Genomic DNA, 72,089 nt, shown 5'->3' on the forward strand with positions numbered 1-72,089 from the left:
ACACTCTGCGCAGGATTTACGGCTGATCCCATTGACTGGGAGCTGAACCTCCAATAAAATTCCTCAAGAGCCCATGGGGCCGTGAGACACACCTATCTCCCCTCCATCAGGCCCTCTCCTCCCTGCGCGCAGATTAACCATGCAAATACGCACAGGTGGGAGGATGATACCGACAACACATTTATGCACACATTATATGCAACTGGGCTGATATGACCATGAGGGGGATGAGGACTGTGCACAACACAGGCTGATTGTGTTTTATCTGATGGGGGTAGGAAACGGGGGACAATGGCAAGGTGGTTTCTCCAAAGAACTCAAGGAGCAAAAGTGAAATTATCTGTGGCTTTAATTTGAAGATGAGAGGTGAGTGCCACTTTAATGTCCTCTGGAGAAAATCCCCTTAAAAACTTCTCAGAGGAGTCATATCATAAGGCATAGGAAGTCTTGAGGAAAATCATTTAAAACTGAAAATTGCTTTCTACATTAGTGCTCAGACATTGTGGAGAAAGGTGCATACTATATTAACTACTAAAAACAACCTTATGGCTGCATTAGCCCACTGATATTACAGTCGGAGGTGAGCGAGGCATGTTAATGGTTGCAGCGTGTTAATGGTTATGATCAAGCTCAAACCGACCAGATGGAAATGCTGTTTCAGCATGGTCCCCGACAGCAGGAGAAGCCTTAGGTCATCTAATTACAAACAAGTGTTTTTATGAGATGTTTTCAGATTATACGCTGGACGCCACACTTCATCATTTATTTTCCTTGTCAGGCTTACTGTCTCTCTCTAGTGGTGATAAGTGAGAAGTCTGAGCTCGGAGGCCTCACAGGCCTTTCCTACTGCAAATATCACACACCCGGGTACATATTGGGTCACTGTTAATGGTATTTGTGCGCACTCTCTCTGGTACTGCAAGAGACAGTGATTCTGAAATGTAGAAGGTACAGGTAGCATTATCTCCACCTCCATCTTTAACTACATGAGACAAAATGTGAGATTTGAAACTCAACTTTTATGCCAACGCGGATTAGATGTTGCTTAAATCTAAGTCAGAAGACTACCTGATGAAAATCATGTTATATATTCAGAAACACTCCAGTTATATTGTCAAGAAAATGAGATGGTTAACCCCACTCGTGGTTACAGCTCCACTGAACAAATGACTGTTGTCTGCTTTACTTTGATCTGTGCATTGAGTGTACACCTGATTTACAAAAGTAAGCGTTCAAGTTAAATGATTTACAAGCTGTGCCAAGGCTGGACTTCTTCACCCATCAACCGGGCACTTAAAACACGACGGCTTTGCTTGTGCTGCAACTTATATTTGATGTCTGATGTTTCCAGTGAGATTCCTTTTGGGTTTTACTTTGCAGACTGTAGAAGAGTTCTCTCTGATAATTTACTTTACAACTTAAAAAGGCTTGAGAATGTTGAAAATTGTTAAAATTGCCATTCAACAAGCTCTCTTGCCCCCTTCTATTCAGATAATACAGCAGAGCAGTGAAGGCCTCCCCTCCAGCTTGGCACAGCGTTTTATTGGAGACTCAGCAGCAGCATCAGCATCGGTGGCTCCAGGGCCTGCAGCTGGGGCTGGCTGCTGCATACCAGTACCGGGCTAGGGGAGGTGGTGGGCAGGCCACTGGATCGCCCTGGGGCACCTCACTTATGCCCCAGTAAAGAAAACTGAATTTCCCCTCTCTCTCGCTCTCTCAGCTAAGAATGGCTGCTGCCTTCAGCAATTTGATTTGACAAAGTAAAGTCTGGATCGCTGGTGTGACCACTGCACATGCCATGTAGAGTGTCATCAGGGTATAACACTGGGAAATGAATATAGGTCAAGACCATCTTAACAAATTCAGTAGAACCAGATGAAAACAAAAAAGCACCAGACACATTTTGATTTGAAGTTTATCATCATTTTCATTAACAGTCTATGGGAATCTACATGTTTAAGATCTGCATTACATTATTTTACATTTGATGACAGACACATGAAGTCTGCACACATGAAGTTACATTTTTTCAGGACTTAAGTTTGCTTGTTTTTGTTGTCATCCTTAAAGATGTGGTTAATCAAGCAGTTGGGGGAAATTTACACTTTGATCAACACGTAAGAACAGTTTTAAGAAACAATGTTCAAATATTTCTTTGCGGTATGAGCCAACATCAAAAATAAAAAAATAAATTACAAGATGCAATTTAGAGATTTCTTCTGTGCAAAATGGACAAATGAAGAGATTTTAATACTGATCATAAGCCTAACCGTTATCAAAAACCTTTTATTCCAAAACATAATTGTGTAGTCTGATGCTAATCTATAACAACTACATTTAATGCAAAAAATGTTATTGCTTTTGCAGAGAAGAACCACCATCAATTCAGATTATTCAGGTCATTCTGTGCCATTCAGCCATCCGCTTTGACCTCAACCAACTGTGACGTCTCCGCACCATCGGAACAATAAAAGCCGCTTGGTCAGCAATGTATATAATAATTATTAATGACACCCACACAAGTCAGAGGAGATACTAATTAAACCTGGAGGGAGTCATGGGGCTGTAAAGGCTAAACGAAAGGAATAAGCTCACTCAGAGTGTTAACATTAGCTGAATAGTCCTATTTTGTAACGTAAAATGCAAATCAGTATAAGAGAGAAAAAAATGTCCTTCACATGTAAGGTTTGAGATTTTAGGGTACCAGGCACCTTTTACAAAATGTACATAACAACGCCCTTGTTCCAGTATACCACTATTGCTCATATTAGTGAGTCCTCTGCATGTGTGTGTGAGCGTGCACCAACATGATCTTTGCTTTAAGGACACTGCTGGCTAAACTGTAACTTAACAGGTGAGGCAATACTACTGTAAAAATGTCAATGGGAGTCCAGGTAACACAGGAAAGCGTTTGGCAAGCAGGCTGCTAACGGGTTTGTCTTCTACAAGCTGAGCAAGGGGTTTACTAAAACTACAGAAGACTATAATGCTGATGTGAGATAGAGGGCTGAAAGCAGAGGTAGCCTAAAGTCTGTGTAATCAACACGAGGAGCTGTCATACAACTCACCATCACTGTATCCTGCACTATAGTATCAGTCCAGAGAGTCCAGCTAGACACAGAGAGGGTTGTATTTTAATTAGCTGTGCAGTGGGCTACAAACAAATGTATGTGAGCTGTGGTTGAATGGGCTGCGGCCTCATGCTGGTGTCTAGTTTACTATAACTACTGAAGAGACGTCCCTCATGAGGCTAAAAGCTGCTGTTGCTGCTTAGGGCCACCTCGGATGCACAAACGTTAAATGCTAGGAAGTTATTTTGAATGACTGATGAAAAAAATAACATAATTAATATGTTGAAAGTAAAACGTCAAAAAGGCACACACACAAAAATCACAGATCTAGGCAATCAGGCAAGATTGGCACAAAAGACTCTGCATGCTAATAAAACTGAAGGGGAAAGAAGAAACAAAATCTGCCTAATTAGGAAATTGAAAAAATATGAAAACAAATGTATAGGAGAGAAGACAACAATTGAGAATAGACACTGGAGGAAAGCAACCAAAAAAAAAAAAAAAATCATGCACAAAAGAAAGGGAACTCCCAATTTTCAACGTATTCAAAATCAGCCTCGGAACATTTCAACACGCCTGCCACATGTCCACTCTGCCAATGCAGCAATACACATTTCCAGAATGCTATTTGGTTTCGGCTGATTTGAAGTCCTCTGGCTATGTCTTGTGAGATACATATCAGCCGCTAGTGTAGAGCTGTGCACAAACAGCCAGCAGTGGCAACGGTAGCTTAATATGTACACAAGTGTGAATGTTATTACAAGTTCCACTTGGCAGTCCAGCACTTGTTGCAAACACGTGGCCGGGTTCTGTGTGCTTAGCAGAGGGAGGTCTAGACTAGAGTGTGGCCGTGAGGCAGGGCTTAGTCCGGGACAAGGCCGAGAGATGCTAAGGCTTCTGCTGGATGACAAAACAGGGAGAGAAACTCGGGTAGTGGTCACCAGTAAAAGGAGCGTGTCAGGAAGTTTGCGGCCGTGTTGAGCCAGCCCATGCCGTCTGTGATGGAGCCGACGCGTGTGACAGCTTTGTCCTGCTCCTCGGATGGACTCTCCTCCTCTGGTAGATAGTCTGGGATGTCTGTGTTCTCCTCTACCAGCACCTCTGAGTCCTCCTTGAATGGCAAGATCAGCTACACAATGACAGAAGTGTTTTAACAGCAAAGACAATAAATTGGGTTTATATTATCTCAAAGTATGTAGTTTATCCAAGCCCTAATTCCAGGGTTAATGTAAAACACAAACTACAGAGCCAAAGGAAGTCAGATTACATGATTGAGTCAGGTCTGACCCCTGCTGGCCACATTTATTCATGACTATTAACACACCCATTGACAAATGTTTCTTATCAATTGAGCAATAATTATCAGAACTCTTCAAAGATTATTGAAAAACAAACACTTTGGAATCTTATTCAGCAGTTTCAAATAAAGCTTCATTAAATTTGAGCTCCAAATGTGTAACACTGCTGTGAAAAGGTGCAACTGGGACTGGTCATGTGTTTGGCAAAAGGAAACTAGCCCACAGGCTGAGGCAGAGATGTGACTAGCTAATCACGTCAGTGTGAATAAGTCTCAGCCGCAGGCAAGGGCGGCTACACTCCCTGTTCAGAGATACACACAACATACAGCGGGCGCGCTGATCCATCAACTGAAAACGGGTCTAATGTGCAGAAATTTAAGGTAAACGATACAGATCCGAGAGTTTGTTTGTTTGCTTTTCTAACAGATTTGTGTCTCAGCTGTCCTTACCTCTTCTCCGCCCACTGTCTTCACCACCTGCTGAGCTATCATTACTTTGGTGGAGTTGATTGCTGTGCCCAACGCCTGTGAAGGAAAAAAAAAAAAAGAACACACGTTTTCATTTGATACTTTTTTTTTTAATACTATTCAGCTCAAACATGAAAACAATACTTTTGGTAAATCAAATTTGTTAAGATTTGTTAAGAGTACATTTTCATAAATTTTAGGCAAACCAGTTTCTGATCAAACTTATCAATTATTTGTAAGTGATCAATACAAGTAACACAGTTACTATCTTACCTTGGTACAGTAATCAATAGGTTACAATGAAATGTGTCAGCCCATATTTGTTTGAAAGAAAGTCTTAAATAAATGAAGTATTTTCTTAAGTAATTAATAGAACAAGGATGTTGTGATATACTGGTATTGACTATAATCGTGATATTTGAAAATGTAATATTGATATAATGTTAATAATACACATCATATCATGTTGTGTCAATAACCCAGTGCCTCTTAAATCAAGCTTTTGAGTTATAGTTACAGACTCTTCACCTGTAGTTGGAATATTTTGAGACAAAACTCTAAATAGATCAAATGAAAGATGAATTATTCACTATAATGAAATTGGACAGATGGTGAAATAAGCAAATGGTAATGACCAAAATTACAACTGAAAATCAAAAGATTAAATGATGTAACCCAAAGTTCCTGAATGATTTTCTGCGCCCGGACACACCCTTACCTCAGCTGTAAGGTCAGAGCGGATCCTGACAACACATCTCTTGACAGCCATCTGGAAGGTGAAGCTGATGACCCCTCGAAGCTTCAGCAGCGCCTCCTCACAAAGGCTTCGTCGAGCCTGACAACCAACAGGAAGCAGGCGAAAGGTATGAATAGATGTGTGAAACAATACAAACTCATTACAAAACATTAAATTGCTACATACAACTTGCTGCTGAGAAATACAGTTTAACGGCGATGGCTTGTATCTGACACAGTGCTGTGCGTTTCTGATGTAGTGATAGCGAGGCAGCCCACCAGAGGCCGTCTGTCTGCTGTAATGTAATCTGGCTAGGTGCAAGCGTCCTGCAGAGCAGCATTCAGGTTAAATCTCAACGTCCTGCTGTTCAATGGCTGACATTTACAACCCGACGCCTCCACCGCCCAAAACCTGCGCCTGATAGACATCGCTAAGCTGCTCTGACAATCTCAAACACCGATAATCGCCGCGGCAAACACGATTTTTGTGCATCATCAGACATTCGGTTGTGTCTTGAGCTGGGCGTGACAGACGAGTGTCAGTGCGTCGTTACCGAGACCTGAAAGCATCCTGTGAACACTCACCGAGTCATCCAGTCCATCAATGTGCAGCACCACAGTTTTGGCCCTTTTGTTGTTGGAGCCCAGGAAGAACTGGGCTTTACGCTGGCAGGAGGCAGCAGCTGCCTCGGCCTGTTCGGCCTCTTCTTTACCGGCCAACTGCAAAATCTCATAAATCTCAGAGGCTAGCAGTTTGGTCTCCCCAGGTGACGTACTCCTTTGATATATGAGAGACAGAGAGAGAGGGAAAAAGGGGAAAACAATCATGAAATAATTACTTATGTCGTTCTATTTGTCAAATGTGGTTTATGTACCAGTGCTGTATTTTACATTTGTAACAATACTACAGGTGCATTTCAGTTGAATGAAGGCATAATTGAGGTCAAGAGTAGATCAATTTAATCTTGTGCATTTTTAAAAAGGCCATATCACTGGGCCATGATATTTCTATAGAAAGGAAAGACAGAAACACCAATGCAAAAGCAGACAAATCATGGTGTCTATATGCTTTTGTGGAAGAGCTTGAATAATGCCTAAACTTGAAATTAATTGATTAAGCTCCCATTTTGGAAGCCCAAATCTGACATTGGAGATGTAGAACTCAACAGTGACAACCATTTTACCACCTAACTGTTCAATACATTTAGAAATACAGTCACTCTTTAAATTAGGAAAGACAGTGTTGCTCCCTAGCACACAACATCCCAACTCTAATTAAGCCTTTTACGCCCTTTAGTTGGGTTTTCACTGCCCATTTAGCATAAAACCCACTGCAGAGCATAATATTCAGTATCTTTCTTTGAAGAAGCTCCATAAGGTCAGTTGCTGATATTTTGTCAGGGATCCTGAGATAAACCTGCGGGCCATACTGCTTTATATGTTATCAAGTCCTCACTCCTTCTATAGTAACCACACATGACATCAGCTGTCTGGCATGGCTGCCCTCTGGGAGCCCCGGTGCTGCACAACACATCCATACTCCGGCTCCACAGAAGCCATACACCCTCCTCGGTTGACGTACTCATCTACTCTGCACGTCTACGCATCGGGTAAGAGGCAACGTCTTCCTGAGCTTCAGATCTTAATGTGTCGAAGGAATAAAAATGGTATTCACACCTGTTTGGTGCAACTATGCTGGACACTCCCCCTCAGCCATGTGTTCCCACTCTGTCCAGCTATGATCGACCTCTACCCAAAGTCAGATTGACTGGACTGCGAGCACGGAAAGCTGCTGCCGTTACTGCAGGGCTCCTCCTGATGCCGTGCCTGACTAGCTGAAGTGACTGGCTAACTCCAGGGCAGGCGAGAGCTTTGCCGCAGGAAGAGAAGGGGGAGGGGAAAGCATAATCATACAAGCTACAGCCGGCCACTTGAGCATAGGTCTATTCCTATCAGGGTGCTGATGAGGACCAGCAGTCACTTAGCAAAACTGCCAAAAACCCTCAGGTGAGACCAACTATCTGGAGCACAACACCTCCTCAAACCAGACTCGCCGCCGACGTTATTCACCAGAGTGTGTTCATCGTGTTCTTATAGAAAGTTGTGGAATCCATTGTGTACAGTGGTTTTAGATAAGCCTACAAATGATACACTAGAAACACGCAACAAAGAAATATCATTAATGTACCATGTGAGCAAAATGAGCCACCTCTGCAAAATAAACCGCTCACTCCATGACAAAACCAGAGCAAATATAAGCTCACATCAGTAAAAACATGCAAAAGTGCACTCATCAAGAAAGAGAGGTGGCGAGATGCATTAAAATCTATAAGATGCAGAAACAGTCCAACTGTTTAGCACCCTGCTCTAATTTAACTTGAATCACATTCATCCTGACATGGCACACAGAAGGGCATCATCCTGTCTGGAAAATCTGCAGACTGGCACACATTGTCCGTGCAAAACAAAATAAATCCTAGGTTAAGGTTTTACATAAAGAAAGTGCACAGTGAGCATGTGTGTGCATATGTGTGTACGAGTGGTGGTGACAGGGACTTGCTTCTGCATGACATTCTGCAAACTCAGCATCATGCCCAGTTCGCCCTTCATCTTCTCCCTGTTGGCTCGACATTCTGCCAGGTAGCGCACGGCCTGCAAGGACAAGGGCAACGGTTATCAATCCGGCGACACTCTTTGTACTATTATAAGAGAGAGAGAGAGAGAGAGAGAGATGAAAAATGGATGACATATGAAATGGTAAAATATTACATAACCCAAATGAATACACATGCACTGAGCCTGTGTTTACACTTCACTGGTTACCGCCAAGGAGCGATTGTTACATAAAGCCACTTAAATGTGTTCTCGCAATACAAGTCATGTGCAAAACGGTGATGGAGAGGTTGCTAAATCAAGACTTTGTATTGTGTTGTGACCCCAAAACAGACAGCAGATGTCACCATTGGACAGTGATGTTAAATGTGTAGCCCACCATGTATCAACCTGTGACTGGGACCCAATCCCAATGTCGCCCCTAAGGCCTTAAACCCTGAACCCTCAGGGACTTACTGATGTCACCTGTTATGGTTTAGTGCGAGAGACCTTAAGGGCTTGAAATGGTGTAAATACAAACGGGACAGCTCTTTACTGCCACATATCACGTTACCATGACAACGTCATATAATGTTCATATAATACCCATTGTGGGTATGTTTTTACTCCCTGATTCGAACGTCCATCAGGCTTTTATATCACAGGATGAAAGTTATTTGTCAAATAATCTATTATTAAGACAGCTTTGATAACAAAATTTAAAGAAATGGTTAATGAGTAAATTAAACCAGCTGTGTAATTAATATATTCATACACACACATACCATCTTTAATCCTTAATGTTTTTGTGTAAAAGTAATATGGCAGGCTGAACATCCATGTGCGGTCCTATATATATATATATATATATATATATATATATATATATATATATATATATATATATATATATACATATATACACACACACACACACACACACACATATATCTTACGTCGCCAGCTTCCACTGGTATCCCCCATGATTGACTAAAGTCACATTGCTATGAATTGTGAGTAATTCTCTTGGACAGAGCCTGCAGAAATGTGGATTTACGGAAAGTGTTCATAAAGGGCTCAAAATGTTTTAAGAGAACCCTCAAACACTCTGCAATTTGACAGTGGGACAGCCCTGAACCCTCACAGACTTTGCAGGAAAGTGCATTAAAGTCTGTGAGTCCGTGAGTGTGGAGATTGGGATTGGGCCTTTGCCTTTCACACTGGTGGGGGAATTGGCCTCAGGGTCACTGAAACCTGTTCTGACACTGCTGGACAGCAGGGGGGGACAAAATATACCATGAGCCAAAAACACCTACATTACAGAAACCAGTAGGTGAACACAACCGATTGTTCAACCAAGACTCAATTAATTAAACAGCTGCTGTGAATAATAAAGGAATATCCTATCTTATCTTATAGTTCTGCAACAGTTGCTTTCTGTGATGTAAAGAGTCTCGTGTGTGAACCCTTAAAGAAAATTTAAAAAATATGGATGCCGCTTACCAATAGTGCAGCGTAGACGACCTGTGGATTGGGGTGGTCCAAAAAAAGGATGAGACCTGGCAGACAGCCTTGGTCTTCTACTATGGCTCTTCGGTTCAGGGGGTCTGCGGCAAGATCTCTCAGCTGGTTCACCACAGTCAGTGCATCCAGCTCCGCACTCATGGCGCCTCTTGTCTTGATGCCACGCACATCAAACCAACCCCTTCACTCTACTGAGGAAAAAAGACAATGTAAATCAGGGAGCTTACATCGATCATTATTATTAGACCTGTAGATTCTACATTAATTATTAAGTCTACAAAATGTCAGAAAATGGCCATTAACGTTTCCACGGTACACATTTCTTTGCTTCTTTTTTTTTTGACCAACAATATACTTTAAAATATATAAAATGTGCAATAACAAAAGAAAGAAGAAGAAAAAACAAGCAGCAAATATTTCCATTTGAGAGGTTGGAGCTCGAATTTGAATTTTGGCAAATACTTTTATGTCAATCAACTAATCAATGAATCAACCAACTGATACAACTACGTGTTATGTGTATAAAACAGATCTTTGATGCAGAATAATGATACACCTTGCAAAATGAAGTGTCGGTGGCATCCACCAACTATTAAACTTAACAACAATCCCATTGCCTTGGGCCACGTTTTACTAATTCGTTGGGAGTTTCTGAGGCTTTATATCAGCAACAACCTCTGAAATGTAGTGCTCCACAATCTGACTGATTACTGACGTTAGTTTATACTGCAAGTACTGTATTTAGCGATATGCACCGATAAGGCTGTCGTTGTGACGGGAAAGTACACACAGCTTAGCATGCTTTGGAAGGCACATTGTTAAGTAGTGTGGTTTAATCACTTGCTTTACTTCCAACACAATCGTGTAATTTGTAAGAGATAAAGAGATAAATACTCGTTTTTTGCCAAAGACACTTTCTACGACCCCCAACCTCACCTCAAAACACGCCCTGTCGTACAGAGGCGACTCAGCAGCTAAGCTAGGCTAGCGAATGTTACTTGACAATCATAGCATACCTTTGTGACAGTTTTCAGTAAAATCATGAGACAACCCCAGCTGACATCAGTGACAAAACATTCAAAAACGACGTAACAAAAATGTCCGATGGCCCCTTAAAAACTACTGTAACAAAATAATGTCCCTAACGCTAGGCCTGCGCCTCTCCCTTCAGTATTCTTCTTTGGCTAGCAGCTGTGACCAGTGTTTGGGTTTTTGTGGCACATCAGCGGGTACAGCTGTTTTGAGAACGAGGACATCCCAGTTTTCCCCATTAATCCTAGCAGATCACACCTATCACCTCCCCGCCGGGAAATGTAGGGAAGTATAACGAACATACACACGCGTTCTGGTATGCGATTGGACGGAATGATTTGACCGATCGAAAAACAAACCAATCATCAGGTCGTTCGCTTTTACAGACCAGACGCAGTTGGTGACTTTGTCTATCAATCAACGTGAATGACCAATAGAGGCATTCCATGGCCACAACCTCCATGTTGTAATCCGTATAATCCAATTAGCTCCTCCCACATAGTAACCACCTTAGAGCTCCGTCGGTTAACAAGGTGGAAAAACGAAAGAAAAGTTGTCTTCTAGCGTCAGTTTCGGTAAGTTAGTCTCAAAGTCACACATCGGTCGAGGAATATGAATGTAACGTTGACGTATGACGGGTGAACTTAGTGTGCTTGTCTTTGACATTTCCTAATAAATGTAATTGTGAATATGCTATGCTCGTTAGCATTATGTGGCGTTAGTCACTGCCCGCTAAAGTTCATATGAACCCGTTGGATTTACTTTTCCTAAAACCTGTGTGTCACGTGCATGATATCAGTTAACATTAACAACAGAACTGCGGCTGATTCACTTTTACATGTTTCTTGGGGTCATTATTGAGGTTCTGAACTTTCAACATGTACAAACAGCGCGAAAGAGAAACTTGTAAACGTTAGTAAGCTAGATTTATAACCCTTTTGTTATGTATTTTTAGTTAATGAAACATATAACAAGCTTTCATTTTTGTAATGTTATATATGTGAAGATAATAACTTGTAATTAGTAGGTTTGTACTTTGACAGTTGTATTTCACCCCCCACCTTTTCTAATTATAATTCCTTAATCGGTTATTGGCAGCAATGATAATATTGGAGATATATATATATATGTCTGTACCACTAAATACTGATACTGTATTTGTGTTGTACTGGAGCATCTTAGCATTGCAGATGCATAAAGCTCATCAAGAAGTCATTTTTGGTTTTAAAAGTTGTGATTTAATTTGAATTTCTCCCTCTTGCTCTGTGTTTCCTTTAGATGACCGATTGGTGATGACGCGCTTTAATTTGGGGTATGTGGCCATCTGCCCTTGTGAAAAGCAACAGAAATGAGTAAAGACAACCCACGGATTGAAATGGACCTGGTATGTGACAATCCCTGTTCATGTCCGACTCAATAAGTGTCTGCTAAAATCAATATTTCCAAACATACAATCAAAATTGTATGTCAAAGTCTAACATAGACGCCGAAACGCCACGTTGTTGTACTTGTGTCTGTCGCTCATCTGAAAGCCCATTGTTGAGGTCTCTCATGTGCAACATCTAAGAAAAACCTTGGATTAGTGAATGTTTTAATTGACAGAATATGACATATCACTTTTTTTCTTCTTACATTTGTGATGTAAATGTTGCGTTCATCTTTTTGTTTTGCAGGCTCTTGGATCAGCCAAGTCCTATGGGTCCTCGAGAAGTATTGTGAGGAGAATAGCTTCTAATCTTCCTATTAATCCCTGCCCTAGGGTTCATTTTCAGGTGAGGGAAGGTTATCATGATCATCATTTGTATCCTGTTGTCGTGTCATTTAACAGACAGAGCAGTCTGTAGTATGTATAGTTAGTATGTTAAGATAATAGCATGTTTTTGTCGTATTTATTAGAACCCTGTCTCTTTTTCTAGCTTTCTGACGGTCTCTCCTGACTTTTCACACACTCTCGTCCAACTCTTGTTTACCTTAGGTTGTCTGACTGTTTTCATTTTATGAACCATAAACAGAGTGGATGAAGTCATTAAACAAAGATATGTGTGTCCACAAGTGTTTTTTTAACAGTTAACAAGTCTACTTCTGAGGTATTTCTACTCTGTGGCATTGTAATTAAATAAAAATAAAACTGAATTGCTTCTCTTTACTTTCTGTCTCTTTCAACACTGTGCTTTCTCTTTTCTTCTTATCCTTTTTCCCCAGCTACCTTCCCTAGCTTTGAGGAATGCAGTATGTCTGCTTTAGGTCAGTGTGTTCAGCAACCTTCAGTAACTTTGAGTGGATTGAATACCTACTGAGCTACCTTCTAACCTACCTGAACATTTCATTAACATCGTATAGATTCCCTCCATCCCTTCTATGTCAGAACTGCTATTATTTCCTATTTATACTGAATGACTCCATTTATTAGTGGTTGAAATGCGGTGTTGTAGTGTGCCCTGGCGTGTGCTTTTTGTTTTTTTGTGCTAAATGTTGATCATGGCTGCTCTCTCCCTGACAGCTTTATCCGTACAGTGAAGACGCTGGTGTCCTAATTGGCGCCAGAAGGCTGAACGGTTTGGTGGCCTCTCTGGCTGATGTCGCCTGGATCGACAGGGATGAGGAAGACGACGACGAAGACTCTTTTGGCAGACACAGGTAAGAGTGGGATAGTGATCTCTCGGCTTATATCTTCTCGGGGATAATCGCATTTTTATGTGTGAGAATTTACCTTTTCCTGTGAGTAGCCTCTAGTAAACAATGATTTTACCCTATTGACGCAGGTCAGTGATCCCACAGGGACTCGTGTTCCGAGCCCGCCAGCCTCATCCTCAGAGACAACCCTTAACCCGCCAGAACTCACTACCAAGCCTGCATCAGGGGACTCCGGACCCCCAGGGGCCTACAACTGTCAACGATGAGGCCATTCAGAAGATCGGTGCACTGGAGATGGAACTTGCCAAACTCAGAACTCAGATAGCACAAATCGTATTGGCTCAGGAAAAGAACACACAGTCAGGTATGTGTGACAGAAACAGAAACATAGACTCATCTCTTTCTCTTTCTCTTTCTGAATGACATAAATGCATTGAGTCATTTGTTTTCCTTCGATTTACTCCACTGCAGTAATATAGACTGTCCTCTAGATGGCAGCAGAGCTTCACATGTCGCACAGCATAAGGCTTTTCTTTCCTTTGTTTCCCCTCAGCTGCTACCACAGGGCCACCTCCCCCTCCACCCTGTGGCACCCTGCCTCCCCCACCACCACCACCTCCTCCTCCTCCACCACCACCACTTCCACCACCCATAAGTCTTCAGCGGACATTTTCTGCCTTTGACTTGATAAAGGAGCGCAGGGGGAAGAAGACAGACAGCAACACAGTTTTGGATTCAAGGCCAGCAGAAATTCCCAGCATGCTTGATGTCCTGAAAGACATCAGCAAAATCAAATTGCGATCAGTCAAAAGGTACTTAAAGAGTCAACAAGAATACATTCAGATACATTTGGAAATTAAGATGTATCCCAGCTAATTATAGTTGTTTATGGTATTGTTTTTATTCATTACTGTAATGAAGTGTGTTACAGATTCAACCCAAGCTGAGACCTCTTTGCCTCGTTTATAGCCTATATCATATTTAAACGCATCACATGTAGACTTCTATCCCCTTGAACAGCTGCTATAGATGGAAAGACATGTCTTCTACAACACAAATAGTTAAATACTAGTCATTTGTAATTGTTCTTGTTAACTGTCCCATAGTCGGCCAGCGGACGGTGAAGCCAAAGGGAAGTCCATCCAGCATCTCGATGCTGCAACTCTCATTGCCGAGGCCCTGAAACGCAAGTTTGCCCATCGCTATCGACACGATAGTGAACAAGGAGACCAGGAGGATTTCAAACTTCCCGTTCCAAAAGTGAAACCTCAAACTGAGACCCCTATGGTGAGAGATGTTTCTGTATTCATCGCTGTTAAGCCTCCACATAGTCGTCCGTTAATGAATCCTTGGTGGACCAACTGAAGATATTGTTTCTAGAAAACTATGTAATCAGTCTTCTTTCTGTTTTCACAGTTTGGGCAGCACATGTTGAAATCAACTGGAAAAAAGAAGTTGCTCTAATCAGCTGATTCTGATCTCGAGGTCCAGATGTGCTGCGGAGACTTTGAAGTGCCTTTACCGCCCTCTAAATATGAGCTGCTTCTGTGGAAGAACAAGATATTCTGCCAAGTATCAGTCATCTCATAGTGTTGCATTCAAGTCATCTTCACCATCAGTTAGTTTGCACTTTTCTAAATTATATTGTTAGCTTTCTCTTTTAAAAACAAGATAATTTTTATTCAACTGAATGTCCTTTTTGTTTTTGAGTTTAATCGTTAAAAATTCTGTCCTGAGTGACAGATGCAACACTACAGAAGTGATGAGATGAACGCTATTAGTTTTATTGCTCAAAAACTTAAACTTGTTGCACATCGCATATTTGGTCATGTGTGCGTTCCCATTTTAAGGGCTCTGAAAGCTGAAGAGTTCCTCGACCACAGAAGAAAGGGAGCACTTTCTTACTTGAGGAATATTGTGCTGTATTGTTTATACATGTATGACAGACTAATTTATGATTGGTATGCTTCTATTTATGTTCTGGTTTAAGTAGATAATTAAGATTTTAACACATAATTATGTCATAGATTTATCAGTTATTAATTCTAAGTGGCTTTTAGACGATGTTGTACTTTGTCTGTTGAGCCTGTGTGTCCCAGTTGCCAGTCTTGCTGGGGCGTGTGTATCTTTACCCAGTTTTAGTTGATATTACTTTTCTCTTTAGTACAATCTATTTAAGAGCCAAAGACATTCCAGTGATTATCTGCGAGATTTTGCCTTTCACTGCCAAATATCTTTTCTTGTCTCACTCCCATTTAAGATGATGCCTTGAATAGGGAGGGAAACCAATACCGTGACTGAAGCAAAGTTAAGATTTCTTGTTTCGGTTATTGAAGGTGCAGGCGCATACGCAATGTGTTGTTAAAGACTCACAGTTCAACATAATCAGTAAAGAAATACTAGTTTCTGTATAAAAACATTAGTTATGGGTCCTAAGGTACCCATTGTTATCAGTATTCCAAAGGTATAAACTTATGCTTTTGTGCCAGTAATCACATTTTCATGCCACAGTTTGAAAAAGACAGACACCTCTGGGTTTTTAATTATTTGTTCAAAGTGACCGATTGTTCATTGTTTCCAGTTCTGTTCAATATGCCAGTGTAGTTGCTGCTTCAAGTCAACTCGTTTTTCAACTAGTTTTATCTTTTATTAGAACTGGATTTGTCAGAAGGATTTTGAGAAAAATTGTTAACTTGAATTGTCAAATCTCTAAATAAAAGTTTATGTTCTGTCCCGACTTGCTCTGGTGTAAATCTGTCATTGAGTTTCACCCTGATGAAAGTCACCTTCCCTCGTATTTAATTGCTCCTAAAGAGTTTTGTCAGTCAAGAGATCAAAGATAGTGTAGCTAAACATCCACTGCATTATAGATTTATCGTTTACATATTTCTGCTAATGTTGACTGCAGTATTACTGTCTAAATGCTTTAACTGTGTCCAAGTCAATGAAACAATGTTCAACAACAGGTTTTATTATTCAAATCGAAACTGCAACAGGCATGTATCAAAAAGGTCAATACAGCAAAGCCTTTACAAAATCTGGCTCGACACTGAAGTCTTCCCAAAAATGGCTGTCGCAACAAATTGTAAACAGTTTTATCAACAGTCTTACAGCACTTACAGCAAAAATACAAATCAGCTAAAGTAAGAAAAGCACCTGTTATCTTTCAAAAATGTTTAAACACAAAAACACAATTTGTGCCACTATATTGAATCAAAGTAGACAAACCAAACACAAAGAAATGGAATGTTCAAAAGTCACTCGACCATTTTGTTTTCCGTACAAAAAAAAAAAGACAGCTGGAGTTGTTCCTCACAACAAAAGGCAAAGGGATTGGACAGTGCATTCAAAAGACAAGCACACATGCACTTGATGGGAACAGGAGCTGGTTTGGTCACTTAGCATAGTTTGTGCATAGTTATAAGGCATCAATCGAGCAGTCCTTTAGGTTGCATGTGGCTGTGAGAGACATTCTGCGGAGAGGGAGAGTCTCCTTCAGTAGAGGAAAAACAAACAACCCGGCATCGTCCGCAGTCACCTCCTCCCCCTCTCCCTCTTGATAAGAGACTGGCAAAACCCTGAGCGAGTCAAGTTGCGTGGAGTGGAGTTCCAGGTGAGATGCATGTGCAGCGAGTAACTGATCTCCAGTCTGGGAGGGAAGCTACCCCGAGTTCAACCAGCACTGGAAGATTCGGAAACATCAGAAAAAGACTAACGTCTACAATACCTTCACAGGGTCTCGTGGTGATGTCATGGAGACGAAGCTGCACATCCAACACCGTCGTTATTTCGAGAGTGCAAGGACACATTGTAGCACAGGTGGAGTAACTTATGGCATCTGGTGCGTTTGAATAAGGTACTGCTCATGGCTTCAACAGTGGGATGACAATTCAAACGAGTGGTTCTTCACATCTGTGCGTCGAAGGCAAACCGTGGAGCCGACATGATTCACTTCAGTTCAAGGGAAAGAAACAACAAACAAGAAAATGCGTAAACAGTCTTCGTAGAGGCAGCAAAAGGACTGGGCTTGTCACATTTTTTGTGTGTGTTTTACATGAGGAAGAATCTTCAATACAACTGCAACATGGCATTCAGTCTTAGGAGGGTCTCATGTCTGAATACTCCAGTTGTCTCAGAGTTCAGATCAGTCTTCAAACTTTGTTTTCAAATGGCACTTCAAAATACCAGAACAATGTCTTCTTCAGCTCTTATACTGCTTTCCCATTAAGGTTCACCAACAAACAAAAAAAGTGGTGTTCAGTCAGTAATGCCAAAAACTATAGTGGACAAATAAATAAAACAAAGAAAATAAAATAAAATACAGCAGTAGCCAAATGAGGTATCTATGGATTGCTCTATGCCAAAAAAAGAGGAATTAAAAATTAAATAAATTAAATAAAATCAGTGGTTTATCAAGATGGGAGGCATAAGCTACAAAACATAAACAGGGTGTCAAGATCAGGTGGGGCAGCAGCAAGGCTGCAGGCCGCTGCATGTCCCACCGGGCCCCCAGTGTGGTGAGGCCCCAAAGCCGGGGTCAGGAGGTTGAGACGAAAGGGCACACGAGGAGTGTCAGGATTCTTTGCTTCCCTGAGGTATTTCTTTGGAGCTGGTTCCTCCTGCGGCTGTAGCGGTGATGCTGTCTCTTCGAGCGCCGGCACCAGCGCCTGCGCCTTCTTTGTCGGCGCCGGCCGAGCCCAGCTCCGCCTCCTTGGAGAGGGAGGTTTGTTCCTGCTGGAGGCCGCACCAGCTGGCCTTGTTCAGCCCCATGTAGCCCAGCATGGTCTGGGACAGACGGGTGTCAGAGAAACGGGTCCACTCTGCAAACAGCGGCTCGGCCACGTACGTCATGAAGCCTGAAGGAAGAGAAGAGGACGGAAGGCACATATTAGGGCCAAATATTAAGTGAGGGGAGGTTGTTGGTGAAAGCTGAATACAACAGCTACTTACCTATTTGAATTTTGCCAACAGTGTTGATCTCTCTGTCATAAAGTGGGCTGACTTCAAGTTTGTGCTTCTTCTCAATGTCTCCTAAAGGAGCATCACAAAATACAATCAATACATGAGCTATTTTATGACGTCATATGTGCAGTTTTCATAGACAGACTTTGTTGCAGAGAATAGACAAAAAAACAAAAAAAAGGGAGGAGCTGTACTTGGGTTAACTAAAAAAGCTAAATAAATAGTTAAAAGGGTAATGACAAACATATATAACTTCATGCAGTAACCTTGTTGGAAGAACTCCTCAGTCACTTTCTCGCTCCACTGTTTGCTCAGCTCCCAGGGTCTGCAGGGGTTACAGATGTCTGCACACTTCAGAGCCATCTGGACAGGGCGGGAATAAAAACATGTTAAAAGCTCACACTTTGGCTGAGATGAAGAGGTACGGACGGCCATTAATATTCCAGAATTCCAACAACTACCCGACATATGTTTTAAATGGCCATTTAAACAGTTCAAATATGTATTTTAATAAAAGAAGTCAGCTGAATGAACTCTTCTCAGACAAATAGGCCTTCTATTGTTAATTAAATAAAGACGTTAGGATATGTATTTTTGCATTCTAAGCCCGTCAAATTAAATAACTTAAGTAGAGTAAAGTGAAGAAGTGGTCGAAAAAAATAAAAGGCCAAATCAGCGTTTGTTCAATTCAAAATAGTGTTCGTTGGGCTGTACATCATAAAATATGACGACAGGCATTCAAAGCTTCATTTAAAAACCCAAATCAAAGCTATGAATATGAAAAATGGCCGCCTATCTATAACGTTAACTAGGCTACTCTTATGGAGCGCAGAGCTCAGTTTTATTGAGCAGACAATGTGGAGATGCATGCAACTGCGACAGCAAACTGGTTTGTAATTAGGAATTAAAATTAATTTGTCCCTAAACGGGCTCAGCGAGTGGAAATGCCACGTCACCACCAGAGTCATCTCTAAATACACAGCAAGGCTTCTAGAGACTGGTTTTTATAACATCTTAGTTTCGATAGTAAACCTTGATATCGGAGTAGTAAAAAAGAATAGTCGATCATCCCTTTAAGCGTCAATCGACACAAGCCTTCGTCCCAAAATATCAGGCGATATGATATTAATGAATTTCCTTATTTATCTGGCATATTTCTCATAATTTCATCTGCCAGACAACCACACAGGATAACGGCACAAAGCAGGAATGTGCCAGCTAAAGTGAACCCGGCTGTGTGTCTATGACCGAGGAGGAAACGGACCTGCAGAATGAAGTGACGGTGGCTGGCATTGCTCAAGCACAGGTTCTCTTGGTCCAGGTGCCTGCGAAACCTGGACAGGTAGTCATTCTGTCTGCTGATGTCGGTGGCCAGGATTAAGGAGCCCAACTCCCTCTCCATGTTCAGGCTGAGGGGACAAGACGACCAGATTGTTTAGCACTGTGTGTGGCATCTGATGGCATTAGCTCTATGAACTCATGTGTAGAGCCTTTCAATGGGTGCCATCTACTGTTGTGTGTAGCACAGTTTTCTTAGCACACTTCAGTGTCAGACTGACCTGTCTTCAGCGGGCAGATGGGAAAGAAGCCCAGTCTCTCTCAGCAGACCCACAGCTGACTTCCAGTGGTGGTTTTCCAGAACTGAGGTATTCTGCACATTAAAAAAAGGGGAAAAAATGCACAGACATTCATTCAATAATTCATATGATGTCGTCCACTTCAATTCATCCTTATGAAAGTTCTGTCAGGCTTACCCTATAGAGTGTAGCGAGATAGTGGTCAGTCTTGATGAGGAAAGGCTGGTTGACCCCAGGATGGTCCAGGTCATGTGTGGCGGCTGCCAGGATTCCCAGTAGGAGGTCACAAGAGGTCAGAGATTTGGCAAGCTGCAATGACAACAACCCAAAAGGTACAACGATTATGATTGGTCAGTAACATAGAACTACTCCTTCGTTATATACCAATGATATGCCATCATGTCTCACCATGGGTTCCCGCATGTAGCAGTACATGGCCTGTGTGACATCTGCGGCGTGGATAGCGTTGTGGTAGGGGTTGTCGCTGTGATAATCCTCCTGGACCATGACCAGGAACCTCCAGAGCTTGACGATGTCCAGCTGGAACAGCTCCACCAGGCCGTACTGGTTCAGCAGGTGGAAGGTCAGGGTGATCAGACTGTTTCCTGAACAAGAGGAATGTCAGAGTGAGCATTCTGCTTTCACCTGGTTGGTGTAATCTCTTTTCACTTGCAATATAAAAAGATGATAAATTGTTCCATCGGAAGTTGTTGCAATGTAAAATAAAATATGAATATCCGTGATGCTCAGTGGACCGCAGGAGTCATTTTCGTTCCTCATAGTTACTTATTTTTGTCATCCTTTTTCTTCTCAGAGCACTACGCACTTCAGCTTGTACGCATCTCTTGCTTTTGAGTTACACAGTAAACATCAAGACAGATGTGGAGAGTACAAAAAATAACCAAAAAACATACTTGTCTCTGCCTCTGTTCATGTATGGTCTGAGTCATACCCCTTTATATTAGAAACATCTTGTTCTTATGTTCTGAGGCTCCTGTCATTGAATTAACTAAAACATATTTCTGCATTATGTTCCCTATAAGACAAAATGAAGAGTCTATGAAGCTGCGGTTTCTCTTTGAAGCCAGTAACCAAACTCCATTACAGCTACAAGGGAAAATAAACAAAATATTGTATCGTACAGCTGAGTTGCATATTTTATTTTTTTTTTTAGGGGCCCAGGCAGCGATAGATCTATATCTGAAAAATATTGAATTGTATTACTATTTTAACTCTCATTCTTCCCCAAAATAACTTGCCAGCCTTTTGCAAGTTATTTTGGGGAAGAATGAGAGTGAAGTCTGCCCTCTCGGTCTATTTCCACAGTGTTTCTGACCGTGAGTTGCTCTGTCATAGCAGATCTATTACTCAGGACCCAAGGAGTGTGAGTGTAAAGTTATTTGTATGAGTGGTTCTTGAGAAAGCTGCAAGCGACAACACTACAGGCCAAGGATTTAGCCTCACAGGCATGTTTAGAACGGGCTCTAGTAAATCCTCTGTGTCGTCCGACATCCAATAGATGGCACCATTGTTAATACATTGAACATGAGGCTGGTTGAATGCTGGATTATCAGTGCTCCATTACATGACTTTTAAAACAACTTTTGAACAGTATTTCAGATTATATTTAACATACCGTTCGTCAATTTATCGAAGAGGAAAATGTCAAAATTCCAGTTCCCGACTTTTTCCAGCATGCACTGCAAGCGAGGGAAAAGAGAAGCACAGAATTAGTGATGTGAAGTCTGAACAAAAAGAGACTTATTATGGTATTGTTATATAGAGGTGGGTGTCTTACTCTGGCCTGTCCAGTGTAGTCTTCATCCAGGATGTGGAGGGGGATCTGCTGGGGGACTCCCCGCAGCAGACGGGACGAGTGCAGGTACCTCTGGAAGCTGAGCAGTCTATGGACCCTCCTTTCAGGAGCAGTGCTCGCTGACCCATCGTCTAGCCGTGCTGCACACAAGGACAAACACATACATACATCAATTAGCAAAAGATGTAATGTGTAAAATATGTAACAATCTTTCTGGTAAATGTTTATTTTATAAGCTCATTAGGCTCAAACTCGGGTTGCACAAACTCGGTGGGGATCTGACACCAACACAGAGATATACAAACAGTCGCTGCTGACACAGCCGCCCACGCATAAGCCTTTCGTCTGGACTCACACAGCAGACATGCTTTGTCAGTGGTCTCTCACTCACTCACACAAGCGCCGTGTTTGAATAAACCCTGGCTGCAATCCGGAAACACGTCAGCAAGAAGTAGGATTACTTTTGGGTCACGCACGCGCACACGTTTGAAAGTGGTTATCTTATCACGCATCCATTCACAAAGCTTTGATAACAAGCATCTCAGGTGGTTTACACAAAGACACACCTTGGTCATCGTGTGGAATACTGCATGAAAGCAGCGCACAAATATCTGTCAATCTTGCTGGAGGGGAACAAAGTGTGTGAGCAGTTTGACGTGGGCTCTTGTTGTTTAAGAGGCTGGCGAGTGAAGGTGATTGGCTGGCTGGGATTCATACTCACTGTGAAGGGTTCGGAAGTCGATGCACAGGTACGGGTGGGAGGTCCTTCGTTCCGGTTCAAATCCAACCTGACTTCTCACTCTCACATCTCCTAGAAGAAATCAACATTTATTTCCTCAAGATTCATGCTGTTTCAAAATAAATTGTGTCTGAATGTGCGAGGCAAAGTAGTATTTACAAATGTTTCTGATTATATACTGGAATTGATCTTGTTCAAGTGCCACAAGGATGGACTTTACCACAGATCAATGAACAGAGCGCTGCAATAAGACAATTACAAATGTATGTGAAACTACGATCACAGCTGAAATATTGCCTCCGTTCTGCAAACCACAGCCAGACAGTATACTTTCATCACATTGGGCTTCTATCATCAGGCTTAAAAAGCTCAAACGGATTCTGCCTTTCTGGCAATATCATTAGATAAATTAGAATTTACAACTGACTATTATTCCCCGAACTTTAATAATTAACTATATTAACTTAACTATTTTTGCTCATGTTATTTCCGTATTATACATTGTATTTGGTTGCTTTTGTATTTGTGTGAGAGTTTGATATTTTGTGTTAAATGATTCAAGGGAAAATGTTTTGTAACATTTAATGTGTTATTTGAATACATTAAACTTAGTACTGAGTAAAACTTAGTAAAATAAAAGATTATTTTGTTGGAATTCAACAGCAAGTTGAGTTTTAGCCAGAAACGGTCTGTCAAAGGGAGCTGTAGTAAAGAAAATAACCATCCATTTTTTATTTATTTTCAATTGTATGGTGTCAATGTGTTCTCGTCAATGTGGTAGTGGATGTGCATTTAATGGCAGAAAACCTCATATTTGTTACGCTTTTCATATCAATGAGGAAATATTCTGCCTGTGGTAAAAACCCATAATTCTGGTACTCCAAGCAAACTAAAACAAGTAAAAGATGTGACTTTGTAAACACTATTTCGCCCAAGTCTGGTGTATGATGCACAGTTACGCACAAACACACTCCCACGTCTCAGAAGAGAAAATTCAACGGAAAGAAAAGATCAACAGCTGAGCATGCAATGCCATGTCAGGACAATCTGCTCCACTATTTGTACTCAGACCCACTGAGAGGGATTCGTAGTACATCCATGACTGTTTGTATTAGTCAGGCAGAGAAAAAAGGGACGGGCTCCAGACTTGGACCCAAAAGACGGCGGCCGGCTGCTTGTAGACTGCAGTCAGCAGCAGTGAGAGTGTAGCGAGGCGGCAGGATGGTGCTATGACACTGATGCAGTAAAATGCTCGTGTGTAGTTCCAAGCAACACTCTATATGCAGCAAGACTCTATAAGGCAGTCTCATCATCAAGGTGCTAAACAGTGCAATGGTATGTTTCCAGCATGGCACTTCTGACTGTTTCGTATGTGCATAAGAATTAAAAATCAAAGCAGTCACACAGGTGTGTTACCCAACCAGCATGTGTTACTTACTTGCAAACAGCTGTTTGAATACTACACAAGCTCCTAGCAAAATATCAAAAAACTAAGAATTACAATTTACGGCGTAACGATGCTCAACATTATGTTGAAAAGCTGTTTGTTAAGTTGTTTGTATGAATGTGGAGACTGAAACCACATAATATGCATATCACATGCAAAACATAAAATAGGACAAGAAAAACACTACAATGCATGCACTCTTTGGTAGTGAGGGAGTGTCTACATTACATACATATGTCACATCAATCCCTATGTGTTGGGGCTTGGCGTGTGTGTGCGTGTGTGTGTGTGCGCGTGTGTGCGTGCGTGTTTTCAGAGTCGCAGGGTCCATGTTTCTCCTGCGGTGCATTAGTGCTGGAGCTCTGGGGTGGATGTAGGTCATGTCATTATAACTGATGCGGCGAAAGCTCCGAGTCCTGCTATTGGAAAGCACATCAACTTTAACTTGGCAGACTGAACCCTGTCCCAGGCAAACACCAGTCTGCATTAGCGTCCCTCTCCTCACACTTAATTTAATATGAAAGCTACAGACACAGATGCTTTATGCCGGTGACATACGAGACCGCCATCAAACTTAGCCAAGTAAAATTATTTCAAAAGCTCCTTCAGTGAGCTCGATAAATTGCTGTAACTGCGAGTAGCCGCACGTTGCAGCAGTCAAGACACGGGCATTATCAAGCTGGAGAGAAACAACGTAAAGCAATATTTCGTGAAAGCTGCAGATTTCCACAAAGCCCTAAACTTGCCTTACTGTTTAATGCTCCCTGCCTCCTCCTCACTAAACTTCACAGCAGCAATCAGATATCTATGAACGGCACTGACAGGATAACACAGTGAGCAATACTACTTTCTTTCTTGCTGCTCACTACCAGCCAAACATCATATGTTTGATGAATAGAAAAAAGGTGGCAAAAGTTGCACGCGAGGGCACATCTGTGTGGGGCAGACTGATGTCAGGGGTCCACCCAGACTCTAATCGCACCATTATCCTCAACAGCCTTATTGATTAGGAAGCCAAGACTGCTCGATGCATTTGACTCCATCTGCCTGGCAGAGCTATGAGTCTTCCATCCTCTCATTCATTTTCTAAACTGATTATCCTGTTTAGGGTTGCTGAGGGCAGCAATGGACAAATGGGGGACACACACAGACACACGGACACACACCCCTTAAGACACTAAGGCACTAAGACACTCAACACTACAGACACTCAACACTACAGATACACAACATATATGTCTATTCTGACAGAGATTACCAAGAGGCCAGGATTGAGTGGACATGCACTCTAGTGCGTCCCCATCTCTCCATAATCACTACATCCATCCATTTTCCATCTCACTGCTTTTTAAGCCATTGTGTATTAAGAAATGAACACGATCATGGAGGAGATAAACCTATTGATGTCTGTTGCGTGTGTGTGTGCGTGTGCGTGTGCGTGTGCGTGTGTGTGTGTATAGAAGGGGAAACACTTACCTAGCATACGAATGTACAGTGCTGTCTGGTCAGAGCTGTCATAGGAGATGGCCCCTCGTCTCTGAAAAAAAAAAAAAAGAAACATCATAAAACAACTGTCCAAGGTTTATACCAATAAAATATTGCAACTATTTTATGACAATAACGTAATAAGTAACAGAATTGATGTGGGTGGCATCACAATTACACACACCTCAAAAACACAAAATAACATAAACGGAGTTTGATAAGTGGAGGGTGGTGTAATGTTGCTACCGTTTGTTCTAATCTGCTGTGCACGTGTGTGTGTGTACATAACATGTGCGTTTCTCACATGGCTGATAGCAGTGGTGTGAGATATGAAGCTGGAACATATTTATCAGTGTTGCAGTTTGTACACACACAGTTTCCCATAAACAGAAATACATTTATCCCCACCCACCCGATAAGTTTTCTTCGACATTTAAAAGTCTGCCTCAAAATACAGTTAAAAAAGAATGTTTGAAATAATGACTTCCCTGATCTGACGTCAGCAGGTGAATGCGATTTGAATGAATTTGAATTTTATTTGAATTGACTTTTGTGAAACTGATAAACAGGACAGCTGAAACAATCTATTCTTGAAAAACATTCCATATAATAGCTTCAGGTATTTTTCTTCAATTACTAAACTCAACACGTCGGGCAGCTGCATCACAAGAAGACTTTCTAAGAAGCAGATACAGTTGAATTGTCCACCAAGTTAAGAAACCATCATGTAAACTAATTTAGAGGTTTTCTTCCTCCACAATGTGCAAAAAAAACTGTCTGACTGAGGCAAACGCAGGGTAAGCGTGCGATGTCCATCATGGAGAGTGAATGGGGAAAGGTTTATATTTGTAAGTAAATCCTTGGCTCCATCACCTCAAGTAACATTGTAAACCATTTTAACTACTTCATAAATAGTGCCCTTGTGTTGGGATTCCAGCAATGCCTTCGAAAACTCCCTTTTTTTATCTGGGAATGCTTCTCGAAGTATGAGGAGAGGCCCAGACACCTTTTATTCTACACCAGCTGGTGGTCATCTTTACCCCAAACTGTTCTCGTGCTACCGAAATACCTCATTGCAGGTTTGGATCATGGTTGTTCAAGGCATGAAAAAACAGATAACAAACAGCAATTTGCCAAAAAATATTGCAGTGCAATCCATCCAAACAGTGTACCGAGCACTACTGTACTACCGTGTATACTAGTAGAGACCGCTATTCTGAAAACACAAATAATAATTTTAAAAAACTCTGAGCTGCAAACAAAACAAAAAACAGAAACAAACTTTTTCTTTAGGTTTCTGGAGCCACTGACCTATTGGGAAATGATAGAACGCTATACATGTTGGTGTGCTTCTGTTGACCCGAGAAGCCCAACAAGTTATCAGATCTGGATGAAGATCCCAACACATGAAGCGGATAGTTTGTCCGTTTTATCTTTACAACACAATCCGGTGCCAACAGTGTCCCACACAAGAGCAGAGCACTGCAGCGGTGGTTGTAGTGGGAATGACAGTGGTAACTACATGCTCCAGGCTACACTGAGGGGTTGGCTCACCTCTCTATGCACTCCAAAAACCCCTAGCTCCCCTCCAGGCCAGCGCCCCACTCTCCCTTCTGGGGCTACCCTGGTCTAGGGTTACCAATTCCACGCGAAACCTGCAGGACTGGCCATTTCATGACATGCAAACACAGATGTACACGCTTATATAGCAAATACTTCATATCCTTAGGATTACTGTGAATCTCACACACGCACACACACACACAGATACACACAGACAGACACACAAAGACACCTGACACTATCTGTCCTCTAAGCTCATGACAGCCGCCAATCCAAAGCTAATATTTTACTGGCTAGCAAACAGCTCGACTCTGGGTGGGTGATCTGCAAAGCTGTATTTTAGTGTCAACAGGCCTCTGTGTTTACACACAGCACTAGTGGTTAGTGTGAATATTATAGATTGTGTGTATAGATGCATGGGCGGATAGTTTGTGTGTTTGTGTGTGTGTGTGTGTGTGTGTGTGTGTGTGTGTGTGTGTGTGTGTGTGTGTGTGTGTGTGTGTGTGTGTGTGTGTGTGTGTGTGTGTGTGTGTGTGTGAGGGGGGTTGGTATCAGCTTTAGCATGCTTGGGAACTGTGTAATACTGGTTCTAGGGCTGGGAATGGAAGAGTGACCAGCCTTGCCAACACTTGCCCAAATAAACCTTTTGGCCAGAGCTTGCTGCGCACGCACGCACGCACGGGGCAAGCCACCAGTTGGCACTTAAGGGGACATTGCTGGCATTTGATCGCTTGTGAGCTGGTAAGAAGGAGGCGGCAGTACAAACACTTTGTCAATGTCACATTCCCACTGTGAAGGGAGGGGAAAGTCACGTTTTACCCTTGAAATGACCATCTCACAACACACCACGGCTTGTAGTGCCAACACGCACAAAACCATGCACCCATGGTCCAGTCGTGGTGCAAAGTGAACTTGAGCCCCTTTGTAAGCTCTGTGTTTTGGGCATTTATGCTTCACAGCTGAGGGTGATGGCAAATAAGGGATAGAAGAAAAGAAAAAAGAGAGAATGGAAAAGAAAGGACTGGAACTTAATGTCATAAATGGGACATTCATTAATTATATGTAGGGTTGGTAGTCTTCTTCAAAGACATGTTTGTTGAAATTCTCTTCACACTTTGACAGCAATCAATGAATCAAATTCCGACAAAAAAAAAAAAAAAAAAGAGAAATCCGCCATCTGTGGCTGATGATTGGACGGGCTACCTGACTCTTGCTCTAAATACTCTTCACGGGAATCTTCCACAAGCTGATAACTTTACAGCTGTGGTTATTTTCATTCATAATGATACTTTTGTGGTAGTGGCTGCCAGTGTCACAGACTTAGTAACTGGACTTTTTAAGGTTGGCAACACCCGGTTGGGTTTTTCAGTTGGATCTTTTTAAAATCCAGCGTATTCTTGCTAGTTTCACGAGATCACCTTCCCCTCGCTTTAATTGGTCTGATGTGTGTCCTTCTTTGCAACACTTAACCAGCAGTGGTAAATCTCCTTTTTGAAACGCCTGTGCATGTTAAAACTGGCCAGCTCAATTTTAATCCTTCATGCAAAAAACTAGAACCGTTAACAGCCACTTCCACAGTCCAGATAGCTACTGCAGGGTTTTAACTATGAAACAGCTGCAAGAGGCCCTGACTTAGTTACTGAGGATAGTGACTGACTGACCGCTAGCTCCTTTGTTTGAGAGAAACCATCATGGGTTTCGATCATTGTTGTTTACAGGTGTGTCACAGCGTATGTATCCACCCTAATGGAAATCTGCCTGTTGCTCAAAGGCTGAGTGAAGAAAAGAAAAACAGATAAAACATTATAGACACCATTAAAATGTTAATGTTTGGATTTGGGTTTACCTCCAGGGCTTCAGAGTGCGACCATAAAATCCGTGAGGTGCAATTAAACATTTACATTGGTTGCACCGGCGCGCCTGAAATTAAAGCAGATTTGACTCGGAGTGTGTACGTGTGAAACCGTGCCCTGAACCCTTACTGAAAGGCAACATGACAAACATAAAACAACACACGGCAATTATAAATGAAGAGAACTACTGATCAAGAAAAAAAGACCACACCCAACATCATCGAAAGAGGTAACCGTTCCGCCCCTGTATGCCAAATCCAATGCAGAGGCACCTGATTCATTTCAGAAGTGGGGAGGGGAGGGTAAAACGCTTTTGTGACACTGGAGGCTACATTGAGCACATCTCTCCCTCTCCATCGCTCGACCCCACTTTGTAATAATGGCTGTTTTCACATGGTAGTACTGGGAGCGTCACAGAACTGACCCCTTGGACTCTCCACTTTCAGCGCCCTTCTGATTCCACTTCTTCGGTGGAGATTTATCTGCAACTTCATCCCCGTTTACGATCCTTTACATAATGTGTTAAGGGGTTACCAATGTGTGAAGGAACTGACAAAAAAGCTAATGCTTTAAATGTATTATTGCAGGGGCAAAAAAAACAGCGAAAATTGTTTGGTGCACCTAACTTATTAGGAATTGCATGAGGAAAAATGCATTTACTTTCCATTTTTAAAAGATAGAAACACAACTTTAATACGGAATTCTTGGCTTCTAGTGGCCATTAGAGACATTACAGCTTTAGAGACTTTTTTGCTTTGGCTTCACTGCTGAGCCGCGCTTGATTGCCAATTTGCATTTGACCCACACCCTCTGGCATCAAACAAGGCAGGGACAGGATTAATGACATGATTTATGGCATTTATTTTTCATTTCAGGCTCATGCAAAACTGGGTTGTGAAGAGAGAAATGTGACTCACTGGGCTATAAAGGAATGAAGTTATCCTCCATCTACCTCTGATGAATCCTGGACAGTAATCACTTTTTGAGACTTCCAGAAATATGAGAAAACATTTTGGAAAAACCCCTCTCCTTATCTGCCCAAACTTTATTAGGCCTATTCTGAAAAAAGCACATGTATGTAGGCCTATAACGCTAACCAAACATGAATGCTGGATACAACTGAACTTTCTCCACTTCCCCGCAGTCAACGAGCACGGACGGATAGCCAACACACAAAAAACATGGCACTCTGCTATTGCAACTCAAGTCATAGAGGTTTTTGCCGCACTAACACATAATGGTGGTGACGTTGCCTCCGCCAACATTTGCCTGGCAACTCGTGCTCCTTCTGTGTGTGCCCTGCTGGCTAGCTGATGGCTGCTGCTTGGCACTGCACTCACGCTGTGGTTACGTTACCGCTGATGACGTCGTCCCGACCCATTATGGCCGGCCGCCCTTCATTCCCCTGTCAGCACGGTTGCCTTTGTTTGCCATGTTTGTGCGGTTAGCACCGCTAGCTTCCAGCTGCCAACTCAGGCGTCGCCATGTTGACAGCCACGCGTGACGGCAATTCCCACTGACACCAACTGACTCATCGACATGCCCTGAACTCCATTTATAGCGTATCTAACAGTTTAACTAATAATAGTAAAACAATACAGCATAGTAAAAGTGTGAGAAAGCGGTAATATCAACACAATGCATTTAAATGTACTTAATGTATTTTCAAGTTCGAGCTTAGAATTCTGGTATAATGCTGGATAATTATTCATCATATTTTATTAAATATATATTTTGTGAGAAAAATCTGAATCTGCAATGTAACCAGCAACATCTCTGTCAGGCAAATGTGCAATGTTTTAGTCTAAAGTAGAAGTACACAGTAAGGAGTATACATTTGATTTGCATTCGTTTAAAAAGGGGCTTTTTGTAAGTTAATTTGGGGTACAATGACTTAGAATAATAACAGAATGTAATCATTTTCATATCCAAACATAATATGTCTATAGCGGTCTGTGGTCCTTTTAGTTGGGGGCTCAAGGCAAAAGCCGTCTGGCTTTACATTTCATGCTTTCGCTAACTGCGAATTTTGTTATTAAGTAGAATAACTTACTTCTGAAAGTAAAATGATCAACTATTAAATTAAAACTATAATACCTAAATACCGCACAATAAGTCATGCATTTAATGTTCAATGCTTTACTTCAAATGAAGAGTGCAAGAGAGGCATTATCTGCACAACGTACCAAAGTTACTAATCGTCTGTTCAGGTTGCAGCTTATAATTCTAAAATATTGCTGAGTCAAATCTGAATCTGTAACCTCAACTCTTCTCTGTTAAGTAAATGTAGTTTCCTCTGATGTAGAGGAAGGTACCCAGTCAGTAGTATACAGTTGAGTTACATCATATGCTTTGGGGGCCATTAGCTAGTTATTTTGAGGAATAATAAACTAGAATATTGGCATGATTCAATATGTTTTAACATCATAATAAATCTATAGCCGTTATCGGGCCTTTTAGTTAGGACACCAGGCCGAGGGAGCCTACTTTGTCCAATGGTAAAGTCTGGCCTTGGTGTTTTTCCTGTGAGGCAGAGGAAATACCTATTTCATCTGAGTATCTGCCCGTAAATTGCAGCAACTTGGGTGTGTGACGCAACTCTGTCACGACAAGTGTATTGCTCAGGACCCATGGAAGTGCAATGTTGAGTGTGAAGCTGTTTGTATGACAGTTCATGAGAAAGCTGCAAGCAGCAACACCACAGGCCAAGCAGTCGGTCTATTCTGGACCAGCTTGTTTTGAAAGAGCACAGTACTCGTATAATCAAAGTAAGTCGCAGGTGTAACTCACTAGCACACAGATAAATCCAAGCTTATTCTGCCACCTGGATTTTGTAAATGTGCTTGTGTGGGCAATTAACGGTTTAACAATGTACCAAATTGGTTACAGGCCACATTACTTCTATTTACTTCCATAAAGGCTAATCTTATTTTTGGGAAACATACTTTGGGTGCCTAAAATGGAACACCTGGAGTTGCAGCCAGTTGGAGTTTGCTCGCCGCAGTCTGAGAGCCAAACTCTGTTTGTTGTTTGGTTTACTGCTAGCCCAACAGTCTGCTCATTGTGCTCCCTGTAATTCCACGTGAGCTCGTTTACATACGGCTCAGTTTCTTATCTCGGCTTAGTCTTGCGGCCTGGGGTCATGGCATTCAGGTTTCTGAGGTCAGAGGGGTCATGTGATGTCAAAATGTCCAACTGTGCGAGTAAGCAGGTCTTCAATGTTTGTCCTTTTCTGACTCCTACAATTAAAAAGATGCTGACAACATGTTGATGTTTGCTCAAAGCAGACCGATTAATATATTGTGTGAGTTTCAATTTTTCTTTTTAAAAAGGCACTGGCTGAGTTGCAAGAACTACAATTCTGAATAGCTTTTTCAAACATGCTTCCTTGTTATCATTGCATTGCGATGTCCGTAAGTCAGCTGGGGACAAGCAAATGAGGAAGCCAGCAGTATTCCTATAAACTGACATATCAGAAACAAAGCCGTGCACGTGCACCAAACACACACGTATATGAATACCAAAGATAAAAACAGCTGGACTCAGAACAGTCCCATAAACTGAAAGCTTCCTTGAGTTATAACCTCTTACAGCTCTCTGCTGTGTGGAACGGCACATTCCAGTAACTGAGTGCTAGGCCGTAAATGCGGACAAGTCTGGAGTGAGTAAGTATGAGTGTGTTTGTGTATCAGCCATTGCATACACAAAGCCCTAGATGGAGTCTACCTGTTGTAAGTGTTTTAGGAGATCACAGTCCACTCTGACACACTCCAGCTGCCGTGAGTTGTTGAGAGAGGGCTGCTGGATTGAGGGCAGGCCCGGGGTGAATTGGCCCAACGCCGTGGCCGGTGAAAGACAGCGTGGTATTGACGTCGAAGAACAAAGCAGCATGCTTGTCTAGCTGTAACATATCTGGAACTAATGTTGTTGTTTTTACCGGCGGGTAAAATGTCAATGCTAAAATGATTTAAGCCTTCTTTGCACAGAGATCTTTAAGGGGCCTTGTATAAATGTGCTCCATGACACAAGTAGAGTTATACTTGCTTTATAGTCTCCCAAGCCATCTACCCCACACAGGAATTTCATTTATCTAAAACATCATCCCCAGGCTCTAATTGCTTCTCTGGGCCAGCTTAATGCTCCCCACTTGCAAGTCTTAGGCTTCTGAGGAGAACAAACAAAACCCAAGTTGTGCACTTTGACAACTATCATATGTCTATAGGACCACCATCAATATGATTAATATTCAGCCAGAGCAGCTGGCCCATGACATTGTGTCCGTTAGTGTGTTGATGTATGGAGCCACAATCTCACGGCCGATTGCACTCGACACTGCAACACAAAACAGAATGGTCATGTGATAAGAGGGGCCCCTTACGGAGAGCGACAGACAGGCACAGAAAAACAGAGAGGGACTATGTATAAATGAAGACAGGATGTAAGATTTGATTCCTGTTTTATTTATTAAATAGGCTCAAACACATCCTCGCTTAGCAAAGAGCACCATGCATTCCAGGTCAAATCTAGCAGAAAAACAAACTTTGGCAGGGAGAGAGTTAAAGATTTTGAGAACTGTTGTGAAACACTTCTCGGCGTCTGAACAGCTCCTTCAGCATTCTTACCACATCCTGAAACTACGTCAATCCGATGGCAATGTTCAGAAAGAAAATGCTTATCGGTTCAGTTCAAAATCAACAAAGTAACTCCCTCAGAAAGACGCACTGTAAAGTATTATCTTATCATAGCCTGCACAGAAACACCCATAGTGTGGATGAAACAAGCTGAGATATCTCCCAGCCTTACGCACATGCTTATCATCTCCTGTCCCTAAACATCTCAAATCAGAAGGAGCCGATCTAGGGTCAGTGGCCAACACACTCTTGATGATATCTCGGACCCTGATATGATGGACTGGGGCTGAAAGCAGATCAGTGTTCACAGTCCAAGTTGCTTTCCTACCATTATTAACACAAGCCATGTGACTGATCTCATCTCATCAATACCGTGTGTCCGTTTATTGATTATTGTATCTCTGCTGGAATGTTTTTGTTTTGTTAAAAAAATGTCGTTAAAACCATGTGACTGTGATATAGTACCAAGTCATGACAGCCAGCCAAGTGACAGAGAAACTTAGTTGCAGGGCAGCTGCCATGTAGAGCGCCTCTGAAATGAGTGCAGCAAAGCCAAACTAACTTGCATGTAGCAATACATGTGTGTTTTTCAGTTTAGATGGGAACCACATGACTCTTTGATGTGTCTTACTCCTTGTCCTTTCATTCTGGACCAAACTAATCTACCTCAGTCCTGTGTTTAGCCTTCACTCAGAGAAGCCCGAGGGGACCAGCATGCATCACCATATACAAGGAAAATTCAAATCATCTTCCACCTCACTTTTAGGAATTAATCAAAAAGCATTGTAATAAAAACAATAAAGGGCTTTGTACGAGATAAATGAGCCCATTTATTTAATGCAGTTTTCAACGCCTCTTCAGCAGCATATTTACACCCAACCATAAGCATTCCACGACCACAGTGTGACATATTCTTCTGAGACTGTCGCGTCTTCAACCCTACTCTTTTGTCCTCTGTTTACAAGAGGAAATGTCTTCATCTGCGAAGGAAGGGGGGTGCAGAAGGAGAAAGAGAGGGAGCTTGTGAGTGAGCGGAACAAGATAGCCAGAGAATGAAAAGAGACTGAGACTCCGGCCATCTGTGAGTCTGGCAGCCAGCCAAACCACTGCCCACAGAGCCCAGGCACATGCCTAACTGCCTCTTGGCAGTAGCAAGGGTAGTCCAGAACTGCTTCCACAAACAACAGGCCTGTGGAACCACACACAAAAACACAGCAGCCACCAAGGACAAATGCACCCTTATGGTCAAAGTTAGGGCCCGAAACACAATATTTGTAGAAGTGTAATTGCTCTGTGAAAAAGGCTGAGTGACACTGGATGAGTGTGTGCATCACCCAATTCTGCCACTGTCCAGGATGGAAAAAGAGGCAAATAACTATGTCAGCAGGCCTTTATATTGCAGTCTTGTGCAATTTAACAATGCGTCCACAAAAAAATTAAAAATGACATGTAGATCATTACCGTTTGACCGGGAACTCACTTAACACTACAAAGTGCACTGCTTGTTGCAAATGACCCCTTTTTTTGTTTACAACAAAATGATGATTGAAAATGAACTCTGACCCAGTTCAGAAATCTGATGGTGAACTCGGCCAAGAGACACAATAGCTTTACACTTGCGTTTGTTTGTATGCAGAGGATGAGCAATCTAGCATTATGCGGAGCTGGGTTTTCTTGTGAGGTTCTGGTACCTCTTTTAGGCTGTGGTCTGAGAAAAAAAAAGGTTCAAGAGCCACCGAGGCACAGGACAGCTTCAGGCCCTCGGTTTGGTTTTACAAGTCTTCCAAACTAAGAGGGCATTGTGATGGAGTAGTATGGAAGATGACTTCAAGGAGGAAGTGAATTCCCAGAATCATCAATGGATGGACAGAAAAGTCTTGTCCAACTAGCATTTCATAACATCTGTCCAAAACGCTAATAACTCATCCAAATAAAGGACCACTGAGGACGAGCAACACTGACGGCCTTTGCTAGCAATGGCTATGCATTAGTCTTTGAGGGAGCTGCCGGTGATGGGGTGGTAGGTTAAAAGTGGACACACATGGCTGGTTATGTGGAGCAGCGTCTTGCACAAAGCACTAATGGAAGGCCCATTGAAGAGGATGCTCACACAGTCAAAGACAGACGTAATGCTTAGTTAATGTGTTGGGATATGCCCTGCTACGCTGTGGGAGTTTCTGTTCATGACCCACTGGCAGGAAGTGATCCAAAGAGATGAGAATACACCCTGCTGCTTTTGTACAAAGCTACTGATGCAATAGTGAGAATGTTTGACCAACTGTAACACATGGGGGGTGGGAAAGGTCACGGACTCGGGACTTGATGTGCAACTTTTCTCTGAGCGGAGGTCGCAGGCACATGTGTCTTGCAGTTCGTTAGGCAAGTGTACTGGACGATACCTAATGTGTGGTACATCATCTGAGACATATGCTTGTAGTGACCCAATGCTTGGCTAATGCATTGGGGATACACTATACGGCTGTGCCAGAGTCAAGTCAAACGTGACTCCACAACACTAAGACTGTTGTTTGCCTACCTTTATTTCACTATATATATATATATATATATATATGGGCAGGCGTGCCAGAGGCACATTATCAAGAGTTTGAGACTGGGAAAGCAGGAAGTTTAATTATGACTCAAAGATGCATGTTTCTTCTGTCAATGTGTCAAGGGATGTAAATATAAATAACACTGTGGGACATGTAGCAAGTCGCAGGAGTAAACCGGTATACTTTAGGCAGCACGCTGCCAATGTTGGCTAAATAAAGTGTAAGCCAAGAGGGCCTTTATCTGTGGGGAACAAGCACGAATGCAAAGTGGTTTCAGTTTGGTGTGTATTTTAGGTCCAATAGATAAGAAAAGGTTGCAAGTGAGCGTTCACTATGTGTGTTAGGGCCTAGATATCCAACAACCACCTGCAAGATTCCTGTGGATTATTCATATATATGTTTTTTGTTGAATGTGCTGGTTTACGGCCTGTGTGATTTCCAGGTGCATCCCCACTGTGATCAAATGGTTAAACAAATAAAAGAGAGAGAATAAGGATGTTTAATGTATTTACCTGTGATAGCTGTCTTGGATCAGGAGCCCCGAAGAGAGAAGAGCTGGAGCTGAAACTAATGGCTCCCCTACGGCTGAGGACATGCTTGGGAACCAGCCTGTCTAGAGGCAAGACCGGCAGCTGATAACATACTTCCATTGAATAGTCAGGGCTGGATCCGGATCGAAAGTATAAAAAAATAAAATAATAATAATCAAAAAGATATATGAAAAAGATAACAAATGAAATGCGAAAATAGATGGTGAATTAGAAAATCCCTCAAAAGCCTGAAAAATATTTAAATGTTGTGGAAACGATCTGCTATCGAGCTGCAAAGTATTTCTGTTCATTAATAAGAGACTCAAAACTTGTCCAGATCGTCTTCATTGATGCTGCTGCGTCTTAATCTACCGCCGCCGTTTTACCTCCTTTGGTGTCATTCTGTTGGGGGAAGAGAAATAAATCATGCTGCTGTTGCGTTTGCTCCTTTCCTTCTCATTTTACTCAAATCCGGATCCACGGACGACGAGACCTTCTTGCCATTTTCTGGGTCTTTATGAAAATGCTTCCTCATTTTCAAAGCAGAAAAAAAAAACGTCCGCTCATTTGCGTGGCGTGGCGTTCACGGATCCGCATATCGCATATCCCGAAATGAAAACAAAAGGCACGACCACTTCCACACCAAAAAAAAATCCCATCAACATATCATGTTGAATGCAACGCGGCGGATGAGCTGAGGCGGCTGCAGGATGTGAGACCTCGGCCCCGGGGAGGTCTTTCTCTCACAACCGGTGGCGAAACATAATCAACATGTAGGGCTTCTCCGTCTCGTTTCAGAGGCTGCACGATGAAGGAGCAGTTGTCTTATTCACCGCTGACCGTAAAGCACAAAGTGTCTGGGCTCAGAGAGGGAAACCCCGACGTTTCATCCCGTCCGCCGAGATCCCGGTGAGTTTAAAGGAAACGTAACGGCACGTAACGCAAAACTATCAACCAAAAGACGACGAATTAACACGTTAAGTGGTGTTTATTTCCCTATAACTGCCTACCTATCGTGCTAAACATTCGCCTACTGTATGGTTTTAAAGCACACACCACCTGCCAGAGATGGTGCTGTTGAAGCGAGCAAAAGAAACCGCCCTTGTCTAGAATAAGCCAATGGCGTTACGGTTGATATTATAACCTCCTCGCTGATTGGACGACGCGGCTTAAGCGGTATAAACCGACTAATGTGATTGGCTCTGCGGTCAGGGCGATCCCAAGACCTATATGAGCAGTCGTTTGCAGACGGCGTGGACTTTCTCAAGGGTATTCCTCCACAACGGGGCTTGCCCTGCAGCGGTCCACATCATTGCCTGTGATTACCTTCCTCTCATGACTCATACTCTTGGGAGCCGAGACACACCGGGAGTTTGAAATGCAGCCAAGGAAGTACAGCAAAATGTTGCAGCTTTGTAAGGCTGAAGCAATTGGCTTCGTATGACTACGTGTGGTGGTGACTCAACTCAAGACAAGCTGATTGCATTTGTAAAGCCGACTCTGAGTTACTAATTCTACTGACTGCTTGCATTATTTAGGTTTATGTGTCTGCACCAAATGCCCCTTAGATAATGGACCGTTGTTTTGTTGGTTTTATTATTACTATTGTGTTATTATTTTTGCAAGGTACAAATGTGTCAAATAATTCCACAAGAAAAACCCCACCGCTCTAACGGACCATAACATGGACATTTTTCACTGGAGGCTTCTGTGACATGCCCATGTGCTGGGGGACAATGGATGTGCCATGGCAACAGGCAGGCCCAGTGCCAGTGGAGGCGTAATCCCCTCCTCATTTCCATGGGTCTGAAAGCAGTTCCCCACAACCGTACCCCCCACAAAGAGGTCCTGCATCTTTTACAGGCAACTAAGGCAACAAAACAACAACATCAAATGTGTCATAGACATGTGTGCAAGGAGTAATAGAATAAGCAACTCAAGTAGAGGTACGCTGGGATTTGATCTCAATTGTATTTAAAGTGAGATACCTTTTTTTGAAACGACAACTACCTAATGAGTATTAGTGACCGTCACAGTTACTCAGCTACATAGGTTCACTAGAAGGCACATGTCGTAATCTGACTAAACCATTTCAAAATGTATTCCCCACACAAACTCACAAAAATAGTATTTGTTTCAAGGGAAACGTAGATCAGTCAAACCTAAATGTATTTCTTTACTCTTTATATACACAGTATATAAACATATACAATATAAAACATTGTGAAAGTTGAATTACTGAATTAGCGAGCAGTACAAGAAGGTGAAACACCTTCTCAGTAACTACTTTGAAATAATTACTCTCCACTCTGGATGGTGTAACACCTTGTGGCTGAGAATACGCCATAAAAAACTTTTGATCTTAACTGCTACTTTTCCCCAAGTGTTAGTGTAAATTACTAACAAGTCACATCTTGATGTTTATAGGTATTTGCAGCAAACAGAGCAGAGAAGGTCAACCACACATGGGCGGGTCCATTTTTCCATTCAGTTTTCAAACCTGTTGTTGCCACACAACTCTGGAACTGTTTGATGTGGCATATGACGGTGTCAATGACACAGTGTGTGCGCACAGGACAGCACGTATTTTACACTCACTCCTCCTAGTGTATGTGGGAAAAGGATTTGCGGTTATTTAATTTCTTCCACGGAGCTTTTTTATTGCCACATTCACACATTGGCGCAACTAAAACACGCCATGCACGTACATGCACACGCCTTTGTAGTGTACAGGTGTGTTTAATTGTAGCATCAGCCTCAGGAGCTTTAGTCAGGCAGGTGAACCGCATACCTGCTGATTCCCCTGGAGGGTACAGGTACGGCATCTGCTTGAGAGCCAAAGCTCCACTCCCCCTGACTATTTCAGCTGAAAGCTCTCTGGAGACTGATTGCCATCCGCCATGCTGTCCCTAATTGATTTACCTGTTACCCTCTGACAACACTGTGGGTGTCACAGGAGTCATTATCTATCGCTTAATTGCCCACACAGCAGTGTTTTAAGTCTTTGACATATCTGCATCTATACACAGACTTTACCTACTGCGGATGTTTTAAAATCTCCAATTTGATGTAAGTGCACATCTCCTTCTAATGACTGTCTAATATTTTGCGAAACCAATTAATTCCATCACAATTCACTATTCATATTCATATATGTATATATATATATATATATATATATATATATATATATATATATATATATATATATATATATATATATATATATATATATATATATATATATATGCACCTGTTATCTCACTCCTATTACAATGGATTACTATACCCATCTGATTGAATATCAAGAAACAAACAGCATTATTTAGTTTAGACTATATATTAGATGCCATTACAAACACCTTCAAAATATTTTGTGTGTATTAAGAGCCACCTTGTGGTGAAAAAGAGCACCTACAAGGACGGTGTGCTTGTAGGGTCTAAATTAATTAAAGAAACATTAAGGTTAATTGGGGTATATCTCAACTATACTTTAAAGAAGTAGGTTTCTTGGTCTGTAATCAGAGTATTAATTGTGTAGTCAAACCGATATTTGGTTTATATTCTCCTATATATATATATATATATATATATATATATATATATATATATATATATATATATATATATATATATAAACTACACTTTATAATACCTGCCAAATAAAAACTAAATGTTGTGAACCTGGCATATATGTGTGTGTGTGTGTGTGTGTGTGTGTGTGTGTGTGTGTGTGTGTGTGTGTGTGTGTGTGTGTGTGTGTATTTGTACATGTGTATATTTGTATATGTATGCAGTGGGGAAAAGGATGTAGTGTAAAATGTCCAGAAGGGCTAAACCTAACGACTGCGTCCCAGATAACATCAATGAGTGACAGTTTAATTTGTTATTAATGTTTTATTAAAGTGACACATTTCTTGTTCCATCCACAAATGAATCAATACAACTAACCACAAACAAGTACAATGTATGCCCCAATGGGATGTGAGCCAAATAAAGAGAAATGTTTGTATTTTGTGCTCCTAGACTTTTGTGGGCGGTTTAGCGCTCCACCTTGGATCCCCTTGTTGAAGCACAACCTCCTTTTACAGGTGACGACTGCAGCAATGTCAATATGCAGTAGTGCACCTCCTGGACAGTCTGTCCTCTTCCTACCACTAGATGGCACTCTTTTACTTTATTAGGGGCCAGTGGGCTTCACTGTCACAGCTCCTCAGCACAAACTACAGTACAATGGTCCTTTTTATCAGCATCAACATTCAGATTGTTTATTGATTGGCATCGTTTATTCAAACAAAATATGGATGGAAAAATGAAATGAAACAGTGATAGCAGCAACAACAAAATAATCTAAACTCTCAAAGATTGATGGACTGGATGTTGAAGCTCACAAGCTGGCACTATTTGGATGTCCGTTAGAAGACCGTCTCTCTCTTCCCGATCTTTGGGATAAGATATATATTTATATCTAATAAATAAAGTTGATACTACAGTTTAGGTGTCTTTTGTGAAAAATCGTTTAATCATTTCATTTTGCTTCTAAAATGTGCATGTCTACCACGTGTTGTTGAGACATCCAGATTTAAATGGTGAGTAATCCCAGAGGGATTGTCAGATTATTTATCGTGTACCCGATTTACAGAACCACAACAACTGTAAGAATGTCTTGCTGATTCACACTATCTCTGTACAGAAGAAAGAAAATAAAAACTTGATGATGACTTTGCATTAACACCAGTCTCTTTATCTTCTCCTCTTCTCCTCTTAGGGTCTCGGCCACAAGCTAAATTATTAAATTGCACAAATAAAAAAGTCTCAAAAGTAACTTCAGAGATCCATGAGAGTAAATGCTCATGCAGGTTCATAACAGAGCCAGCATTCTGCATGTGTCCTGTACCCTCAGTGTAACCTGTTTCATGCAGACAGGCTCTTGCTGTGTAAACACACAGTTGCTGGATGTTGTCAAATCCCTCTGGTTCACTTCACTTTGAATGTTAGGATGAGACAGTGTGGACTGCACTCCTTGAGGTGCAGAGGGTGTGAGGTTAAAGCCAAGCTGAGGGAAGCACTTGAATGCTGAGCGCCTATTAGCCCATGAGCTGCAGTGGTGACTGTGAAAACAGGCTGACGTCTCTTCTACGTCATCGTATGGGAGAGGGTGTTACATAAAACTCTGTGTGGACATCAGGTTTGATTTAATCTTTCTTATTGTCAAGTGACTATGAAGGAAATGACAAAGGGCATTGACAAAACTGAACATTTCGATCATCGTGCAAATCCACTAGCTGTAACCGTACTTATGCTTGCATTGGCTTATCCGTATTAAACCGCCTCATGACTACTGTGAGTATAACTATAGTTACTCAAGAAGAGTCTGTCCTAAACATGTTACTGTTTGGGATAAAGTGCAAGACCTCTTCGGAAGTTTCAGGTTGAGGGGAGGCCTACCAGTAGGAACATTTACCTCTGTTACTGTTAAAGAATATATTAGTTATTTGTACCTTTTAAAACAAAGTAATTTAATGTGTACTCCAGATTGATTTTGCATGTGTTATTCCATTTTAAACCACATTTATTACATAGATAATATGTAAACTGGCTGTAATCATTTCAAACTATTTCCCCCATGAATTAGTATTTTACTTTTTTAATGTAATAAATCATATGGGAAATACCAATCATGATAATAACAGTGTTGTCTGCTTATATTTAATTTAGGTTTAGATTATTTTTAGAATTACCTTAATTTATATATTTGTGAAAATCCCAAGAACATTGAATTACTGATCATTTACAATGGTTAGTAGTTTTGTACTAGTCAGTACTAGTAATTCTAAATAGGGTTACATTTACAGAAAGGTGACAGTAGTTAGTTATTTATAAAATGTTGATATTTTGTTTCACCCCAAGTGATGTTTTGAGGTTCCGGACGTCATTTCACTGGATCGTTTAAGGACAAACGGGAAAAAGCAGAAATAGAGCACATTTTCTAAGAATGCTGACAAAGACCTTTTTAAATCACATGCAACCACTGCTTACCATCTGTATGAATACAATATGACTCCCACCTAACTGAAATATTCAACAGAGCAGATGGCACCTTTTTGCTTCGTACCCTGTTCCGGTCCCATATACACTTTTATCTTGCTTATGAACTTACCTTTATGTGCCTGGTTGTGTGTGTTTTATGAGCGTGGGAGTAGCTGCAGACCCTTTAACTATATCATCCCAACCCCATGAACCACCACTGAGACAAATAGAGGAGCAGGAGGGCCACACTGAGCTCTTTAAACTGGAAGCTTCTGTCTGACTTTTACATTTTGTAATGAAGCAATCTTCATCCTGCTCTTAATTGGCCAATCTTCTATCTTTATTGCACTTTGCTTCCAGCAGACACGGCATTATTATCAGACAGTAATGGCTCAAAAATTATGAATTCCCTTCAAATACATAACCCAGAAGAACATCTTCTTAATTGAGCCATCTAAAGGGGAGCGTTTGCCCTGCTGTGAATGAATATGTAATCATACTAGTTCAGACATTTTTAAAGACTACTAATTAAAACTGATTAATTAACTGACAAAGAAAACATTTATTTATGTATATATATAAACATAAAGGAGGAATCAGGTGAAACACACATCCCTATACTTATCATATAGAATGGCAAGTCTGCTATTTTACATTTTCAAAGATTTACAAACCATGAGTCACAGACACTTTTCACTTGACAGTTGGATTTAAAAGTGAGTATGTTTTGTTCAGACCTGTGGTTTGTTGACGCCAACTGAAACAAAGAGAGAAATTAGAAGAGAGGGGGCTTGATAATGACACCCATTGATTTTCAGTGAAAACATATGTCTGACATGTTTTTTATGACTCACTGACGTGCTTGTGTGTAAAGCATTGTGAGCGTCGCTATTATAAAAGGAATAGAGGTGCAAAGAAGGCAAATGTCATGTTGGATGAGTCAGAGGGGAAAAAGTGAGATGAAAATCAACATTAGTAGTGCTTATTGGACACAGACTTCTTTATATCTTCAAATATAATGTAATCACCTCAGAAAAACACAACAGTAATGACATTTTATGAAAACACCAATGGGCACCAATGTGCTATTTAGAGGGCCTTGCATCCGTTGTGGTTTCATCCCAGACGCCTCCTGTATCGGACGTGTCCTTGAGCAAGACACTGAATCCCAAAGTGCTTCTGACAGGAATAGAGAAAATATCTAGTTATTTAATTTAATGTTATTTTAATTAATACAAACCAGGTGCAATGAAACACCTTCAGAGTTGCTGCTTTTTCTTCTTCATAATCAAGCTGTAAAATGTCATCCACACAATGAAGCTGGGAACCACAAAAAGTTTCAAGGATCTTAACTCATTACTGTCAGATGCCACCATGAGGAGAAGTTTTAGACCAAAACAGCCCAAACACCATTGTAGCAAACACATATTTAATTTCTCTTCTTGGTTTCTTTTTTAATTATTCTTATGTATTTATTTCATTTATTTATAATTTACTTTATTATGTCCCTTCTTCCTATCTTGGCTAATTCATAAGTCACTTTTCAGACTGTGAACTCTGTATACTGCAAGTTAAGTAAGGCTGTATGAATTTAGCGCATGATTTACATTCGTGCTTGTCATCCAGCCTCTATTATTGGCAAGCACACACATAACTCATGACAGAGATTACACTAGAAATACTTAACATTCACAAACAAACTAACACACACGATTTACAGAGGCATATCAAATATGGACGATAAGCTGGGGAACAATAAAGAAAGGAAAAAAGGATAAATTGAAAGCTACTATTGACTCTGCTGCCCGTCTGGATTTAGAAGACACAATGGCCATCCTATTATTTAAGAAATATGTCCAAATATAACAGCTTTCTTGAGTATGGCATTGCTAACTGTATATCCAAAGGTCCTCGATCCTTGACAGGAACATGTCTCTCTGAAACCCAAATGCTTACCAAGTGTAGAGAATATGTAAAATATCTCTTAATAACTCATACAAATAGGGGAGTGTCTTATTGTGAATGATGAATGTGAATCAGACATCTCTGTCGTAAATATAATTTAGGTAGATAGCTATAATTAATTGACCAAATGAAAATAAAATTGCCTTAATTTTACCTCATTATCTTCAAGATTAAATTCCAAATCCATGGCAACATTGGTGTGGTTAGGGCAAGCAGAGAATCCTCCCAATTGGTCGGTAAAAGATGGAGATTTTGGAAAAGGACCAGAGCGATTGGCTGAGAACCCTGGCAAAAGATGGAAATTGAAGCCGTAATTCGCTGTCAGCACAAAATCCCCCTAAATCCAGGACTATCAAAAGGAACAAGGATCCATGAAAAAACATATCCTCCTTCGAGCCGGATTTGAACCAGCGACCTAAGGATTTCCATGTAACCACTACAGTCCTCCGCTCTACCAACTGAGCTATCGAAGGGACATGTCACGATCTGGGTCATTACGTTTCTTGTATGATAATACATGAACCTGGATTTCTATTTGTGAAGTAATTTATTGTACTGTGTTACTACGTGAGCTTCAATTGCGTGTGCATTGTTCCATTTTTGTGGACAAAAGTTTAACTGTAGGCACTTCTTTTCTTTGAATGGCACCACATAACCAAGTTTGTTATACCATATGCTCATTCACTACTGTCTTACCTCTATTGGTGATGTAACAGACATTCTTTTATTTCATTAGGTAAATTAGTGTTATGGCTTTCTGAGCCATCTTAAACCATGGCACGCTGATTTGTATACATTTGGTAAGACATGTCAATATAAAACCAGCATTATTTGTTCATCACAGTACAGTCATAGTTTGTAGTTTATAGCTAGAAATACGCCACGTACTCAAAACGACATTGCGTACAGGCGCTTCCCTACGTAGAAAATAGCAAATCCCTTCCGACGTCTTTTCAAGGGGAATTAGCTCAGATGGTAGAGCGCTCGCTTAGCATGCGAGAAGTAGCGGGATCGATGCCCGCATTCTCCAGGGACACTTTTCTTTTTCTACAAATCTTTTTTGTTGTTCTATTTCAAACTGTTTCTACGAATTATAATTGAAATATACAGTCAAATATTGTTGGCCTGTTTGGTTTGCATGATTTTCTTTACTAGTAACTTTAATGATGGACCAAGGAATAAAATAAAGGTTGAATACAACTCTCATGGGTGTGAAGCCAACTTTAGCTGTCCAAACCAATAGCTAACTTAGCTAACATTACTGAACAAAAACTATTCATTTTAAAGAAGACACCATTATGTAATGCTGTTAAAACATACAGTCCCTTTTCTGGTGTATGTATTTACGTTAGGTAACCAACGTTTTAAGTTAAGTAACCTACCTTCCATTTGGTGCACAAAGTTGCTGCTTTGACGTTCAATTACCAGGGTACAAACGTTATGCCCTAATTGTATTGACCTCTTTGTATATAAAGTTACTTAGATAGCTCAGATATAACTTGTTTCAACATAATATTGTGTTTTGAGAACTAAAGCATGAATAGAATTGACAATCATCTATTGTGCACTCAGGGACTACAGGCAAAATATAGATTTACTTGTTCGGAGCATGTTGGTGATGCTGTATTTGACGTAAACCCACATATTCATGGTCGCCTGGACGTCATTAATAACTGATTTCTAGATGTGATGTAAAGCCTCCACCTCCTTTAACTCCCCAAACACACACACTGCACAGACAGTCACCTCTGATAACAGTGTGTAGAGGATGCATGTTAGTGAGTTTGGAAGGCAGCTGTTCAGTACTGCCCCTGCTCAGTTTCAAATATGGGCACGGCAAAAATGGCAACCTTTGACGTGACAGCAATAGCTGCTAAAAACAGAACTGACACCAGCTAGATAGGAGCCCACACCCGCTCGGACGAGAGCTGCAGGCCTAGGCTCCAGCCTGACTCGGGCCTACAGAAGATAGCTCAAAGAAACGGATTGTTGTTCTCAAGTTCCCAGCTTGTGTGGTTTTATCTAAGTAGGCTTTGCTGTTGTTTTACGTCCTGCTAGAAGCGCTCGTCTAAAATGAACACCATGGATAACCTGGAGAAACAGCTGATTTGTCCCATATGCCTGGAAATGTTTACAAAGCCTGTGGTTATCCTGCCCTGCCAGCACAACCTTTGCAGAAAATGTGCCAACGATGTTTTCCAGGTAAGCAACTGAAGACAAATGCCACTGATCAGTTTAGTAGATAGTTAAAACATTATGAGGAAAGTATTTCTAAACTTGAGGAACACTGCTTTTGGTTTATAATCAGCATATCCAACTAACAGCCGATGTCATGTGAACCATGGAGCTTTGAATAAACTTCCCCTTTATTCAAGGCTAAACCAGTAACTGTTTGGGCAGCAAAGATTACATGTTTATAATATGTATATTGTATTGTATTGTCTGTATAGTATTTCAGGCAGAAAAGATGCCCTTTTGTGTCACAACTGATCACAATTAAACAAGTAAGGCTATGTTTACAAACAATATTTACATATAATGAATCATTACCAGCATCAGAAAACATTGACAGCTTGGGAAGTTTGAGGTTTATTTGTTGTTAGGCGTTAGTCCCTTCATTAGAACAGCTGTGAACCGGTTTGGGATGATAGCAGGGCAGTTCAATGTTTTTATTCTTGGTTTCGGGGTTTCACTTTGTATTATCGACTGCTATTTGATTAGATTCACATTGTATCACTATTGAGTGAAATTATTTAATACATTGTTGCAAACTAGATTGATTTATCAGTTAAAGCAATGTCCCATTATACTAAATATGAGGTTTGAATTGTACTCGTTTACAGGCCTCAAACCCATACCTGCCAACAAGAGGTGGCTCGCTGACGTCCGGCGGCCGCTTCCGATGCCCGTCATGCAGACACGAGGTGGTTCTGGACAGGCACGGTGTTTACGGGCTGCAGAGGAACCTGCTGGTGGAGAACATCATCGACATGTTCAAACAGGAGTCCAGCAGGTGAAACAGATCAGATACACAGATGTGCTCTGTTCAGTTTATCTGAGTCACTCGTGATCATGTCACTACAGTTTTACCTCCAGAGTTCAGAGAAAAGCTTTGTTGATCAGGCAGAGGGCAGTGAGCAGATGATAGTAGAAGAGAACGAGGATAAACTGGTGGCGCGATGGCAAGAAGTGTAGAAGTTGCTGATGTGGCCGGTGGCTTCTGAGTCAGACAGCTGGATGACAGGTTTCTGGTTTTAGTCGTCTATCTAAAGAGGATTTCCCTGATCTGAGTAGTTGGCTGTATTGCCAAAAGGTCTGTCTGATTTAAGATCCACAGCACTCAACAACCTCACAATGGAGCAAGAATTTGTGGCATCATTGTAAGTTAAATGTTTTACGGATAATTAGCTGATATTTTGAATTGTTTTTATGGGATACATTGACCTGACAATGTGAGTATTTGTTATTAAGAAAAGATAGACATCCACAGAAATCGAACACAATGCTATTCAAGTGCACCCACACCTGTTTTCTACACAGTGTAATAGTGACGTATTGATTACAGTGCTGACAGCCAATGTGCACAGCAAGGGGGGACTGATGGATCGTCAATAAGCTACCAAGATGTGTACCTGTGACATTATCAAACCGACATTACATGTCACATCAATATGCACTGAAATGTACGGCCTGGACAGGAAGATAATCAGGTTTTCTCTAAACCTCAACAGCAGCAAGCCGGCGCCGGAGAGAAAGGAAGAAACGCCCATGTGTGATGTTCACGAAGAAGAGAAGATCAACATCTACTGTGTGACCCACGGTGTGCCCACATGCTCCATGTGCAAAGTATTTGGAGTGCACAAAGACTGTGAGGTGGCGCCCATCACAAGCATCTACCAGACAAAGAAGGTGAGGCCTGAAATGCTCACGGAGATCATAAATACTGTCCATCATGAGAGGCACAGACATATTCTTATTAGACATATCATATTAGTATCACTTAAATGGCACTTACTGATAGCACTTTGTAGTTTTACTTTATTGAAGAAATTGTACTTTCTTGATTCTTGTTCTGAGTTTGTACTCATGATTGAATGCACCTATTGTAAGTCGCTTTGGATAAAAGCGTCAGCTAAATGAAATGTAATGTAATGTAATATTCACAGACATGTGATTGTGTTTCACACAAACCGTGTTTTTTTAACCGTGAATTACATTCACATGTGGAACAAGTTTGTCCCAGTTCTGAATCACACTTACTCTGTCACGTCCTTGCCCCCCCTCCAGACGGAGCTGAGTGACGGGATTGCCATGATGGTTGGTAACAACGACAGGATGCAAGGCATCATCAGTCAGCTGGAGGAGGCCTGTCGTGCCATAGAGGTCAGCAGCGTCCAACTGGCCGCTCACTCACGCAGCAAGCCTCGCTCTGAGCACACACTGATGCACCTGCACTCACCTGCACAGACGCGACGTGTCCTTGTCTCCGTCACTCTGTCTGCTTTTTATCTGTCTGTAGGTGGAGAGGGGGGAAATTGATATCTTGCTGCCTCTGTCTGTCTTACACTCTCTTTTTCACATTTTCTACGACATGCACTTTGCGGTGCACTTCACTCTGCCTCTGGCTCATTGACATTAAAAATGAGCAGTGTAAATTGAGGAGAGAGACAGCTTTCTTGTGGTTCATGTGCCGCAGTTGGACATATTAAGGAGAAAACTGGAATGGCTCAAGTCCCACATGTGTCACCCTCAGTGGTGTCACTCAGGACTCACAAGCAGAATGAGCTTCACTGTCCTTTGCTGCATGTAGCTGATGGGCAGAAGATGGCGAATCAGAACATTTTGTGTTTTACAACACTTTCACAACAAAAAAAGCAACAACTATTACAAACGTTCTTGAATTGTCTTAACTCTGTTGTACCCTAGAGTAGCATGTACATACACTTCTCACCCATAAAACTGCGAGGAATGATTGTTATGAATGTGTCTTCTTCTGTCTCGTACACGTGGATGCATAGGAGAATGGTCGGAAGCAGAAGACGCTGGTGTGTGAGAGGCTTGACCAGCTCTACTCCATCCTGGAGGGGAAGAAGAGGGAAATGAGTCAGAAGGTGACGGCCGAACAGGATGAGAAGGTGAACTATATCCGGGGTCTGACCCGGAAGTATGGAGACCACCTGGAGGAGAGCTGTAAGGTGGTGGAGTTGGGCATCCAGACTATGGAGGAGCCGGAAATGGCTTTATTTCTACAGGTCAGAGTCAATACCAAACGGGATTCAAAATGTGTGTATAAAATCCATAGAAAATAGTAACATTTATCAATATTGATCATATGTATATGTCTCCTTCAGAACACAAAGCCTCTCCTCAAAAAGTGAGTCTATGCATCACAGAATACACCAACAATAGCGGAAACATAGTATACAGTATGTAACAACATATTGACAATCCAAGATTATAATCCTTCTCTTGTGAATGATTCACCAAATGTCCATCTGCACCTAAACCCCGAGGTCACACCTGCTCTCCAGGAGCCGTCGACCGTGATTCTGTGAAATGCTGCAAATCGTTATCTTTAGCTGGGGCATCCCGAAATAACTCATGGGACGTGCTAAACATTACAGATGGATTACTGTGTATATATAACAAGTGTTACATTGACTGTCTGGGGGGGATTTTTTTCTTTTTCATAATGCTAATTGCACCTTTTGCACTCAGGCTTGCAGAAGCATCCAGTACAGCCCACCTGGACAAAGTTGAGCGCGGCTACGAGAATATGGATCATTACACCGTGGACTTCAAGAAAGAGGGCACGGCCCTGCGTAGCCTCGACTTCCTCCTAGGTGAACGGACAGAGTGGGTGGAGGCAGCAATGTACTGCTTACAGCTCTGACTTGTAGTAACTCCTCTTTTTTTTTGTGCATCTACAGATGATGAAGATGAGGATGAAGAGGATGATGACGGAGAAGCAGACACAGAGGAAGGCGAGGGGGCCCAGACTGTTTCGGGAGGCAGCAGTGCTGTTACAGCCGCCTCCGTCCAACCATCTGCCCCGCAGCAGAGTAACTCCTCCCCAAGCGCAGCCAAGAGCGCGACCTCGTCCTAGCTGTCAGCCGCTGGCCCCGGATTTTTTTTTTTTCCAGGAGCACAATAAGTTTTGCTCCTAGATTTTGATTTCATATCAGTTGTGATACTTTTCCCCCAGATTGGGGAACACGAGACAGATTTAGATCTGTGCCGAAGGGAAACTCTGAGTTGCAGAGGTAGATCTAAAGGAAGAGACAGAAGTTTCAATTCCCTTCTCTCTCTCTTATATTGTGATTATGTTAGAGTGCATCCCTGCACGGTGACTGATCTCATATTTTTAGGTCTGGTTACATTTTGGCGACTTCTTGCTTTTTTTGACGTACTGAATGACAAGCAGGCTATGGGTGGTTATTTTCAGAATTGATCTTTTTTTTATGTTGCTGACCTTTTGGGATTCCCTGCTTAAACTACATCATTAGCGAGCATGACAAGAGGGCCTCGGGTTTCCCTCCCGGTCGTACTTTTTTATGACTGGTATAACTTTATGAGTAGGGTAGCAGAGTAAAAACTCTCACTGTGACATTTCAGTATTTCATACACTTAACGGCTCATGTAATGTGTTGTATGCTTTATTGTATAACCCAGATATACTTTCCTACATGTAAAAATATCACATTTTGACATGTAACAGTGTATTATATATTACAATTATCATTAAAACTGAATTGTACAAACACTTAAAGTATAGTGTTTCTCAAATTTTGGATTAGCAAAAATACAACTGTTGGTATCCCTGTACTTACGGCCTCCCCCTGGACTGAATCACCAATGACATTTTGTTATGTAACACCTGTGTGTCTGTGTGTACGCATGTACAAAGAAAATTACATATTTTTCTCTTTCTCCCGTCCTTTATCTCTTCTTCAATTTCCATGTCAATTATTTTTGGCAAAGGCAATCCATCTAGAGAAGGCATTAGTGCAATTTCTGTACAGTATGGATGTGTTACCACTCCTGCCTACGTCCTACTGTACACGTCAGACTGCAGGGTGCCTCAAACCTTCAGTTATCTATTTGATGCCTCATCTTGCTGTGACTCCACTATTGAGGTAGTCCACCACAGAGACACATCTAATTATTGTACAGCGTCTCTCAGTGAGTTGGATCCTTTACAAATGGGCTCAATGCAGCACTAAGCCCCAAGTAGCTAAGTGGGCCAAACAGAATGGGATGACTCACACCCACAGCTCTTGTTTAGTTACACTATGGGTCAAGGATCAACACAGCGTGCGCACACACACACGCGCGAGTAAGCGCACGCACGATGACTTTCACACTCATTAGCTATCAGTGGTGCATCTTTCAGCTGTTGTCTTTTGCTGCAATAATGAGAATTTCTTGTTGAGGATTAATGGTTTAGGAGAAAGAATGCTATATGGGTGTTCTTCACCTGCATGACTGCCGGCCCTCTTACAGCACCCTGAGAAACATCTTTGGTAAATTTGTTGTTGTTGCAGCTCTTTTCATGTGTCAGAGAAGAGGCACGGCACTAACCCACGACTTGGCTCCAGAGCAATGCCACGGTTACACCATATAGGGTTTTTATATTCAGTTAGAATCAATATTTGTGGAGGCAAGACTCGAGAGGCAGTGGCAATTTTTGCTCTCTCAACCTACGGTCAACTTATATTCAATTTCTCCTTTGTAAGATTCCAACTCTATATGTCCAGAAACATTAGGAAAGTGTATGTTAATTAAATTAGTGATTAAAGTAACTGGTAATAGTTAATTTACATGGGAGTTATTATTAATTTATATGTAAGGATATCCACAGAGAAGTGTAAGCATTGCTTTTAATTTTTTATTAAAAAATATAGATAGATGTTCTCTTGCACAACAGAAAATGACTGGTTGCACATAAGTTTATTAACAAACATAAATATCATAAATACAAGGATTCATAATTTAAAACAAAACGCCACTTTTTTTTCAATGCAGTATTTCATGTCTCAACCAAAAGTATTTAATCTCAAATATGAAGAACGTGTGATTCTACATATTTGACACCAACATTAAAATGGCAAGGTACAATCGGATCATTATAAGTCAAGCCCATGTACGCTCCATAGTTTGAGTTTAAAGCTATAAATAATACGAGTGATAAAGCAGCACTATATTGTACAGAGCATGTGTTGTGCTGATGGAAAAAATGCAACAACAAAAAAAAGAAAAGAAAAGAAAGAGAAGGGAGATCTTTGGCGGATGGAAAGAGGTCATCATTTCCCGAAGAGCTCCATCATTCTTCTGTTATTTTGCGCTTGCTGGGCCAGCTGTTCCGCCTTGGACATCTCCATCATCTCCCGCAGCAGGTGGAAGGTCAGGTCCAGGGATATCGGCGGGTCCTCGGACCTCCTTCCCCTCTCCATCGACTCGTCCCCGCGGTCTCCGAAGTCGCTTATGAGCGCCCTGATGTTTCCAACTTTCCCTTGTAAAAGACGCCGCGTCAGCTGGAGTTGCAATGCTCTGTTGTAGATGCCAGGTGATCCGCCGGGATACATGGACGACGATGGGAAAGAGTTAGTGTCTCCGCTGCCCAGTCGGATAAAATACTCCTCTCCCAGTCGCTCCAGGATGGGGCCAGACTGCTGCTGCTGCTGGGAGTTTTGGGTTTGGGGAGCTGGGACGCGCAGGGCACCGCCAGGGCTTTCAATAGCCCGACATTCGTAGAGCGGTAAGAAGGCAACTAGCAGAATCACGGTGGTACCAAGTAAATTGAGCTTCATGTCAGGATATCAACAGGAATCTGAGAAGAAAATCAAAAGCTTTGATTATTTTTAAATCCCAACTGTAGTGTAAAATGTGCAGCGTAATGAGGAATTTACGCACATAACACCGGCATGGCATTACTGTGACTGTGTTGTAACTATAAAGAAAAGTGTTGCTGCTTATTTATGTTTTGAGGGATTTTGTGATACACTTAAATCTTCAGTAGTTATACGAAATAGTCTTGGTTAATTGGTCCGGAAAGAGAGATTGGTCAGTGATGGATAAACAGTGAAAGTTGAATTATTATTGCCTGCTACCTATACTTGTTTCCGGCTCTATACAACACAATCAAGTTTGAACATATAAAGCAATCACGAAGGATAAAACCGACTTGATAAATGAATGTCGAGAAAATGAGAAAATTCCAAATATTGCACGCAGAAAAAAGCTCTTCATACCTTTAATCTTTAGAGGAGGTCCAGTAGCCTTGTAGGTTGCCAGGTAGTTGGCGAGATGCCTCCCTCCTTCACTTCTTTGAAGAAACAAGTATACAGTTACTTAAAGAGTAGATGCTGAATGGACTTATATAGCCGCCCTCACGACAAGTGTCGCGCTCCAAACTGAGATTGAGTCTGCGCGTGCTTGCATGGGTGTAACGTGAAGGGACGCCTCTGACAAAGTGCTTTAGTTTAGATGAGATGAGTCATAAGTAAGTGTGCGCGCGCGTGCACCAGCGTTTACTTCTGTGCTTTCAGAATAGGCCTATAGGTGCCACACCTGCTGGCATTTTCACTTGAGAGGAGAATGTTTAAAAATGAAGAAAAAGAGTATTAAGTCAAGATAAGTTTTAAATTATGTTTTTTTTCTGTATCTCAGTCACATATGTGCAGAATATGATTTAAATGTGTTTTGCATGACACAAATATTCCTTATCAAACAAAAAACTACAGTGACTATTCTTTTGATAGACTCTGCAACAATGGCAGTGCCACAATACAGCTATGATAAATAATGAAGAGACTCAACATATTGGAAATGAATCAAATAGTTGCCGGTACAACAGGTATATTTTGGGGGAATCTATAAGACTGACTTTGTTTCTGCATATTGCATCACACTAATGATTCCACAGCAGGTTCCCAGCTGACCTGTGTGTGCAAACAGCTCAGGCTGAGACAGGGGGCATTGACTCCCAGTGATTCATTGCTGATGCACCTACGTCACTACCTCTGCCACTGGGGGCCTCGGACACCTCGCTTCTGAGGGGCCCACCGCCAAGCCACCTTTTCAAGATGGAGAGCTTAATCCCATACCAGCCATTAGAATCTTAAACAGTTTGATGATAAAAAGTAGAACTCTCTCTTGTCTGTTTCTCTGTCTGTTTCACATAGTTCAGCTTTTGTGCAATACAATAGCATTACTAACACCACTGTCTGTGGAAACTCTTTAAAAGTTGGCCCTTTTCCACTGAAGCATATACTCCAAATCTTTGTTAAGTCACCTTTCACGATGTGGGAAAAACCCTCCCATTATTCCTTAACAATAAATCCTAATTACTTTAGTGTATATGTCAAAGTAACTACTGTGCACTCACGGAAAATAATACTAATACTAATTTAAGAGACAGGACAGGAGAAAATCAGATTTTGTAAATGTAGTCATGAAGTACAAGGCAGATTTTTCTTCAGCATATGCCATCTTTAAAAAAAATCACATATTATCTTTAGACATTTCAGGTGCAGAGTGAATCCCACTCTGACCACCTAAAATGTCTAAGGATAATATGTGATTTAAAAAAAAAATGTTTCTCATAGCCTCTCCACTTTGCCACTCTTCATGCGCCGTGCTGCTTCAGGGGTCGGTGTCAGGTCCCATCATGAGAAACACATGTTGGCTGACACAAATAGAAAACACCGCCAGATGAGTGAGTGACTGCTCGTGGTCAACTCATGTCACCTCATTTTCCAATCACTGTCCCCACACAGATCACTGGGAATGAAATCCTCTCCTGTGATGCCACGCAGGCCGGAAAAGACTGAAGCTTTCATCATTATCCTTTTGTTTCCTCAATTAGGCCGAGTCTCTCAGGCGATTAGATTAGAAAAAAACTTTAATGAGTCTGTGTCCGCAGGTAGAAAATACACACAAAAAAATGATTAGATGAAAATCTGGACATGATAGAGTAGAAGTTCATCTCCATAAGTGCTTCTGAGAAAGGATTTTACACAACCAATGTCAGACAAACAAACTCTCCATGGCAACGGATTCTTTTAATTGATCATTTGCCTTTCTAATTGTGATCTGCTACGAACACAAGTGCTTCTCCACGAACTGTCCCTTCCTAAATAATTGGACAGCTTTCCCCAGCGGATTGAGCTGTGTTTTGCCTAATACTTCCGATGTTGTGCTCGACAAACTAATTTTGATAAACAAGGTCACTGTTGAACGGGTATGCTGGTGCTGATCAATGGGTCTGCACACTTACCACCACCTGACCTCCGTACTGTAGCTCAGGTGTCCTTCTGGTTTATAGTCTGCTTATATAACCTGTTATAAAAACACCTCTCTAATAGAAATGGGAGCTTGGCCTTTCATCTCAAGAAAATTGAGATGGAACATTTTTACAGAAATGTCATTTCTGGTTTTACAATTGACAACAAAACAACACTACACAAAGCTTTCATACAACCGGCCCACTAGATATCTAAATGTATGATAATGTTCAGTCATGGCAGTTTAATTAAGGCTAAACAGACTCATTAATAATGCAGAATGAAAGCTGCTGACCAGGATCCCCTCCGGTTTACTTGATGTTCAAGTATTCTTCAGTGCAACTCAGCTGCTTTTGAAAAAGGAGCTGTTTTGAATACGTCTTGATGCATTTATCAAACAAGACATTTGAAATGATAAATTAGAACCATCTTCTAAAGCGCTTTGATGAGATGATAACCTTTTGAAAAATGAAATGTAAGACAGCTGGCTTTACTGAGCTTCACCAAAGGTTTGCATGCTCAACAGTGTGTGTGCGGCCGACATGAGAACGTGTGAAGCAGAGCTGTCCATAGTGCAGAAAACCCCCCAGGGACCGTTCTGGCTATATGAACCTAGCATGTGTAGCTCTGGAGGTATTAACTCAGCGGCTCTCCTAATGCTTGCTCACATAGTGGATGCCAATCTCCTCACACAAGGGTCGAGAAAGGAAAATAACGTCTCTAAAGACAATATTTAATCTTTGTCTAAATTACTTTTCCTATTTGTTCACCACTATGGGTGGATTTTCCAGGTCAAATCTAACACTTAGGAGACTTAACAACCCAATCACTTAAATTTACAAAAGCTTATCTTTAAATTGGATAAATCCATTATATTATAGGTCTTATTTTCAACAAATCCTGTAAAAACCGGCAAACCAACATCTTTCATTACTTTCTGACGTCTCTACTTCGTCTACGGCAGTCAGCCTCGAGCCTATTTGTTCCTCTGAAGCTGTAAATCTTGTAAAACAGGTCAAAACATAGTTCCATCTTTATAAAGGCCCTTTAAAGTATCAGAGAACAGCTGCGTTTTTTTTTAGCAAAGGTTACTCCAACAAATATAGGGTTATAAATGTTAGTGTAAATTGCATCTTTTCAGGGCTATATAACAGACTTTTGGTGTGCTAGTTACCGTTTGTTGTATATATATATATATATATATATATATATATATATATATATATATATATATATATATATATATATATATATATATATATATATACATTGGTGTGGAAAAGAATAAAAGGGACAGGACTATAACATCGTTTTAAACAACTTCACAGGACAAAGACACGGAGTCAGGTGTTAAAACTACAAAATATTTGCCGAACTTTAACTATAAAATGAATAATCTACACCCTTACTCAGCACTGGCGCAGGAAATATATCTCACTACTTAGTCCAAATGAAATGTTCTGGGTTGTCGACTAGGTTACAACGACTTTGCTCGTTCATAGATTGCATATTGCCAATATAATGCGTATTGAAGATATTTGGAATGCTTGCAACTGTGGAAAGAAATCCCTTTTCATTATTTTACCCTTATGTTTGATGTTCATGAAATGAGATATATATTGAAGCGTTTTAGGAATTACATGTTCTGTGTCTGTGGATGATTTCATGTTATTACAGTAAGTGATGTTTTATTTCAGTGATACGTGACAAGTAATGTTTTATTCAAATGCATGAGGCAGCAGATGTCCACTCTAAGGTCGGCTGCTTCATAATGTTCAGGAAAAGTGTCATTTCAAGAAGAATCTAGGGCAAAGTTATTCAGTCCAAATTGAAATCCAGTTTTCTTTGCTCTTTAATAACACACTTTGAACATAATTGACTCTTAGGGGGCCCTTAATCCAAACAGACAATGTTGATTCCTCCCCGCGTCGTCTCAAGACTTACGGTTTGAATCATTTATAACGGATAAGAATCTGTCATTTCTTTATGCACCCTTAAAGTAGAATCAGCTCCGGGACAACAAAGTAACTCCAGGCCTTAGTATAGAATGATTGACAAACATCATATGCATCAACATTGACAGTTAGCATGCAGGTCCTGACAGAAGACAGCCAGAGAAACGTTTTTTTTCTGTATTTTAGACTTGGTTTGCCTCTGAGCGTCAAGGACCCAAAGAAATCTGTTTTTCTTTCAATGCAGCCACTCATTCCATGTAACAATCAGGGGCATAAAGGCATTAATGGTTGAACACGTTTCTTCCTGTCTATGTGGATGTCTGTCTCTTTGGTCTGCCTTATCTGTTAACCCAGATATAACTGTAAGGACTTTTTATCTGGTTAAAGATCCAAAATAAGATCATCAGACCAATCAAAGTTGCCGTTATACAGATTAAAATGCTCCTTTTATAGGAACCAATTTCTTCTCTTATTTAATATTCTAAAGTGTATCGCAAAATTGTTCCCAGTGATATGCTTTGTTTGAAGCTCAGATGGAGTTTTAGATGTGGGATGTATTTATTGCCAAGTCGAGCTCTAATGAGAGGAAATGTGGTCCTTTCCTTCTTTCTTCAACCAAGCATATCAGCTGCAACTTTCTCTCTTTTTTTTAGACAAATGGAGTCACAATAAGTTACGGTTCAGCATGAGGATAGCCGAGACTGCGTCATAATATAAATGCACATCTATCAATTCAACAGCAGTCACCAGTTTAGTCAACACATGTCAAAAGGCACGTTTGACATCCATCACGTCATTTCACCTTTTGTCTTTTATCTATAAGAAACGTGTTTCCAGGAAAGCCATGCCCTGGCTCTAAATGTGTAGAAGCCCCTAAAGCCTTGTCAACAAAACCCTCAGAGTCCTCTCAGATGATCGCACTGGGTATTTGCCCCATGGCACACATAATGGATGTCGACCACGTTAGACAGGATGCAAGCCAGCGAAGATGCTGTGAAATCAGCTGTGTTTGCGCAAGAAGAGATGCATTGTTGTTTTTCAGAGTGTATTTAAAACAGTCTAATGAGGAAAACAATAACTGGGCTGGGCTGTGTTATATATTATGACAGAGTGGGGTCAAAAAATATCTTGATAGCCCTTGTTCAGAAAAAGGGACGAAGCTGACCACAAAAACATAGTCTTTATGACATCAAAAGATAATTAGATGAGTGTCTGTCTCATACAAACATGATAACTGACCTCATTATCTGTCTATGTTTCGCCCGTGAGTCAATCATCTGACTCATCCTTATAGTTTTCTTTTCTCTGTCTTAGCGGTTAAGATCAGATGATGACCGTGGCTTTTCAACAGTGAGTTCCCAAACATTATTCTTTTCTAAATACTTTGTGCCTATTTTCCCTCCTTGGTTTCTCTCTGATCATCAGCAGGGAGCTAACAGGCACCGATCACATCGTGGCTCTGGGTCAAAATCTGAAATTGAACAATTACCCCAGACTGCTGAACGCTCAGAAGCAACTCAGCACAAGAGAAGAAGATATCTGAGAAAGACAGAGCAAATACAGCTTATGATGCAATACTCCATATACCACAGTTAAGGAAAAGAATAAACTATGTGGGTTTGAGAATCATTGCTGGACTGAACTTTGTTCTCTGTGATTCATTCAATTGAGTATCTGTAATTTAAAATCTTCCTGAGCTTGGCATTAATCAACTGAATTAGTGGAATAAAACTAATGTTATGAATCAATCAGCAGAGATACACACATTAATCTAGAGTGCTCTTCTGTCGGAAGCCTTTCAACATTAGGCTTAAACCTCCAGAGAGGAGGAAGAGTGTGAATATTCAGTATGGGCGCTCATGATAAGAGATACAGAAAAGACACAGAGACGAGAGGAGGAAGAAGTGAGGATGGATGGCAGATAGTCAGACTCGTCTAGTAAACTCATCAAGCTGATTGACAGGAGGACTCAAGAGAGGCATTGTTTCTTGGGATGAACTAAATAGAGAGGCAGCTGTCAGACAGAAGAGAGGAACTGCGCCCCCCCCCCACCCCCACCTCCCCGTTCCCCCTCCTTTTTTTATTCATTTAGCATCAGAGGATCTGGTGTAACCGTATCTCAGCATATCGGACATTTCTAACGTGTGATTTCTTGTTATTCCTACTCATCTGCAGGGTAAAAGCTGCAGGCAATATCAGCTTTCCCAAGCCAACGTATCAGTCGGACTCCATGCTCACGTAACTAACGCTGCACACTTTGCCCTCACAGGAGGCAACTGGAGCCTCTGACTTATCTGCCTGAAACAGTTCAGAAACCTAACTGAACCAGCAAACAAACAAAATGCTTCCCAGTTTATATGCTATTAAAGGTAATTGCAGGAGCGTTAAAGGACTTGACCTTCTAGCAAGGAAAACACACAGCACAGCGATGATATAGTATACTGTACATCTCTATGGTAATTTATAGTTTTTATCTCAGTTTTTCACAAGGATTTCCCATGGATGTCCCAATGTCCTAGCTACCTTAACTTAAGGTAAATAAAACTCTTTCTCAAAAGTAAGTGACTTCAAGGTAAAACATTTTTTTCTGTTTGAATGCTCTCAATTGCAGCTGCCAGGCACTTGTTATGCTGCCAAGCATTTTGACCTTGTGAAAGACTTTGCATCCTGATATGTTTAAGCACCGCTGTGTCTGAGCCCAGAGGAGACGCCCGGTCATGCAATGATGCTCTTCTTTGTTATAAGGTTCACATTGTACCATCTTCGTAATCTTTAGAAAAGCCTCTCCAGTATCCAAAAATTGCATCTTTGCCATGCCGGGTCTTTTTTTCCACCTACAGTTCACCTTGACAAATAAATTACAGCATCTTTTAAAAACTCACTAAGTGCTGTGTGATGGCTGCGGGTTATTTGACCTGGTTCTGCTGCCGAATACTGTAAATAGAAGAAATTAATTTAATCTCGGGTCATTACATTTGAGTACTTCGATAGCTAATTGTTTTTTCCACTTTTACATACTAATCAGTGTGCGGTGAGCAGGCATTCAATGATCATAGCCAAGAGTGTGTGTGTGTGTGTGTGTGTGTGTGTGTGTGTGTGTGTGTGTGTGTGTGTGTGTGTGTGTGTGTGTGTGTGCGTGTTTTCTCTTCTCAATCCGTCCTGATGTGTCCAGTTCACTGGGCTGTGCATACAACTCCACAACTCTCACACAGACGATTGGCAACTCAGGTGGGCTTCCCCAAGCTCCTTGACCTCTCATCATAGAATTATGAATTACATCAGCCACGGTTATGTAAACATTAATTAGATGAGGGATTTGGATAATGGCACAACACCAATCTCTTTCTCTGCATTGAGCTGGAAGCCATCACTCTCTACTGTGCACTCTTTTTTCTTTTTTTATCCCAGTACTCGTGCATGTATCCATGGGTATGTGTTTCTATCATGCTCACAACAGTGAATACTTTACCCTCATAAAGCTCGAGCAGAAAGCAAACTGAGCTGAGACTGCGTATATGCAGCCATCTGCCTGAATGAGTTGTGTGATATAACAATGAGCAACGGGGTGGACGTAGTTTAGTTTAACTTGGGTTGGCAATGACTTTCAAACCGGGCAGAATGAATAGGAGCCTAACTAACCACAAGTAGGTTGTACATAGCCGGAGGTGATTCACACGATTACAGTCAAGACGCCGCTTTGTTGCTCCCCTCCTCCTCGCCTATAACTGCACGAAAAGAATCACAGGATCATCCGGCATCCGTTATCTGTTCTAAATCAGCTGTGACACGGAATCATCAGGTTATATTTGAGTTGAGGCCTTGTGGCTGTCGCTCTGCATTACTTTCTAACACCGTGTACAGAGGCAATGAGCTAATGAAACTTGAATGTAAACTATCCATAAATCTGTGCTCCAGAGAATTCTTGAGAAAAAAATGTAATTTAAAACTTGATAATTAGCACACATGACTTGACTTTATTTGATATGGACTTCACATTTAAAAATAAGCTTTAAGCTGGAATAGTTTATAAAGCTGAACATATTGTGTTTTTTCAAGATCTGACATTGGTGCCACCTCATTAGTTTTCTGTCCATAATGTTGTATGTCTGGTTATACAGTGATATGATGGGTTGTATAGTTGTGTGTGAGGCTTGTGACCAGCTAGTGATGCATGATAGGTGTGATAATATCATGGCATGCATGTAAGCTGGGCTGTACTGAAGGGCAGATACTTTCTGGTGAATCTGAAGCAGTTAAGATTTGATTTAACTTTTTTGCTGATATTACGCACTTGTTTATCAAATCTTCGATGTGAGTCTATGATGATACTAAGTACTTCACATTGTCAACCTCACTGACGACCTCATTCTTTATTTTTACATGGTGATGTTTGTTTCCTCCGTGAGGTGCTTGTTGGAGTGAAAAAGTACATGTGTGAGCGTGTGTGTGTGTGGTAATCTCGTGACAGACCTTCGGCCATTTGAAGTGACTTCATATAATGGAAATGAAAGACCCATTTTTTCCTTCAGAGAATTACAGACTTCTGCCATCTTGATCACAGCTCATTTTTACGGCATTCTTCACTGGCAGCAGGAAAACCACATTTCAAAAAAGCCATTACCTCACATCTAAACTCAGAGCCTGAGCAAGTGTGGACAAAATAACAGAAACACCAAATAATACCAAAGAGGGGAGCAGCATCACACTTTGCTTTGAAAACAGATTCAAACCTTCTTTAGATGCTGTCACGGTCTGAAAGTGTGTTTATTGAATAGAAGAAAATCCCTCTTTGAAGGATGAAGAAGGTGGAAATTTGCTTTGCACGCTGAGATCCCAAACTCCCCTTAAAGGTTCATTGATGTTCAGATCTTTTCATTTCTCAGGGGTACAGGTTTTATGCTCCTTACACAAGGTTTCGCTCCTCTGTGCACAGGCATTAGATAATTTACAAAAGCGGTTTCTGAGAGGCAGCACTTCCATACATTCAAGCTGAGCTTTGCAAGTTCACCACCTACAGTTTTAGTCAGACCTTTTGACACTCATTCAGTGTCACATGCAGCTAAGGCAGTTCAATTTAGTTTTTATATTGGAAGCTGTTCTTTGGAGGCACTTAACAATTATACTTTAAAGTGTCCATTTGTGTCCAGCGCCGCTCTTTGCTGGCACACTTTGACACACTTTGAGAGCCCACTTTCACGATTTCTGTTCAGGGGCTCATATTGCCTTGCAAATGCACACTGACACATTCTGCTAATAGGCAATCAACACATGCATAACTCAACTTTGTATTTGTAATTGTAATGCTGTATGAATGCCATTTTTTATTCGGTTTTCAACTTTCTGTACATCACTTACTAATGCTCACGATTGGCTCTTAAATGCAAATCAGAGCGTTGGCAGTTCATAGTCAAATTAGCCTCAGCATTAGCATTAAAATGTCAGAACTCATTAATCTGAATGTACAGACTAACAACTTCAGTATTAATTGTCAAATGATGATTTAAGTTTAAGATCAAATGTTATTTAAGGAATCTTGGGTGTGTAAGTAGTCTAAACCTGACGATTTGTGAAATTCTTCTAAATTGTTTCACTTACTCAAACTCTAGGGCACAGAGGAGGGGAAAGCAAGGATTACATTTACATATCAAAGCGAGCATACCGTTCCTTGAGGGTCCCTGCATAGATGTATGTGATCCATATTATTTATAGCTCAGGAATGTCCCCAGGGATCCTGATGCTTCGGCGTCTGTCATGCTACAAGAGTGGTTGGGTGAATGTAGCTTGCAATTAGTGACTGTTGCATCATGTCAGGCCAAAGGGTTGTGAGGTGCGTGACCGACATACAATCACAGCATTGATCCGACAACTTTTTGGAGAACAAAGCAAACTGGGCGGGCAGGAATCACTTTGAGGGACACAGTCATGAGAACACGAGAAGGACTACGTATCACCGTCACCGATCCTCTGCTCCGATGATCATATGCTTAGCATGCCAGTGACACACTGACACTCTGTTAGCGATAAGTGACAGTGGCCATGAAGATGAGTGGAGCAAGGTGACTCCTGCCCTTTTGCTAATGAGCACCACTCCTCTGTCTCATTCAACAACATTGACTGATACAGGAGGAGTAGCTCCTGTTGAATGGCTCAAGAGCAAAGTCACTATTCCCTGGTGGTCGTCTTGGAATATCATCCTCTTCAGGGTGCAATGCTCTGCACTCAATATATCATACAAAAGAGTGCATGCAAATAGTCAAATGGCATCACCTGTTGCAGGTGCTAATGGCAATCAAGTGTAAGTAATGTCAGAAATGGACTAATGGATTGCCTAATTAGAGAGATAGAAAGGGGGGAAAATGTGAAAGCTTCGGAGACTCCAGCAGAATAAATTTAAAATGTAAAAATGGCGGTGAGCGTGAAAAGAAACCAAAGGAAGACTTGCTCTATGTGTCACTGATTTGGAACAATCCTATATATCCTGACTTGCATCTCCCAATCAACACTTAGGTAGTAAGTAGTTGAAGTTCAACAGACGGATAAAATGTCCGTATGACTACAAAATCCGTCATGAAACATCAGCAGGGCATGACTTGCAGCCCACGAGGGAGACGACAGCACGTCCTCTGTGTCCTCAATGCATCCCTGGAACGGTCAATTTGATACTTGTCAGAACGCATATTTTGTTGAACAATTTCTATCTGTATAGTTTTTTTTTGTTCTTTCATTCCCCATGGTCCATTGCCATCAAATCAGTCGGCGTCAAGTTGAGTAGCACTTAGTGGCTAAAAGCCCTCTTGTCTTTGATAAAGCATGTGAAGGATACGTTATGAGGGTGGCTTGTTTTCGTTTTATAAGCAACATTTTTACAAAGATTGATCAGTGCTCATTAAATGGCATTAAAATACAGTAATGTGCTATACATATAAGATAAGATGAGATAAGATAATCCTTTATTAGTCCCGCAGGGGGGAAATTGCAGGATTACAGCAGCCTTGCACACAATAGAGACACATAGTAAAAACAATAGTAACAGTAAAATAAATAAGATAACAATAAACAGTAGTAAAAACAGTAGTAAAAACAGTAAGAGAAGAGTACAGTAGCAATTTTAAATGAAATATACAGACTGAATAAGACTATATAAAAGTACTTAAATGTATTTATATTGCACCAGGTGAGTGCAATTAAAGTGTCCACAGTGAATACAGTGTCCAAGTGTCCAACAGTGTCAAAGTGTTCATGGTTTACTGAGAGCTCAGTTGCAGCCTGACAGCAGCGGGAAGAAAGGGCGTGCGGTACTATGCATCCTGTGCAGCTGTTATCTGTATGAACTATATCTATAAAAAGCATCATTTTACCAAAACAGGCTAACGTCTGATTGACCAAATTCTACATCCTTCCTGCAGTGAACAATTTCTGAGAGGAATTAGTGGCTGTCTGCATTCATTAAGCTCAGTATCAGTCTAATTATGCGCCAATGTGCACCTACGGACTAATTAACGGGGGATCAATAGGGGCCCTGGATGCCCCTCACGTATGGGGCCCCGCGCTCAGCCCCCTCATTATTGGAGCTGCACTAAAGCTTCAAAGAGGATTTCTCAGGCTCGACCCGAGATGCTGGATGACACCTGAGGCTGCAGAGGTTTGGCAAAGTCCTCTCTATTTCTCTTTCTGTGTGTATGTCTCATATTGATCTGCTAAATACGAGCCTACAACCATTACTGTTAACTTAGCTTAGCCTAGCACAACAACTGGAAACATCAACTTTGAATCTTTTTCTATAAATGTGTACAAAGGTGTTACTTCAGTAAGTTACTGGGTACAGCTAAGATATTGTCCGGTAGGCTGTAATGCCCCTTAAAACCATGTGTTGTTTTAACACTTAGTTTTTCTGTGAGCTCAGTCTTTCTTACTTTGTTGATGGCTATACAGTCATATTACACTGATGGTTGTATTTGCACTTATCAATTTGAAATAATTATAATATTAATAGAATGGAAACTATACCTGCAAATTCTGCAAAAACATATAGAAACAAGTGCTAGCTGTTGATGAAGGAGACAGAGGAATCTTCTCATCATTTCATCATTACTTTCACAAAGTTGTGGGGCAACTCGGTGAAGGCCCCAACTTAACAGAGTCCAAGGCGTACCCGATGATGTCACTGCGATAAGCCCACAGTGCTGCTGAATACCAAATTGAGGGATGACCTCTGTATGTTGCCATGACACCAGAAACTAACCAGTTCCGTCTGGTTCCAACATCCAGCATGGAGCCACTGCAGCGCATACACACTCACACAAACATGTACGTTGTGTGGTACACACACACACACACAGCCGATGTGGCAGGAATGATATCTCAAGGACTCGCCCCTGCTGGTTCTAGGAACCCAGCCAGGTTTTTTGGGTGCATCTAAACTGTGTCACCCGCGTCACCTGAACGGAGAGGGTGTGCACTTCCGGGAGACCACAGCTGTGTTTCCTGCTCACCTGCAAACAGCACACTAATGTGGCCTGGCTCCTGAGAGATGGGTAATACCTGCCAAAGAAACACAGGAATACCGTTTGTCATCATTTGTCACAACTTAAACGATTTGAAAGAGCAAAGTGAAGCCCCCTTTTTGATGTGCCTATAGCCTGCAAAAAAACAAACAAACAGATAATGTCGTTTATCTTCTGGCGTGTCCTTCTCAAAGTGTGAGATACCACGCGGAGCAGACGGTAGTTTGAGAGCAGCAGGCGTCTGCGGCATCGCACAGGGCCAAATGGTGTTTCTGCCCCAACCACAGCAGATCAATAAAGGCTCTGACCTCAACTGTCATCCAGCTAAACTCTGTTTGCCAGGGGACGCTCATTTCCCTTTCGCCATGGAAACAGGAAGCAGTGACTGTAATAGACAAAAGTGCCTAAGCCTATCAGCTAACAGCTCAGTCATGTGGATTTTTTGTTTTGCATGAGCAGGCTTAGGGTTAACTTGGACAGACAGTCCCTTTTATTGATTCCACTCTGAGAAATCATGTCATGTGAAGCTGTTACCCATGATAGTTACCACAATGGCGGATCTATCCAAAGCCTGCTATATGCATGCCTTGGAAACATGTGTGAAGCTTGAACATCCTCTTCTACATGCTTAGGCACTCATTTTCCTGATGAAAAAGGCAGACTTCACCCCATGGTCTATTATGAATAAAGCATGTTATTTTCTTTAGACGACAAACAGAATGGTGTTCCACAAAATCCTGGAGAAAGAAATGTTTCAAAGACAACTTCTCTGTCCTCCAGCCAAGTAGGTCTAAGAATTATATGTAATAATACAACAACTATAAATACAGGAGCAAACTGTCAGCAGCTTATCACGTCTGATTTATGCCAGGATGGTGCTGATGAGATTTTTTTTGCCCTCCTTTTATATCTGGCCCTGCGGCGCTCTCACCTCGTCTTTGATGCTAACAGGTCAACTTTTTTTGAAGGAGAAGGAAGTTTCAAGCCCCTGGCTAGTTTTTGCATGAATGAATGTCCTTTCTTTCCCCCTGTGATTCATGGATTGTGGTGGGCACCAGTCAGTAGGTATTTAAAGACAAAAAGTGATGCACATAGATCTTCATGACTAAAATTTTCTCTGTGAAGAGATGCAGAATAGAGATACACATTTAAGATCATTTATAGGATTGAAACTCTGTGAAAAGATTCAAATGAAGTGGACAAATGCAAACATTGTAACTGCACGTGCTTAATTCTATAAATATAATATAATATGTGGCATGAATGGTCTTTGTAGTGCTCTGAATAACGCACAACACTGATCCTGTTAGAGTTATGGGTTTGTCCCTGCTTAGTGAACCATTCACAAAATGTATTCATTCATAAAAAGGTCTTCATTATATCTCAGTTATTTCTGGATCTCTTTTAAGCTGAAGATTGGATGACAATTGGTGACACTTATGTGGTAGTGACTGATGAAATAAAACACTATTTACATGCAAAAACTGACAGGGCATCGCCTGTTGCAGATGCAGCTGAATTATGGACATAGGCCAGAAATGTATAATAGATTGTCCAGTCAGTCCAAAATGAAAGAGAAATTGGAATTGATGTGTTTTATTCTGTGTATTTGTCTTTACTTAACAGATACATTAGATGTTACAGGAGAGACCTGGTCAAAATGGCAGTGTAATTTACAGTCACATACAAAAATCACAGAGAGCACATTAACATTGAATCTGAGAGGCATAAGGAGAGTGTGACTGTTCAATACAGGTTTTGAATGTGGCGTTTGAATACCTGATATGAGGGAAAGAAAAGGACTAAGAGAATTTGATCAACTATATCATTTTTAGGTACTTCAATTTTACTTTCTGCTACTTTATACTTTTACTCCACAGCATTGCATAATAAATGTCTTGTACTTTTAGCTCATCTGCAGGTTTAGTTTAATTACTTTGCTGATTCCGATTATTAATACAAAATATAATCAACATGATCATTAAGCTATATTATAAAATATAACATTACCCCCACCTTTACCAATTACATCATGAATAATTACTCTTCTGCATTAAAGCATCAGTAAATATAATCCATTAGACTATTATTCGGAAATGAACCATTCTGCAGAGTGAGTACTTCCACTTTTATTCTATTAATTTTGATGTTAATACTTTTTGTATTTTTACTGAAGTCAAACTTTGAATATAGATTACTTTTATTTGTAACAGAGTATTTCTACACAACGGCATTGCTTCTTTTACTTTTACACAGTATATCTGTGTATACATTATAATGCAGATTTAAACTCCTGAGTGTCCAAAATGTCCATTTTTCAGGATCTCGGAATAAAAAGAGTCTTTGAGGTCCTTTAACTGAAAGTAACCAATGAAAAAATTCTGTGAGGAGGGTTTCCAGATGAAAGCAGCGATGTGTTATGGAGTAAACTATTTCTTAATCTTATCCTTTAAGCACATTTAAGAGCTGTGGAGACACGGACACTGAGAGTGCGAATGGCTTCGCTTCATAGAGGACTTCATTCGGCCTGTGCTGTCTATTCTTCCATAAAAGAAACACCAAGGAAAGTAATCCCGTTTGGCTGAATTCACGCTGGATCAAAATTCAGCAAAACCCCTTGAACACTTGTGGAGACAGTGGGTGACACATGCTGTGACGCAAGCAGCCAACTAGTGGACATATTTAAATTGGGGGCTTTTAGACGATATACATTTCCATCACAGAGGACCTTATAGCCTATTCTAAATCACAAGAGGGACTTTGGGCCACTAATTACGCATTTCCAAACACAGCATCACTTGTGACCTTATCTCTGTGCCTGTCAAAGTGTTAGCATTCACATGGCAAGTGTGGCGATGAATGTAATTACTGGAGCCCAAAATAATAACACCATCGTCTTTGAGCCACCAGCAGCCAGTCAATTGTCCTCCCCCTCCTCGTCTTCTCCAAATTAGTGGAGACAAGGACAAAAATAGAGTTAATCGAGCCCTGAATCTATGGGAGGATTACATACAGAAAATATGAGAGACAAGGAAGGATATTTATACTTCAGTGAATTTAATATCTCATGGAAACACTTATAGTAATCCTATTATAAAATGTATCACAACTCCATAACTTTAAAATGATGTGCCGCCACTATAAGAGTTACAGCACAGAAACTCACAGAGAAAAGAACTTTCACTCATTATTATATCACTTATATTGATTTGTCTCATTGAAGTGTCCCTGCACGGGAGTTTCCACTAATGTAATCTTAGTAATTTGAACTATTTGTCAATTGTGCAAGAGTGTGCACATCCAAATCTGTTTCAAAATCTGCAGAACAGCAACTAAGCACAGAATTGTGTTATTTGGTAAATTAATTACACACGAACAGCATTTTTGTAAATTTACTTTCAAAGTGAAAAGTAAAAAGTGTCCCCCTCTACTCAGATGTTGTGCTCGTTGTTACAGTAAATGTTTGGGCTTCACTGTCCAGAACGATGTATGTTCAGAGTTTGATACAAAAAGGTGGTTTTCACATTGGGGGGAACATTTTTTTATGTGCTCACCTCAAATCTTTGTTTAAAGCTGCTATTTACGAGATTGCAAGCATTTCATTTGAATAGTTTGCTTTTAATAATTTGCTAATTTAATAATTTGCTTACAAACTACCGCTACATAGGGTAGTGCCGATATTAATGCTGTGAATATCCAATTCAGCACCTTGAAGGCGTGTACGTATACGCACAAGATGATTTTGTGACGTCTAGTTCGATAGCCCGTCATTGTTCCAGTATGCAATCAGCACAAGTGTGAAGACTTGAAACTCCAGTGCACACACACTTGAAATAATACATATTTTGCATAATCTGGATTTGTCATTGAGAGAGAAGGGAAAGATGTAATGTTATTGAAACATGTCTGGAGGGAATCGAAAAGATTGCTGAAAAAGATGGCTTTTCAGAAATTTATATTTTTTTTAAGTTGTTAATTTTTATACAATTATATTTGTATTAGGATTGTTTTTGTTATTTATTTATTTGACAGCTCAGTGCTTTTGGGATTATTTCCTATATAACAGTGGCACACAGAATACATGTTAAGACACATCCATAGTTAATGACTTTGGCATTATATATATTTTGGATTTGCACCTTATTGTTATCTTATCTTTTTTAATATTTGCACTCCTCCCATGTTGCATTGCAACTACTGCACAACATTTCCCCTCGGGATAAATACAGTTAAATGTGTATCTTAGTTAGTTTTTCTTACCACAGAACCAACTAAATGGAGCAACCTCCACCTCTTGTGGCTATAAGTGGTATTTCTCCACGCGAACTGTGACCCGGATGTGATCGAGTCTGTTTTTCTCTGCCGCACGTGCAGCGCTAACGTCACCCAGCACTCTACCAACATGGCCGCGTGCAGCGTGGAAGCGCTGCTGGCTAAAGCTGAGCAAGAAGAAGCAGAGAAACTCAAGAGCATCTCCGTCCACAAAGAGCTGGACCTGGAGTTTGACATCGGTAACCTGCTGGCTTTCGACAAAACCCGCATCGAGTCCCGGGACTTCAGGGAGCAGAAGAAAGAGGACTTTCTACGCTCGTTAGCTCGCGACAACACGCAGCTACTCGTCAACGAGATCTGGAAACAGCCCTCGGAGAGGATCGAAGAGGCGATCGTGACCAAACTACCGGACACGACGACCCCGCTGCCCAGAGAGAAACCACCTCCGAAGCCCAGACCTCCCACAAAATGGGAAGAGTTTGCCAAGCTGAAAGGCATCCAGAAGACGAAGAAGACCAACTTGGTGTGGGACGAGACCGCGAAGGACTGGAGGAGGCGCTGGGGCTACCAGAGGGCCAAGGACGACACCAAGGAATGGCTGATCGAGGTGCCGGCCACCGCAGACCCAAATGAGGACCAGTTCGCCAAACGCGCCCATGCCAAGAAGGAGAGGGTGGACAAAAACGAGTACAACCGGCTGAAGAACATCGCCAGGGCGCAGAAGATCAAGCTGCCCGGCGTGGGGCTGGTCCCCATGCCCCAGCAGTCCAAGGAAGACCTGGTCCGAGCCGTGAATGTGGCCAAGACCTCCACGGCGTCCGTGGGCCGTTTCCAGGACCGCCTGCCGAAAGAGAAGCCACCGAGGAACACGGGCAAGAAGAGGAAGTTTGAACCCCTCATCGGTAACTTCTCCAACGAGAAGCAGAAGCAGCTGGAGCTCCTGAAGCACATGGGCAGCAAGAAGCCCATGATCAACATCGACATGGCCGTCAACAAGCAGATGAGGGAGGAGAACAGGGAGGAGGCCGCAGCCAGATTCAAGAAGGGGTCAAAGAAGGGACGCAAAGGCAGCATGGGTGGGAAAGGAGGTGGCGGCAAAGGAAAGGGTGGCAAAGGAGGTAAAGGGGGCCCAGGAGGAAAAGCAGGAGGTAAAGGGGGTCATGGAGGTAAAGCTGGAGGGAAGAGGAGAGGCAAACTTGGGAAGCATTGAGGACTTTGTATCCCGCTGTGTCTGTCTGTGCCTTGGCATCAAAACATCTGGACTCAAATGATGCAATATGAAAAATGACTCTTTGATTCATCTTCTGTGGGTGAGGGGTGTGGTGTGGTGACTCTATTTCGTCTATAACTATCAGTCCCAGCATTCACGTAGGTCAGCTGATTATGTGTGTAATATTGATGAAATATTAAAATCAGTAGATTGTTTTTTTTGTCCCTGTTTTTAATTAAACGCAGAATTGTTTTTAAAGTCAGCTATAGCGGGACAACAAACACTGAATGTATTCACAGAATTGTAATAATTGCAAACAGAGTAGGCAATGGTCATTTCTTCAATGGTTACACGTATGTC

General features: G+C 41.4%; 6 protein-coding genes across 6 annotated transcripts in view; 3 read left to right on the forward strand and 3 right to left on the reverse strand.

Annotated features, from left to right (window-relative positions):
- Window positions 1–3,761: 3,761 nt before the first annotated feature.
- armc1 (armadillo repeat containing 1) lies at window positions 3,762–10,844 on the reverse strand. The gene is made up of 7 exons (XM_079234335.1): window positions 10,704–10,844; window positions 9,667–9,878; window positions 8,128–8,223; window positions 6,157–6,345; window positions 5,555–5,671; window positions 4,819–4,893; window positions 3,762–4,200 (listed from the first exon to the last, which is right to left on the reverse strand). The coding sequence occupies exons 2-7, from the start codon at window positions 9,826–9,828 to the stop codon at window positions 4,009–4,011; spliced, it is 831 nt and encodes a 276-aa protein (XP_079090461.1). The 5' UTR covers window positions 9,829–9,878; window positions 10,704–10,844; the 3' UTR covers window positions 3,762–4,008.
- Window positions 10,845–12,015: 1,171 nt separating this feature from the next.
- Window positions 12,016–14,917, forward strand: mtfr1 (mitochondrial fission regulator 1). Its single transcript, XM_079234332.1, has 7 exons — window positions 12,016–12,103; window positions 12,393–12,491; window positions 13,220–13,356; window positions 13,482–13,717; window positions 13,907–14,165; window positions 14,460–14,640; window positions 14,770–14,917. Exons 1-7 carry the CDS (start codon window positions 12,068–12,070, stop codon window positions 14,815–14,817), a joined length of 996 nt encoding a protein of 331 aa, XP_079090458.1. The 5' UTR covers window positions 12,016–12,067; the 3' UTR covers window positions 14,818–14,917.
- Window positions 14,918–17,892: 2,975 nt separating this feature from the next.
- pde7a (phosphodiesterase 7A) lies at window positions 17,893–36,628 on the reverse strand (the record flags this gene model as incomplete). The annotated part of the gene is made up of 12 exons (XM_079234329.1): window positions 17,893–18,209; window positions 18,304–18,384; window positions 18,582–18,678; window positions 19,580–19,724; window positions 19,875–19,966; window positions 20,070–20,201; window positions 20,301–20,497; window positions 21,529–21,592; window positions 21,691–21,848; window positions 22,430–22,519; window positions 25,371–25,431; window positions 36,491–36,628. 12 exons carry the CDS (start codon window positions 36,626–36,628, stop codon window positions 17,926–17,928), a joined length of 1,539 nt encoding a protein of 512 aa, XP_079090455.1. The 3' UTR covers window positions 17,893–17,925.
- A 9,948-nt stretch (window positions 36,629–46,576) lies between these two features.
- Window positions 46,577–51,351, forward strand: trim55b (tripartite motif containing 55b; the record flags this gene model as incomplete). The annotated part of the gene is made up of 8 exons (XM_079234331.1): window positions 46,577–46,705; window positions 47,347–47,516; window positions 48,235–48,412; window positions 48,791–48,886; window positions 49,522–49,755; window positions 49,855–49,877; window positions 50,222–50,346; window positions 50,434–51,351. The coding sequence occupies 8 exons, from the start codon at window positions 46,577–46,579 to the stop codon at window positions 50,607–50,609; spliced, it is 1,131 nt and encodes a 376-aa protein (XP_079090457.1). The 3' UTR covers window positions 50,610–51,351.
- Window positions 51,352–52,434: 1,083 nt separating this feature from the next.
- Window positions 52,435–53,843, reverse strand: crhb (corticotropin releasing hormone b). The gene is made up of 2 exons (XM_079234333.1): window positions 53,755–53,843; window positions 52,435–53,333 (listed from the first exon to the last, which is right to left on the reverse strand). The coding sequence occupies exon 2, from the start codon at window positions 53,311–53,313 to the stop codon at window positions 52,807–52,809; it is 507 nt and encodes a 168-aa protein (XP_079090459.1). The 5' UTR covers window positions 53,314–53,333; window positions 53,755–53,843; the 3' UTR covers window positions 52,435–52,806.
- A 16,806-nt stretch (window positions 53,844–70,649) lies between these two features.
- The window catches only part of rrs1 (ribosome biogenesis regulator 1 homolog), a gene marked incomplete at its 5' end in the record, with an annotated part of 1,838 nt that continues 398 nt past the window's right edge, over window positions 70,650–72,089 (forward strand). The window contains one exon of the mRNA XM_079234536.1: window positions 70,650–72,089. This exon is cut by the window's right edge and continues 398 nt beyond it. Coding sequence (XP_079090662.1) covers window positions 70,650–71,729 — 1,080 coding nt within the window. The 3' untranslated portion in view covers window positions 71,730–72,089.

The sequence above is a fragment of the Taurulus bubalis genome (genome assembly GCF_910589615.1).
Source record: "Taurulus bubalis genome assembly, chromosome: 18".
Classification (NCBI taxonomy): Eukaryota; Metazoa; Chordata; class Actinopteri; order Perciformes; family Cottidae; genus Taurulus; species Taurulus bubalis.

Coding starts and splice junctions, on each gene's coding strand:
- armc1 (XM_079234335.1), bottom strand. CDS start 9,828: ATGAGTGCGGAGCTGGATGCACTGACTGTGGTGAACCAGCTGAGAGAT. Junction 6,346..8,127: donor AGAATGTCATGCAGAAGCAA/GTCCCTGTCACC, acceptor TATCAAAGGAGT/ACGTCACCTGGGGAGACCAA. Junction 4,894..5,554: donor GCTCTGACCTTACAGCTGAG/GTAAGGGTGTGT, acceptor TTTCCTTCACAG/GCGTTGGGCACAGCAATCAA.
- mtfr1 (XM_079234332.1), top strand. CDS start 12,068: ATGAGTAAAGACAACCCACGGATTGAAATGGACCTG. Junction 13,357..13,481: donor GACTCTTTTGGCAGACACAG/GTAAGAGTGGGA, acceptor CTATTGACGCAG/GTCAGTGATCCCACAGGGAC. Junction 14,641..14,769: donor CTCAAACTGAGACCCCTATG/GTGAGAGATGTT, acceptor CTGTTTTCACAG/TTTGGGCAGCACATGTTGAA.
- crhb (XM_079234333.1), bottom strand. CDS start 53,313: ATGAAGCTCAATTTACTTGGTACCACCGTGATTCTGCTAGTTGCCTTC.